This window comes from Brienomyrus brachyistius, chromosome 9 (genome assembly GCF_023856365.1).
Source record: "Brienomyrus brachyistius isolate T26 chromosome 9, BBRACH_0.4, whole genome shotgun sequence".
Classification (NCBI taxonomy): domain Eukaryota; kingdom Metazoa; phylum Chordata; class Actinopteri; order Osteoglossiformes; family Mormyridae; genus Brienomyrus; species Brienomyrus brachyistius.
Genome location: NC_064541.1, coordinates 1,000,516 through 1,060,121, shown reverse-complemented (window position 1 = coordinate 1,060,121; position 59,606 = coordinate 1,000,516). Strand labels below are relative to the sequence as shown.

Sequence of the window (59,606 nt, the reverse complement as noted above, 5' to 3'; positions counted from 1 at the left end):
AGTGAGAAAAGAATGCAAACAAGCTGAGCAGGGCAGACGTCAGTCTGGCGTGTTACTGCTGCCTCATGGGATGGCGTGACACTTCCACAGGGAGCTGCGCCCGTTTCCACGGAGACATGCGAGGCCCCGCGGCTGCAGCGTGTCCCGTCTCATGTGATATAAGCTACAGAGAGGGAGTAAACAGGTGGTTGGGTTGGCGGAGTGGGGGGGGGGGTAGGGGAGAATGTATTGGATCAATAAGAGAATGAATGGGACACAAAGAAGGACAAACAAAAACAAAGAAAGAAAACACAGACGGACAAGGCTGTGAGGGGCTGAATGCCTAAATAAACAGAAAGATGGAGAATAAGGTGGAGGCTATTGGCAGCATGCAAACAGAATGTGAGACAGCAAGGGTTGGAGAGAAGGAGACACGTAAACAGATGTAAACGGGGGGGCTGAGGGAGAAGTGGGCGGGACAAGGCTTGGGGTGACAGGCTGCTTCACTTGTCTTACCACCCCCTCTCTCACTTTTCTTTGGCTCCAGCTGATTACTATTGTCTAGCATTACCGCCCATCTCTTTGAACGTAATGCATCCGAGATCATATCAGAGGTGATCATCTCCAGCACCGTCACGCAGGGGCACTGCGGCCTGCTCCTCCTGCCCGGCACTCACTGAGCTCTTTTGCTCCTTTCTTTGGGATTCGATTCCTTTTTTTTGACAGGGTTTAGTGTCCTGGAGCTTGGTGGCAGGATGTAGGGATGAGAGGCAGTCACTGCAGCTGGAGATATGAATACAGATTGTGATAACTGCGCAATGGATCCGGAACAGAATACGTCGGCCCTGTGGGAGAAACACAAACCTGGTCATTAATTTCAGTCACCATCATTCCTAACATGGGCATCATCTGATATTGTGGAAATTGGATGCAAAAATGGATGGCAAAATGGATTTTTTGCTGCCTAAATGTGTGTCATGGTGCTATTGTAAATTGCCATTTCATTTGGAATTAATAATTATCTATCTATCTATCTATCTATCTATCTATCTATCTATCTATCTATCTATCTATCTATCTATCTATCTATTTAATCTGAGATATGGAAATCACTGCAGTTACCGAAAGACAGCATCGGAAAGTCATTAGCGCCTGGGGATTACGGCGGTGTCCAGTGTACTGTGGGGAGCTTGTGGTTTGTTTGTGGGTCTCGTTTCACGCTGTGCAGCCAGCTACATGCCGACATTGTCAGTATGCTAATGGGCGGCATTCCCAACAAAGGATGCTTGGAATTCCTAACCAGAGCCGTACACAGGCCAAGAACCCGATACTCTGGAAAACACGCAGCTTCCATTACACCACACTGTTGTGGTCTGGCAAATTTTCACTATTGTCACTGTGTAGAAAAAGTAACCTAATGGTGAGACTCTACAGAAGTCTGAAATGTTATATTTCAGTAGCTGTAGCAGTATGTGACTGAGAATTTATTAAACGGAATTTACCTCAGAGCCACAAAACATGGTGTCTGAAATAATAAAAAGATAGAGTTCCTACTGCCTTATTTGAAATTATTAAAAACGATTAAGCATTAATACGCCGGCAAAAGTTACTACCTCAATATGACTTTATGGCTTTACAGAAAAAAATGCATCAAATCCCAAAAAGAAGAATCAGTCATGGTATCCAAATTAAACAACCAGATAAAGATTAACTCATGTACTGAGGAAAAATAAAATATATAAAAAGACATTTTCCAGTGGAACAGGATCGGTGACACGTGAGCGTGTTACGGAGTTACGTATGATCAGGGTGGGGCAAACGGGTGAAGTGGGGAAAGAGATAAAGTTGCAAAACACTGTTTACAGCACTGCTAGAAGCACTGCCTCTCCGGGGAGTACAGTACGGTGGGGGGTGGGGCTGGGGGGGGGGACGCTCCAGCTCACACGGAGTATAAACAGACAAACAAATCAATGGCCTCGTTAACTTCAGCAGCGCGATATTGGTATAACCAGCCCACTTAACATTAGGAGCCCTTGAAGCATTGGAGGAAATAGCTAAATGACACGCCGTGGGGAGAAAGAGCGCAGCAAAGGCCGAACACAGCGCTTTGCTTTATTTCCTCTATAAAACAGTATTTAAGCTCCCCAGAGATCCTAAGTAATGCTGATGCAGCGCTGTGGCGAAAAACGTGTGCAAACAAAAAAAAACATGCTAGCAAACAAATAATGAGGGATTATTGTTAAGCCAGGCAGGCCCGCTTTCAGAGTATTAAACTCTTAAAATCTTTCAGCCTTGTCCTCCGAAAGCACGGCAGAGACGGAGATCTGCGATGCGCCCCTTTCCGCGCGCCGGCAGGTTGATCGGATGCCGGGCACTTTGGTCGCTGGTCGTTTGCACGGCACGCAGATCGCTGCTGTCAGCCACCGCCGCTTGTCCGCACCATGGACAGCCTCCGCTCTTGCTCGGTGTAACTGAAAACCACACGTCCATTTCCTACTATAAAATGTATATTTAGAACCCGAGAAGCACAAATACCAGCATATGTATGTGGGAGTCAGTAAAACACAGAAGTATGGATCCATATGTCGGTCTGTATGGGTGAGCTATGATGTGAATGTATGGGGGGGGCAACTGAGGTGCATTTGACACCCCCCTCACCTGCCCCCCCCGCCTTCTCTCATCCCCAACAAGCTGCCCCCTCTTGGGATATGAAGTGGCTCCCCCTGACATTAGCATACAGGTGGCCTGCTTTTGTCATACTGTGGAGTTGATTCCTGCATAATTACACCCATGTGTCCCTCCTTTTTTTTTTGGGGGGGGTGTGTTTTAAGGTCACTTAAATAGCTGCATCCTGTACCCCAAATCCACATGGATGAGTCAGCATCACTTGCCGGGTCAGAGCCCCAGGGCAACTGTCCCCCCCCCCCCCCCCCCCCCCGTCGCACACCTGCCCTCTGGTCCCTGTGTGTCCCTGGTCCGCCTCGTCTCCATAAATCTCCCTCTCCGCACTCACGCCTCCTTCGCTTTTCGGGCCCCTTTTACTTTCGTCAGCTGCTGTTCGTTCCCTTCCTCCGCTGCTTTGATGGCAGGACACCGCGGAAGAGATAATCATTTACTCCCCCCCCCAGTTTCCACCCACTTCTGTTCTTTTTCCAGTGGCTTCAGCAGTCCATTCATTAATAACATTTTAACAATCCCAGATGGCCCAACATTTACTCACGCCCCCATCTGGCTGGGTATGTCAGCGCGGCCCTCCCCTCCACAGGTGGGCCGCATTACTGTATGAGGTGCCCCGCGTGTGTGAATATAAACGCTGGCCATGTGGGTGAGTGAGTAACGGGGATTGTGCTCAGTCCGGGCGCGTGGTTATGGCCCAGAAGGACACGCTGTTTTCTTGCGTGTGGGTGGGTGTCTCTGCTCCGACAGACTACTGCTTGCCTTAAGAAATGTAAATGTGGGTTACCAGACGCGCCCACAGTTCCTGATGAGAGGGCAGTGCAGGGCCATATGCAAAATTATTATACTGGATCTTTTTACCCCCCCCCGGAAAAAAATGTGTTTTCTTACAGAAATAGAATGAGGCCAAAGTAGTGATGTTTGGGAGGCGGACTGTCACGTGGTCCCTGGGAAACTCTGATGGGGGGGGGGGGGACGCGAAGGCATGGAGGCAACGGTGAGGGGGGCTGTGAGGGGTGTGTGGGAGGGGGGAGGGCACAGGGTGATGGGCGTGGTGGGGGGGTGGGGGGGACCACAGGTGCGCTTCCCCCAGAGCAGGTGGGTGGCAGAGAGAGAAAGGATCAGGAGGATGGGGGGTGGGTCACTCTCGGGGACTGAAGTGTGTCCATTGTAAGGGGCTGGACACACATGGGGGGTCACACACACACAGACCATGTCATTGTAGACTGGCTTCCTTTGTGGGGCTCCATGGGGGGGGTGGCTGAAAATGGCTGATTCGGAAACAAAGGCTGCCTACAGTTCTGGGGTCAGAGAGTCATGGTCATGTGTCGCAAAATGCCGCGCGAAAACGCCAGGCTGCAGCAGATCTCAGCCGCACGGCGCGCGGCGGACAGGCGGCATGTGTTCTCATTCTTATCTCGGACTTTTAACCCCGCGAATTGTGGCCCATAAACGGTGCCGCACCAACTGCTGCCGCGCCCTTTGGCCGGGCCATGCCCGCTGGCGCTGTGTGTGTGCGTGCGTGTGTGTGCGTATGCATGCTGTGACTTCAGCACGCGGGGCTTGGCTGTTGATCCCGGACCGGCCGACGTGTCCTGATGAAGCCACCTGTCATCTGCTATTTAGGTGCCGGTTGGCTTTTTACACCTACATACACCTTCATTGCTGCTATTCCACTTCTCCCTCTGTCTGTCACCTTCTCTGCCCTTGTTCCCCATCCCTGGAGGTGCATTTAGAAATTTTGGGCCTCATGACTGCATGTCACATTAGGCCCCCAACCCAGATCAATCCAATCATGTTCCAAATTTTTTTTTTGTCACTCAGGGGCCCTTGGAACCATCCTAACTCCACCTTTTACAGCACTGCTCTCCACCCTCATGGTTAAATGTGTACAAAGCATTTTAAACATGTACCTGCCTGTCAGTGCGACCGCCGTACTGGAACCAGACAGATGATGGCGCTGGCAGCTTCAGGCTCGGCCCGGCATGCGGCTTGATCGACCAGGGGCCCTGTCAGGGTAAAGCAGCAGAGGTCCATGAGGCAAGACTGACCCCGTGGACATGGTGAGGCAGCGTGGAACATTCCGGCATGGGGCGCACGGGCCCGGGCACGTGGAGACGCGAAGGGAGGCCGACAGATGGCCGTCCTGCCTTATGGGGCTCTGTAATTGGTCCACTTAAGCAATGAAAAGTGCAGCTTGTGGAGGCCCGGGCCCGTTGAGAGAGGGGGAGGAGCCAGACGCATCCGTCTGCCATGAGGGGCTCAGGTATGGAGCAGGACGGTGCTCGGCCCATGGTGCTCAGAGAGAGGGGGACGCCCCACTGATCCCACAGATTTATGCACATGGGCGATTCTAGCCCCTATTTGGGGGTGCGGCACACACTCTTTTTGTCTCAGCCCCCCTGAAAAATGATTTTTCTAAATCCATTTAGTGTATTTTTGTATTTCGTCAGGGACCCAAGAGGGTGGGGGGGGGGTGGGGTGGCGGCGTCCCACATTTCTTCAGATACTGGGGGCTCGGATCCCAGAATCGCTGCTGTTCACGGACGGGATTCTGGTTAACGTGCAGCTGGATTTCAGAGGTTTCCGTCCCATAAATGCCGCTAAAAGCCCCTCAGATAGCAGGATGCCGGTCCCCATGAGGAGAGTCGCCAGCTCACACGTGTACAGTGCAGCTCGGCGCACGGCCAGGGGCGCAGGGGACATCATCTGGCCGCTAGCAGATCCTGCTCAGCCCAGAAGGCGCGCAATCCGGGCTCCAGACACGCTGGGCTCAGGCCCAATCAGCCTGGGATTCACTCAGTGTGTATCCCCCCTGTGTGTGTGTGTCTAGGGTGTTTTTCTACTACATGTGTTCTGTCAGACACCCCCCCCCCCCCGCTCCACCCCCCTGTGTGCTCCGTTTTCTCGCTATTCTGGGAAAATCTTAATTGCAGTGTTTGTGCGTGTGGTTGGCCCATGTGGCTCTGAGTTGTACTTTGCTTACCTCTAAGCCTCCCTCTCCCCTCCATTACTCCTGCTCTCGCTCCCTCTCTCTCTCTCTCTATTTCACCATATCTGACAATATTGTGTCCTTTATATGAAGCACTTTTGCTGTATAATAGTAAATGCCATTTTATATTATATTCTGTCTGTATCTGCTTATCCTTTAATGTTACACCTCTCCCTCTCGTCTTCGTCTTCCCTCCCTCTCTCTCTTCTCTGCCTCTCCCTCTCTCCTCTCCCTCTCTCCCTCTCTCCTCCTCGCCTTCCGTCCCAGCTGTGCAGTTCTCCTCAGCGACAGTGTGCTGTTTCTGGGCACTCCAAAATAAATCTGGTTTTATTAGGACCTGGGGATCAAATGACTTCCTCCTACCCCCCTCCCTCTCTCCCTCCCCCCTCCCTCTGTCGCTCCCTCTCTGCCTCCGGCTCGCTCCCTGTGCAGTAAAACCAATCACATAATTAAAGTCAGAGGCCCGTAATTGCCGGGGGACCATGTGATGGTCGTCGGCAGCTCATTTGAACTTGGAGCTGTGCTGCTTTTCCGCGCTGTGAGAATACGCCGTAAAGCTCCACGCTCTCATAAAGCATGAAGGCGGCCCCACACTCACTAATGACCCGCTTCGGATACGAGCCGTGGGAGGGTTATCGCGGTGGGCCTGATTCGGATCCTGGCTGAGCCACGGGCTCTGTGACGCTCGAGGTCTCGTACCTCGCTGTCGCCCAGTTCCCAGCAATTACCGACGGAACTTGGCAGGCGCAGCAGAGCAGGAGAGCAGGACATCTGTTTGGCAAGGACACGGTGACATTGACTTCATCCGTACCTACAGGGCGTGGGTCGCCAGCGAGCCTCTGCTGGTCTCCAGGCCCTGGAGCACATCTCCGAGTGTGTGCGTGTCATCCTGGAGGGGGTGGGGGGGGGTGGGAGGGGTCCTACAAAGTGATCCAGACGGGGATGAATCACGCACGCCCCGCCGGGAGAGTTCCCCGCTTAAACGATGTCTGTCGCGGCATTAATAACAGCACATTTGTGTCTGGGACCAGCTGAATAGGGCTGATTGAGTTCATGGGGTCTTATCGACCAGCCGCTGTGGGTCTGGGTTTCTGTGATGATGGGGAATTTCCCTTCATGAATAGCCATGTGGATACATGGGGGCCATGGTGGCGGTCAGGGTCACATGATCAGATGCGTACGTGCGTTCCACTAGCAATAATAAGACTTTGTGAAAACACCTTTGCTTTATCTTAATCAAACTCATTATCACTGAGTATTTGGAACAAAGTCCACTCAGGTCTTACAGGGCAAACTCTGAACCAGACGGCTGACCTGAAGTGGCGTGAATGGAAGCCAACACTGCCGACGTCTCACTCTGCTGATCACGATCTGCTACCATGACTTCCACAGCAACTGCTCGCCAGACGACCGTAAACATTTATGACTCCGCAGTTCTAAGAAACCCCGCCAATCCCTCGGAGGGGTCGTGTTCTGAAGCTCGCCGCCTTCAACGTCTCTGTGATCTGGGTGAATCTTGTCTTGTCGACTGTAAAGAGGAATCGCTTCTGGGTGAAGTGTTGTGTCACTGCACGCGGCGAGCTTCTGAGCACAGTGCCGTCGGTAATGGCAGAGCCTGTGAACATTAACAGGGCGGGGGGGGGGGGGGGGGGGTTCGTTTGACTGCCGGCAGCTTATCGGGCCTGTACGGGTGCGGAGGAGCAGATCCGGCTTAGCTAAAGTGATATACAGCAGTCAGCCACAGCATTAGATCCATCTACCTAATATTGTGTGGGCCCCCCCCATGCTGCCAAAAGGACTCTAACCCGTCGAGGCACGGACTCCACAAGACCTCTGAAGGTGTCCATTGGTATGTGGCACCAAGACGTTAACGCAGATCCTTTAAGTCCTGTGTGTCACGAGGTGGGGCCTCCATGGATCGGACGTGTTTGTCCAGCACATCCCACTGATGCTCGACTGGATTGAGATCTGGGGAATTTGGAGGCCAAGTCAACACCTTGAACTCGTGTTCATGTTCCTCAAACCATTCCTGAATAATTTTTGCAGTGTGGCAGGGTACATTATTCTGCTGAAAGAGGTCACTGCCATCAGGGAATACAGACAATGTTTAGGTAGGTGGTACATGTCAAAGTAACATCCACATGAATGCCAGTGCCCAAGGTTTTCCAGCAGAACATTGCCCCGAGCATCACAGTGCTGCCGCCGACTTGCCTTCTTCCCATAGTGCATCCTGATGCCATCTCTTCCTTAGGCAAATGACACACACATTCTGATGTTCATGTGTGCATTGTAGGCACTTTCGAAGGTGGACAGGGATCGGCATGGACACTCTGACCGGTCTGCGGCTACGCAGCTCCATACGCAGCAGGCTGTGATGCATTGTGTGTTCTGACACCTTTCTGTCACAGCCATCATTAACTTTGTCAGTAATTCCTGCTATAGTAGCCCTCCTGTAGGATCAAACCAGACGGGCTAGCCTTCATTCCCCATGTGCTTCAGTAAGCCTTGGGCACCCATGACCCCATCGCTGGTTCACCGGTTGGCCTTCTTTGGACCTTTTGATGGGTACTGACCACTGCATACCAGGAACACCACACAAGGCCTGCTGAATCGGAGATGCTTCTATCTCAGTCATCTAACCATCACAATTTGGCCCTTGTCAGAGTCACTCAGATCCTTGCGTTTACCTATTTTTACTGGTTCAACATATTAACTTCAAGAATTGACTGTTCAGTTGCCAAATATCTAATGGCACCAATGACAAGGTGGCATAGTAACGAGATTAACGAGAGTTATTCACCTCACCTGTCAGTGGTTCTAATGTTATGGCTGATCGGTATATAAACTACAGGTATACAGGAATCCCTTAGTTTTGCATGTCCTCCTCCGGTGAGACAAAGCTTGGTGTCAGAGCGCAGTCGGCCATTTATCCAGCACCTGGAGAGTTTTAAGGGCCTTGCTCAAGGCTCTGTGACTATTCTGCAGACCAGGGGATTCAAACTGGAGACCTAACCCGCTGGTTTCGGACAGCACCCATCTGACACCTCTGACACTGGCCTGTAGGGGGAGCTCTAGTGGATCCAGGACATTCGAGTGTAGACCACATAGCAGATTGGACCACAAGGTACCGCCCCCCCCCACCGGCCGGAGTCTTTCACATCCCCCGTTCCCAGATTTCCTCTCTGTCCCTCTTGCCCTCCGCTTCTTTCAATAGCAGCTTTATGAGGCTGGCCAGATTACACAGGTCCTATGAAGGCCTGAACAATGAGCATATCAGAACAGGGCGCTGCACACGAGTGCAACACAATGGGCCCCCGTCCCCCCCACTCTGTGCCCGTCCCGCACCGTCACACAAGATCCTTTGTTCCGCTCATCTACTCACTGACCCTCATTGTGTGTGAGAGAGAGAGGGAGAAACAGAGAGCACCGTGCTGGTGTGTAATCCGTGGTTGCACAGGTTAATGCAGAAACAGCATGCGTGTCCCTGAGAGCTCAGCCTGCAGATGCACCCCAGCACTTGCATTAAAGCGTTGGGCTTCCCCATCCTGTCCCTTATTCCCATCCTGTACTGCACATCCCATCCTCTGATGACATGGGCACAGGGAGAGTATCTTAGGAAGCCAGTGAAGTATTGGAATTCTGTGCTATGAAAGGGAATGGCGTCAGAAGCAGCAGTGGGTGCGAAGAGAGGAGCCAGCAGGCTGCAGGAAGCCTGTTACTGCCAGACGGACCCCTGCCGACGCCCACCTGTGCTTACCCGCGGCCAATCACATGCTGTGGCTGCCTGTCTGAGGGGGCGGGGCCAGGCTTAGCACTCTGTCGCCAGTGCTGAACATTGCCTCATGACATTGCCGTGGGGACGCTGGCGTCACTCTTGGATGGTGTCAGTGTGCTGGAGCGGCTCCTAACAGGCCCCCGCCGACAGTTGTGTTGACTTTGTGTATCTGCGTGCTGGACTTCCCCACCATTCAGTGACATCATTCCCCCACATGATGCCTCCTGCCCACATTTGGAGGCCGGAGCCTGGATCTCTACTCCTCCACAGAAATCCCACCAAACTGCTTCATTCAAGCACTCCTCATTCATTTCCTCCACAGAAATCCCACCAAACTGCTTCATTCAAACACTCCTCATTCATTTCCTCCACAGAAATCCCACCAAACTGCTTCATTCAAACCCTCCTCATTCATTTCCTCCACAGAAATCCCACCAAACTGCTTCATTCAAACCCTCCTCATTCATTTTGTTCACTACTCCTGCTCATTTTGGGATGCTAATGATTGAGCACAACTTCTTTTGAATGAAACACCACATATTTTTACTCGGGTTGCACTACTGTCCTATTTCTTAACACCCTTTTTTCAAAAGGGATAGAGTTGTGGCTCTGAGCCTAGGGCTCTGTACCAACAACTAGAAGGTTGTTGGTTCAAATCCCATGAATGCCCAGAGTGATTCTACTCCGTTGCCTTGAGAAAGGTCCTTAACCTGCAATTGCTTCATCCTGGGTATGACATTAATCTACATCCTATCCTATAAGGAGGTCCTCCAAATTACAGGGAATAACTTGGGGGTTGTTGGCAGGATTGGCACTCTGGCCACTGGGGGATAAAAAACTCACAGTGGTCCATTTGGACTTGTGTGATGCTGAGATATCACCTGTAACATGGCTGCACACAGGTTCTCATCCCTGAGGTGGTTTGTCATGTGGTGGGTGCAGCCACGCATCAGTGCATTCTCCCTGCCTTGCCATCTATCAGTCCACTGATCTGCTGGGGGCTTTTCTCTTGCCTGGAGCCTGGAGCTTCCATGAACAATAGCAGATCCTGACAAGAGCATGAGGGGCAACTGACCAGGGTAGCATCTTCTGAGGGGGTGTTGACACACAAGCAGAGGATGAAATTTGAAATCTATTTATTGTTTACATACATATTGCACCATGTATATAAACCCTTGCGTCCAGTTTTACAGTGTCCTTTATAGCACTGTGAAGACCCCCCCTTGTCACTTGCTGTTTGAATGTCATGCTGTGACACTGGTAGAACATTACACTGAGTGGGCAGTGGGCTAAACCTCTGTACCTGTGATCAGAAGGCCGCCAGTTCAAGCCCCAACCTTGACAGAATAGTTATGCCTGCGGGCCCTTGAGCAAGACCCTTAACCCCCCAGCTCCATGGCTGCTGCTGCAGGAAGATACCTTTTGCTGCTAAGCTCACTCTCACCTCTATACGTGTTTGTGTGCTATGGAAAGCAGGATGGGATGGCGAAAAGAATTCAGGATCATTGATTATTATTGTTAATACTTCATGCCACTGTATACCTGTGTATAAACATTACGACAATAAAGCCCACTGGAGTTTGACTCCCAATAGTGTGTTACCTCAGATGTCTCAACAATCCCTGATGGATCATTTGTTCCTCCAGGTCTCCCTCTATGGCACAAACAGAAAACGATTTCTCTTTCCAAAAAGTATGAAAAATCATCCCCAAGTAAGAATATGCGAATAAGTGAATTGTGAAGCCGTTTAAGCAGTCGCTAAAATATTTTATAAGCGTTGAGGGCATACAAGAGGCCAGTAACATTCAGCTTAACATCCATAAGAGGGGCCAGTGTTTTTGCTGATTATACATATCAACCCCCCCAGTGTGAGGCGTACAGCCCTGGATCTGCTCCATTAAAACTAACAGAAAGGTTCAGCTGCTCTGGAAGGGTGGATTTAAAAGGTGGCCAGTAAAATTTTCAGCGCGTGTGTCAGGCAGGAAGGGGCCACCGTGCAGACACATCCAGATGCTGCGTGGCGGATTACGGCCCGACCCTGCAGCTGCACCCCCCCCACCCCAGACTGACTGCTCCAAACACAGATCCCCAATTCCCTGCCTGCCCCGCATCGCCTTCCCAGATTAATCTCCACTTTGAAACAAGGAGGCGTTTTTAGGGTCTCGACTCACAGCGATCCAGTGTTTTTAGGACACTGTGGGATGTCATGTTTATAAATCATGCGGAGCACAGCGGATGAGAGAGAGAGAGAGAGAGAGCGCTGAAACAGGAATCTCCTCCGTCCTGCTTCTCCAATCCAGCCACAAGGAGACATCTCAGGGTCTGAAACATGCAGATTTAGTCATACAACGAGGGTTTGTAAAAGTTGCTGAGCAAACTCACCTTATGAGCCTAACAGGAGAAGAAGTCACAGATGAAGTGATACATGTGCGACTCTCGGTCGAATTCCAGAATTACAAACCTCTGCTGCTTCAGTAGACGTGCTCTTTTAGCATCTATGAGGTCATTTGACCCTGCGCTCTGTGCGGATGGGCGACTCACCGCAGGGCGCGAGCAGCATCGCTTGGTGTTCAGATCGACGCTCACAGAAGCAGCTGTGCTGAACCAAAAGGATAAATGAGGTTCCTGTCATACTGGGGAACATGATTTTATTTGACTGAGAGGCTTATACCGTAACAAACAAACCTGCGATTGATGGGGGGGACTTTAAATATGCCGGGCTGAGCAGAGATATGGAGGCTTATCAGCGACAGGCAGCTCCCCCCCCCCCCCCCAGGGTGTCGTTGTTATGGCCAAAAGCAGAAGCAGAAGCAACGGATGGGATGCTCAGGTAGGTTTCACAGAGTGCCAGTGCATGCTGCGCCCCCCCAGTGCTGGCGTAATTTCATGGTGAGGCTCCCTGAGCCCTTTGGTATCTGACTGGCTGTAAGGATCACAGCTGTGCCTTCAAACAGTCGCCATATTTTAATGATGGACACAGAAGACACTCAGCGGGCTCCCTGCAGACAGATTAGACACAGGTCTTCCATGTGGCTCCCAGGGGCCCCATAGGTCTTACAGAGGATGATCATTCCTGGTGGGGGGTGGGGGCATTTAATCCCCAGAGGCCTGACTGCTTCAACTGGTCAATTAGCTAAACAAGTATAAAATCTTCCCTGGCTCCGAGCCAGATGGCCCGAAGAGACCGCAGCAAAAGCGCAGCAGCAGACATGCAGTCGGCATGTGCTTGTGCGGACGCATGTTGGGCCCAGCACGCTGCAGCGGGCCCACAGGCTTGGCGGTTGGGCACTTGCACGTCTCCACCTGCCTATTTCAACGCAGGTTTAAATATAACCTCCATCTGCTGAGGGCCGTACAGATGCAGCCACAGAAATAGAGGATTACAGGCTTGCATAGCGACCGGCGGGGGAGGGGAAGGCAGGGGAGGGGTGGGGGCATGGGGGTAAAGCAAAGATGGGGGCAGAGTGGCGAGGTGGAAAAGATGGAGGTCAGAAGAAAACATTCAAATAAATGAGCAGAGGATGAACGAGCGGAGAAACAGATGTAGCTGGTGTGTCAGAGTGACAGACTGGTGGATTAGTGGAGGGGAGTCAGGAAAGGCGTGATGTCATCACCCAGAAATAATGACCAAAAAAGGCACAGTGAATACGCCTCATTGGCCGATTATTTGCACCGCGATAACTGCACTTCATTGTGGATGTGGCAAAGTTTTCCTGGAAAAACGTTTTCTTGGCCCGGATTGCAGGAGTACGCTTTGCAGGCCATTTGCTGGTTAGCATTTATGAGGAGTGTGATTCCAAAGCAGCGGGGTACATGGAGAATTATGGCAAAATCAAAGAAAAAAAAAAGTAATTGCTGTTAACTGAGTTCTCTGGATGCTGTAGAAAAAAAACAAATATTATACCAGCAAAGAATGTGTTTAAAATAATTCTTTCTGCAGCATTCTCAAAGCCCTGCATTTCATTTACTTAAATCTATTTGCCCTACTTAATATGATTCCACATCATTATTAGAATGAGACTTTATGCAGTGATTCCCTTGAGTAACGTACTTCACCTGAACTATTTCGGTGAAAATATTCTGTATACATAGGTAAAAATTATAACTCGCTTTAGGTAAAATTGGCTGTGCAGCTACCGCGTATTTGCTGTGTCAGTTTAGCTGAAAGTGACTGAACTACGCCATCTGGTGGTTGGCATCTCACAGTGTGCTCAATTTGTTTAAGGGAAAGTATTCTGATTTAATTATAATTAATTATCATTAAATTAATAATAAAAACAGTTTATTAAAATCGAAGGACAAAACATATGTTATCTGAAACACCACTCTCCACTTTAATTACGTTAAAAGACAGAAATATGTCAACAAGTGGCTCAGGTTACCTAAGTCTCTTTGTTCAAAATATTAAAATGAAACACCAATAAGATATGAAGTACAGGGCAGGTTTTAGCTATTATAAAGATCAGGTACTAAGTCAAGTTCACCTGCGGCTTGACTTTTTTGTTTTTGAAGGGAGATCGGCATCAGGGCTATCGGAATATGGACGCCCATAAGCTACGCTTATGCTTAATACTCACGTGTTATTTCGTTTTAAAAGTAAATTTTAGTTGGGTTTAGTTTAATGTCATTTCATTTCATTCAGCCGTTTCCGCGGATTTTTCATCTTTAGTTATAGAGTTATATTTTGTGCCCAGAGTAGGACCTGCAACTGCGAGACGCTTACAGAAAGAAAACGTTCCCACAACCACCAGGTGTCGGAATACAATTAAAACAGTCAAATTGCGGTACTACTGCAAGTTTTTCTGATAAATATTAGTCGTGACAGCGTCTGAGCTCAGCGCAGCGCAGCGCCTCCGCCAGGGGAGATCCCCGGCCCCGCCGATCGCGGGCAGCTTGCTCAGGCTGAATGACACAGGCAATGATAAATTGGATTAACGGGAAATCGTCTCCTGTTCCAGCTGCACGCCTTAACTATTCCCGGTGCGGTTTAGCAGATATTACTATATGAGATGTTGGTGCTGTCCTGCCGTTATTTCAGGTAGTGTCGGGCGGTGGGCAGCTACATTTTCCCCAAAGGGTGTCTTATTGCCATGGCAGTGGCGCTTTGTAGCACAGGTCCTTCTCGCACTGGCAGCTACTGGACGGCGCGGTGCTGAGGACTCGGCTCTGATGTGAAGGCAAGCGGGGACGGATACATTCAGATGCTGCCAACTTAGGTGAATTTTGCGAAAACAACCTGACAAACTCCTTCCACATCTGCCCCAGTTTATATTGCCTCCCTGCTCAGTTTGGCAGAGCTGGCCGGAGACAAGAGAAAACATGAAGGTGCGAAAGGGAAAATACGGGGGCAGATACAGAGAGGCTGGAAGATTGAGGCTGACAGAGACAGAGAGCAGAAAACAAGCAGGTGGGAACTGCTCGCAGGCTTCTGGGAGAGAGAGGGCGGAGGGTGCCTATCACGCTCCTCACGCTGCTGTTATTCCTTACACTATTTTTACGGCTTTGCCATTTTCTCTTTTAATGTGGGTCTTCCCGGCGACTCCGGGGACGCCGGGCTGCCGTGCAGCGGCATGAGACTCGGCGTGTTTAGTACAGGGAACGAGGCGAGAACGGCGATGCTTGTGGGGAAAAGGAGCCTGTAACGGGAGCAAAGCGTGTGAAGGAGACGGAGCAGGAGACTCAGAAAGACCGGATGCATGATGGAGAGGAAGGGGGCTCCAGGGAAAGAGGAACTGCAGGGAATGTAGCGAAATCAATGGAGAGGTGTTCTCAAAGCGTTATTCAATAAACACACAACACCTTTGTTAAAAGTATGACTCTTAAGCTTATTATTTTGTTATCATTATTATAATCATTATAACCTTTGTTATCATTTTTCCATTTTACAGCTTGTTTATATTTCAAGTTCCATTTTATTCATTCCAGTCAAAGGTAAACATGATTGTTATTCGTTGTTTCCAACATTAATAAATGCTTTTGTTGTTTCGCCCATTAGGTGCTCGTCCGCTCACTCATGCACAGACAGACCTTTCCTGACACTCACGCGGTAACAGGCAGCCACGCACGGGCACGCGGATGTCAAGACACGCGCGCGCGCGCGCGCACACACACACACACACACACACACACAAAACCACACTCGCACCCGTAGGCTAGAGACACAGAAACACACACATAACACTGAAACAGACTTACGCTCTCCCTCATACTCTCGTGTCTAAGTTTTTAAGTGCAACATTTGAAGAGTGATTTGTTCTTGTGTTTTGCGTTTTCCCCATAAACTCTTCAACAGCTTTTATCAGATACCACCCGGTCCCCCGTTCATGCCCAACACCAGCCCAAAAAACACAGAGCTGTAAAACAACACAAAAACGAAAGAGGCAAAAACATTCATTTTCAAGTTTGTGAGATGCCTGTCATTCAGGAGCTTGGATCCCCTGACAAGAGCGGGCATTTTCCTTCTTCAGCTTCCATGACAGGATGAGATGTTCCACCATGGTGATCCTGCTCACAATAGCTTGAGGACATACACTGCTGCTGCAGCAGCCATCAGTCATACTCTACTGTTAATGTCCTGTTAACTTGCATTTAAAAGAACACTGATTGCAGACTGATACTATCACACACTTACTATCACCAGGATCTATAAGGTGCTAACAGCAGGGGGCGGGGGGGGGGGGCATGGACATTGTACACATTTTTACACACTCTCTCCAGCTTCCATGCACACATCTCACATCCTCAAACCAAAGCACTTATAACAATGTTTTATTTCACTACGTATATATGTATATATATATGTATATATATTTACATATATGTTTATCCACTATTCCCCAGTTTGAAATGATGTTACGTCTTGCTTGTGGGTTGTCTTTGTGCTGTGCATGAATGGATGGTACACAGATACTGCACGCTTCTGCTCAAAAGGTTACGACAAAAGAAACCAGTAGACAGACGGGTGTCTGGCACACAAAAAAAAAAATCAGGCCACATGCCACGCTGACCAAGGAAGAAGGAAGAAAAGGCCTTAAACTACAACCCAAAATGTATATAAATATATATATACAGAGCTATATGTATATTTAAATACATCTTGTCACAGTCTTCAAGTTTGCTGCGGGGGGGGTCCCCCAGATGCTGTCGTGAACGGCTTGGCATGGCCACTCTACAGAAGGCTACTTCAGTCCTACAGATGGGGTTTTGGGCTCACCTGCTGCTTCTATGTACAATTATGGGGGGAAAAAAACAGTTTGGGCAGAATGATGAATGCTGATCAATTCAGTTATTTAAAACCAGTATTGCTGAAGTGTGCAGACCATCAAATCAGGAAAAGTGAGAGCGGGAACCCCATCTCACGGTAAGAGATTTCAAATTGCGTTGATCTAAAGTGTTTATGCAGTTTCCTGCGTGACAAAGCTAGGCAAAAAACAATAATAGTGGGGGAAAAAACCTTGAATCCACCTTGAAGGCAACTAGACCAATATAAAACGGGGAGAGGAACGCGATCCTGGCTAGCTGTTCCTGCACGAACATCATGGCTACATAAGGACTACAGTACGCGACAGGCAGGGAATGCTCTCCTTTAAGAGGCACGGCTGACCGCTGCTGGCCGTTGCGCGTCGTCCCGGTTCGCTACGGCGCACCGCACTGAGCAACAGGAAGCTGCAGCCATTCACAGCGGTGCAGGTGTCTTCGGTACAGGAGAGGCGCACCGCCAGTGAAGCAGGCCACCGTCACGGTGTGTGTCCGGTGAGCTCCGACTGGCCCACAGGTCCATGTGTCCTCAGTCACATCTTTTGAATGATCTGACAGGCAGTCTGGGCTTGGAGCCACACAGCGGCAGCACCGCTGTCAGAAGGCAGCGATGGCCCTTGTGCCGAGACACACGGACATCTACACATGCATGTTGCGAGTCACACGTAGTGGTATCACACGCACACTCACACTCAGCCCGTCTGCAGGCAAGTCATCAAGTGTCCGGGCTGCTTCACGCCACATCCATCTCCGTCCGAGTTTCGTCGCGTTGTGTCGGGTCACCTTCCCGGGTGCATCCGTGGCTCCCCTTTCCGACCGTGCCCACTCCCACATCTTGGCCTCCGCGCTCTTGCCCGTGCCCCGCCCGCTGACTGGCTGCCACAGGGGAAGTGAGCGCGCTAGGAGACGAATAGGACAGCGAGGAAGAGCGACGCCATGGTGAGCAGCAGGCGGTCGCGGGAGGGGCTGCTCCCGCTGATGCTCTTCTCCAGCTTGGGGACCTCAGGGCTGAACTCATCTGGGGGAGAGAAGGCAGGAGAGTCAAGGAGACAAGGACAGCAGCCCTGCAGGGGGGCAACAGAGGGTGTGGGGGACACATAGAAGGGGATGCATGCGGGGGGGGGGACATGTAGAGGGTCATGTGGAGGGCGGGCATACAGAGTGGGGGACACCAGCTAAATGGACGTGGCATGCGCTGAGGTGGGGAGCTTCAGCAGAGGATAATTAAGTGGTGGTCTCAGGGCATTAAGCCCCCCCCCCCCCCACAGACAGAGAGTATGAGCTGTCAGTGCAAAGGATGCATCTCTGGTGGGAGTCTCACGCCAACTTGAATTCCTATTCTGGTGGAGACTGCAGAGGCCCGAGAGGAGCACTGGGGGGTGCATGGGGGTGTTGCAGAGCGCCAGCAACGGAACGTGGGGGTGGGGGGGGGTGTGCTGCTCTGTCTACTGAAAAAGTAAAAATCCAGCCAAACAAGTTTCAGTGTGAGCCAGACAGACAAACACATTCCTGAGCGACACGCTCTGTGTGAAATCGGGGGGGGCAGACGAAACACGCCATTCCCCCACCCCCACATGCCTCTACCAGGTGTTCAGGGGTCATGACACTGGGGTCATGGCCTGGGTGGAATTTCCACTGGCTGACGTACAGCGCCACCTGCTGGGTACTGCTCATAGCCTCTGGCCTGCTTCTGTTTATTCTATTGAAGACCACCTGACCTGTACCATGTGATGTGAGTTACCCTACAAACACATGCTGTCAGGACTCTAAGTATCCAGCACAGAAACTTGGTTTGCGTCCAGACGGCCGAGCCTCCCTCTTCAGGGAGCCTTATCCGCGCCTCTTTATCTCGCCTAGTACAGGGCTCACCGTGGAGAGACGCACAGCAGGGGTGGGAAAGCACCCCCCACATGTACATCCTTCCAGTCGCCCCGCAGCAGACTGTCCCAGTGAAAAGCGGCTGATTAGCTGGATGGAGCCGTCAGGCAGGAGGGCGGGCATCCTACAGGGCAGCTTAACAGCTCAAGGCCTGCTCTGTCAGCAGGATGTGCTCCCCTGCCAAACGGGGGCGACCTTGCCCCCACAGCGTTACTCATGCCTCTTCCGTCGCTCCCCCGAAGTCTGGGTCAGCTTCTGACATCTGTCAGACGTGCCCAGTCACTCGCTCTGTTCCCGGTAACGTGATGGAGGGGCGCTCCCCCATGAACGAGCAGCTGCTTAACCTGCACGCAGCTCAAGCTCTCGGTGTCAGCAGCAGGACAACCAGACGATTACAGCCCCGCATTCATACGCGCAGCCAAACGCCGGAGTGCCCAGGAAGCGAGAGAAGCGTGACGGCCAGGGCTCCCAGGGGAATAATCTGGGGAGCTGTGCGATGTAGTGCCCGCTGCTAACAGGGCTCATCATTTTGGGGAATGGAAACCCACAGGTGCATATTATGCGGGGGTCACATTTGTAAGTGCAGACTGGAGCTGCAGGTCCTGCATTATTAAGCCTGAGTATGGAACACAGCAATAAACTGGAAAAGTGTGGCAGCAGAACCGGCGGTGGATTTCTGATGTATCTGCCACTAAGGCTGCGTAACAGCTCCTCCTGCACTCCCGCTTGCCCACATTCCCGCTCGCCCACATTCCCGCTCACCCTGTACTCCTGCTCACCCGCGCTGCCACTGGCCCCACGCTCCACTCGCCCACATTCCCGCTCACCCATGCTCCTGCTCACCCACATTCCCGCTCGCCTGCGCTTTTGCTCTCTCCGTGTTCCAGCTCATCTGTGCTCCTGCTCACCCTGTACTCCTGCTCACCCGCGCTGCTACTGGCCCCACGCTCCCGCTCGCCCACATTCCCGCTCACCTGTGCTCCTGCTCACCCCGCGCTGCCACTGGCCCCACGCTCCCGCTCGCCCACATTCCCGCTCACCCTGCACTCCTGCTCGCCCACATTCCCGCTCACCCTGTACTCCAGCTCACCCGCGCTGCCACTGGCCCCACGCTCCCGCTCGCCCACATTCCCGCTCACCCTGTACTCCTGCTCACCCGCGCTGCCACTGGCCCCACGCTCCACTCGCCCACATTCCCGCTCACCCTGTACTCCTGCTCACCCGCGCTGCCACTGGCCCCACGCTCCCACTCGCCTACATTCCCGCTCACCCTGCACTCCTGCTCGCCCACATTCCCGCTCACCCTGTACTCCTGCTCACCCGCGCTGCCACTGGCCCCACGCTCCCGCTCGCCCACATTCCCGCTCACCCTGTACTCCTGCTCACCCGCGCTGCCACTGGCCCCACGCTCCTGCTCGCCCACATTCCCGCTCACCCATGCTCCTGCTCACCCACATTCCCGCTCGCCTGCGCTTTTGCTCTCTCCGTGTTCCAGCTCATCTGTGCTCCTGCTCACCCTGTACTCCTGCTCACCCGCGCTGCTACTGGCCCCACGCTCCCGCTCGCCCACATTCCCGCTCACCTGTGCTCCTGCTCACCCGCGCTGCCACTGGCCCCACGCTCCCGCTCGCCCACATTCCCGCTCACCCTGCACTCCTGCTCGCCCACATTCCCGCTCACCTGTACTCCAGCTCACCCGCGCTGCCAGTGGCCCCACGCTCCCGCTCGCCCACATTCCCGCTCACCCTGTACTCCTGCTCACCCCGCGCTGCTACTGGCCCCACGCTCCCGCTCGCCCCACATTCCCGCTCACCTGTGCTCCTGCTCACCCGCGCTGCCACTGGCCCCACGCTCCCGCTCACCCACATTCCCGCTCACCCTGCACTCCTGCTCGCCCACATTCCCGCTCACCCTGTACTCCTGCTCACCCGCGCTGCCACTGGCCCCACGCTCCCGCTCGCCCACATTCCCGCTCACCCTGTACTCCTGCTCACCCGCGCTGCCACTGGCCCCACGCTCCCGCTCGCCCACATTCCCGCTCACCCTGCACTCCTGCTCGCCCACATTCCCGCTCACCCTGTACTCCTGCTCACCTGCGCTGCCACTGGCCCCACGCTCCCGCTCGCCCACATTCCCGCTCACCCTGTACTCCTGCTCACCCGCGCTGCCCACTGGCCCCACGCTCCCGCTCGCCCACATTCCCGCTCACCCATGCTCTTGCTCACCCACATTCCCGCTCACCCTGTACTCCTGCTCACCCACATTCCCGCTCACCCCGTGCTCCTGCTCACCCATGCTCCCGCTTTCCAATATGGTGAAGACAAAGCCTAGGAAGGGAGCCAGCAAGAAGCGGGAAGCAGAGCAGGACACTTGGCAAGGACTCCAACTCCACTTGGCAAAGTGCTGAAAAGGTGTGAGCAGCGACAGCGAGGCCGCGAGGAGGGGGAAGGGCTCTCTGCTGGGTCACGCTTTGCTGAGCCCATATTACGGGGGGGGGGGGGGCAGCATGTTAAAGAATGATTATGAAAATACTGCTCATTAGGAATGTCCTAGCTAATATAGAGTGCCACCACTGGCCAGAGCAGTTAATAGGCTGGGCAGCCAGGCCAGCTGGGCAGTTTGGGGGAGGGAAAAGAAGACAAAGGAGGTAGGTGGAGAGACTTGGGGTAAGACAGGAGAAGAAGACACAGGAGGAGTTAGGGGGAGAGGCAGGAAAAGTGACAGAGGGAGAGACAGAAGGAGTGACAGGGAGACAGGGGGAAAGACAGGAGAAGATGGGGGAGAGATGGGGGAAAGAGGAGGAAAGACTGGGAGCATGGACATAGATGGGGGAGAGACAATGGGAGAGACAGGGAGAGGAGGCACAGGTAAGCCTGGGGACAGAGCAGGGCCTCGTGGTCACCTGTGTTACATCTCTGTCAGCTGGACACAAGATCCTGATAAATGAACTGATAATGAGAAAGTCCCGATTTCCCATTTAACCTCACAGTCGGACACAAAGGGACCTTCAATTTACAACAGCGTAAACAATATTATAGGAGTGGAGGAAGCGGGCAGGGAAAGCGTGACCAGTGAGCGGATCTCACAGAGCAGTCTTAAGCACCTCGGGTAATATAATATAAAGCAGCCGGCAGTAACCAGTCTGACTGTCACTGGCACAGAGAGGCAGGAGGGCAGCAGGAAAACGGAACAAAAAGAAAAGAGGTGGAAAAGAGACACTCACCAATGTCATGTATTTTGATGTTAGGCCTGAGCGTGTAGTCTGCCTGCGTCGGGTGGATGTTGTTGTCCAAGTCAGTAGCTGGAAAAGAGAGTTGAGTTGAGAGCTTGGCCACAGAGACCTGGTGTTCGCAGACACTGCGCAAGCGGCACGCCGGGAGGGTGAGGATAAGCCTCTCGAACGCCTCAATAAATCGAAATCGACACTGAAATGGAGAACGGGAGATGAGGGGAATGGGGGGGGCATTAAAAAAAACACACCAGATAGCAGTGTGGCTGGGCAGGACAGTGTACTACCCCCCACCCCCCCCCCCGACAGACACACGGGGGGGTTAATGGGATCCATTCAGCGCAGTCGGCTGACTGCATACCACAGTAGATTTAAACTGACAGCCAGAGACAGGTTAAAACAATATACAGAGAGCTGTGGACGGGCTGGGCACTGGAATGGATTAATACTGACGTGAGGGACAAGGGCAGCCATTGGCTGGGCTGTTAAAAGCACTGCGGGGGAAGCCGCGGCACGCTTAAAAAAACAGCCTAATGCCGAACAGCCAGGTCATGGGGGGGTGCGGGGTGTTATGGATCTGTGGGACCACCGAACACTGCTTAGCGGAGACGCACACACAGACAGTTTGACACACACGTTTGTATCCATATCTTTGTGGGGACTTTACATTCATTTCTATGGGCATAATCCTAATCCGAACAATGACAACCTTAATCCCTACCCATAAGTAACCAAACAAAATACAAAACTTCTGGCACTTTTAGTTTTTTTGATCGCATCTGTCTACCATAAGTCATTTCCCCACAAGGTAAAAAAAGATACAGGTTTTTGTCACATTGTGGGGAAATCTGGTCCCGACAATGTAATCAATACAGAAATACACGCTCACACACTTTTGTCTTTGCTAGAACTTCCCATTAATAAAAACCCACTGAATTACTCTGTGGTTTAGTCAAACATAACTGATAATTCAAGGAAGCAAAGAAGAGAGTAAAAGCATGTTGGGGAAATGCTTTCACATACGGAACATCTCAGGAGGGATGGAGTGAGTGTGGCTGCTGTGCGTTTCAGCTGTCACCGTAAAGACAGCAATGCCTACACACACACACACACACACACACACACACACACACACACACACACACACACACACACAGCTACAGGTAGGACAGGAAATTGCTTTTGCCCTGGACTCATAAAACACAGCGGAACTGAGGGAGGAATGACCGAGAAAAGAGGGGGTCGACAGAGGGTGAGAGCAGCCAGAGACAGAGGCTGACATTGTGGGGCAGCGCCTGCCACGGCTGAGTGGGGGGTCACACGCGGCCAGGGAGAGACGTGCAGACGGGGGTGGGTGGGGGACAGAGCTCTGAGTAGAGCACAGCCGACACCTGCTCAGATTTACACTTAGAGAGGCAGCCGGGCAGGACATATGGCTGCCGGTGAGCACAGGTGACCTGGAAAAGTGCGCCTGCCATCTTAATCATTAGCGGCATTAAGACGCTAAACACACTCCGATAGCAGCACAAAGGCAGCGCAAAGGACGTGGCTCATCGCTAACTCCCAGGCGCTCCTACAAGCCATCTGACCCCTTTCCCAGGAGACCGTTTTCATTTCTGCTTCTATATTAATTAAAAATTAATTATTAATTGTCTAATAAAGTTAAAAAAGTGTGAATTCTTTTTATCATCTTTCCTGGGCGTTTCCACGTGACTGGGGAGGCGGCAGGGTCCAACCGCTGAGTGTAAAGATGTCAGGAATGCATGCTGCATGCTGTGTGTGTTTGGGGATTGCCCCAGCTGGGCGTCCTTGTGAACGGCACCCCCTGCAGGACGGGAGGAGATGCGCACTTACTGGAGGTGCAGCAGACGTAGACCCTCAGCCGGAGACAGCTGCGCCCTTGGTGGGAGGTGGGGGTGGCTGTGATGACATATAAGAGCATCAGCTACATACAGTATACACACTGCAAGCCAGGGTTGGGGGGGGGGGGGGTGTATCGCTCAGCCTCTAAGCAGATTTTACGTAAAGGGGAGCCTGACACTCACTAAGCAGTTCCTAACAGACCTGTTTATGCTGTACAAATACAGTGGGGGGGTGGGGGAGGGTTACTGGATCGATTATGGATTCATCCGTTTTTGTTCAGATACAAACATAACATGAGAATGTGAGGGGTTGTAAAAAAATTTAAATATATTGTTTATTTTTGGAAATTAACCAACTCCTCCGCAAAACCCCCAGCGTCCCGTGGCCCAGTGGTGGTTGGGAACGCCTAGTCTACATACCCATGCTGGCCTAGATGTCGATAGCGCACAGAAAGCGAGCAGCAGTGCAAGCTGCACTACTGGCACAGGCCTCTAGGGGGCATGTGGGGAAGCAGTGACACTCACAAATGTAGTAGTAATGATGTCCCACGAGGAACTCGTAGCCGAGGGAGAAGGCGCTGTAGCGCTGGAACTTCTCAGAGAACTTGATGGGCGCGTGCGGTGCGTGTGGCCGGTTACACTCCCAGCGCTTGAAGCCCAGGTGTGGGTCGCAGTTGCGGTAGCCGATGTAACCGACCATGTAGAGCACGTACTGCTCGCCGATGCCGCCCCGCTGGCTATCGTTGTAGTGAGGGCAGTAGATGTCCAGGTAGTCGTTGACGTTCACCTGCACCGTGTAGCCCTCTCCGCGGAGACTGGGGGAAAGACAGGGGGGTGAGACGCGGGGCCCCACGACACAGCAGGGGGGCACAGAACCGTACGGGGAAGCCGATCCACACACATGCAACGAAACTGGATAATGAAGGACGGGGAATGAAGGCTTAAAAGGGAGAAAACGGAAGATAATTTGTTACCATTCCATGAAAATGTTTATCAATAAAAACTCCACCGTTTCCAGGTGAATATTAAAACTCCTAGACAGGACGTCTCTGGGGACAGGGGCAAAAAGCTGTAAGTATTTATCTGGGTCCAGGCTTGGCATGTTGCTGGTAAAGTGACCCTGTGTGATGCGGTGTTGCGCTCGCGGCTGCCAGCCAAGGTCACCTGGAGGCCTGTGATCCGGTCTGGACCTGCCTGTACGCTTCTCTGATGTCCGTAACTTGGAAGATGTCGCTGCTGTTTTTGCTGCTTCCCCACAGGCCCGAATCGTGAGGAGAAGGACTCTCCCAGCATGGGGGGGGCGGGCAGCCGGACAGCCCTGCACACTGTTTGCATGGCGGGCCCCCGCTTCTTGCTACGCTGGCAGGCCCTAAACACGCCCCGACGGGGTAGCTGGCATTTTGGGTGAAGTCATGGTCTCGGGGGCTGGCTGTTGGCCTGGCCTCCCTTCGCTGATGAAGTGAGCGGTGACGGGTGCACCCTGGCGGCTGGGGGGGGATGGTGGGGCCAGCTTAGACTGAGAGTGTCAAGACAAATCATGCGGCATCGCCCCTCCTGACCCCGCTCATTTATCAGCGTCCTGCCAAAAAAAGCTTCACCTGACAGAGAAAGATGGAGGTTTCTCAACATCAATAACTTTATTTTCTATGCTCAGAATGGGATCATATCTAAAGCAAACAGGACAACTCTTCAGCGCGATAAATCAAACATTCCCACGGCTGTAATGACGCTCAGAAAGCAGTAGGTGTCAGTAGTGTGTTGCCTGCATTTACCGTTCCCACTCCCGGCCTATCCCTCCCTAACTCCCTCGCTTGCTCGCCCGCCTGCTACCGCTTGTGCTCCCCTCTCTCACTTCTGGGTCACTTCTCTGGGGAGATTATAATTCAATTATTAAATGAAGATCGAAAACGCTGCTACATCATAGTCCTGCTGATCCCTCTCTGGTGCCTCCCCTAAAACTATTTCCCCTCTTCCTCAGGGCTCCACATCTAACCCCATCCCCCCGCTTCCTGTCTTACATATGCATGGCCAGGAATACGCACACACACTGCACACACACACTGCACACACACACTGCACACACATGCACCCCCCTGCCCGTCCCGATAAACACCCGGACCTTATTTATCACCACTCACACAATGTGCCACAAAGAAAAACATTATTTTAAAAAAACATTTTATTACTCAGATATGTTTGGGGGGAACAAGTCAAGCGCTTCTAGAAAACTATACATATACATAAAGTGAATAAAGGCACACAGAGGAGAATGCCAGGGGAAAGAGAGATGCAAATCGTGTGAAATGGAGAAGGAAAAAGGGTTAGAGGCTTAGAGACGGGAGGGGGTGTGAGTGTGTGTGTGTGTGTGAGTGTGTGTGTCACTTTGTGTGTGTGTCTGTGTGTGTGAGTGAGTGTGTGAGTGTGTGTGAGTGCATGTGCGAGGGACTGGGTGTCTGTGTGTGAGTGAGTGAGTGTGTGTGTGTGAGTGAATGTCTGTTAGTGTGTGTGTACGAGTGCATGAGTGAGGGACTGGGTGTCTGTGTGTGAGTGAGTGAGTGAGTGTGTGTGTGTGTGTGTGTGTGAGTGCATGAGTGAGGGACTGGGTGTCTGTGTGTGAGAGAGTGAGTGTGTGTGTGTGTGAGTGCATGTACCGTGTAATGCGTAATGTGTCTGAGTGTGTATAAGTGCATGTACAAGTGACTCTGTGTGTGAGTGTGAGTGTCTACAATGGCAGAGAAAAGAAAGAGGGATCGCTGGTAAATGGAGCCGGCACCCTGGGAAAGGGCCCCTTTCAGCGTTCAAAGGAAGGCGTGTTAGATCACCACTTACCTGCCTCTTCCGAGCTGCTATCCATTACCCAAGCGCACTGTATTAATGAAGCGCGGGCAGCATTTGCATACCGTGTTGGTTTTATTAAACGCACTGGCGCCATTAGAGGCCTCCTGTCACAGCAATGAAGCCTGATTTAAACGGAGAAAAAGTGGGGGGGATGCTATGTATAATTTCACACTGAAAATGGGGAGGGGGGGGTGGAGATAGAGAGATGACAGAGAGAGAGAGAGAGAGAGAGAGAGAGAGGCTTTCTTTTTTTTAATCAAAGAGCGAAAGGGGAGACAGGGACAGAGCATAAGAGGCAAACATGTATACAGGGAAACGGAGAGATCAGATAGAAAAAAAGAGTGCATGAAAAAAGAGGAAGAGAGCAGGACTATTTTTAAACCCAACAAGGGAGGGAGGAATAAAGAGAGAAGGAGAGTGCGGATGAGAGCGGGAGAGAGGGAAAGAAAGAGTGCGTGGAAGTCTTCCCAAGAGATCTAGTGAAGTGGAAAATAAATGAAGCGATGCGGTGCGCTGGCTCCCTCTCCCCTCGCCTCTTTTGTTGTCTCATCACCAATTTCCTTTTTAGTGAAGGATGCTGAGCTAGTTAGTAAAGACAGCAGGCCCTGATGAAAGGGGTGGGGTGGGGGGTGGGGGGCAGAGAAAAAGCTCTAGTAACCCATCTCCTTCAACAGAGCAGCTAAAAATACTTCAAATGACAATGCGATATTAAGATTAATATCAAATAAGGCCGTCAGACGTGCTGAACCCCAGAGACAAACTACTACTCAGATTTGCGTTAATAGGGCCACCAAACAGCAGCTATGCTATCTGTCGATTGCGCGCCGCGCCCATGACTAAGCTGAGGCCCAGACGGTGGAGCACGTTCCGTTTTCAGTCCCCTCACCATGCGTCGGCTTCAGAACCATCCTCAGACGACACAGCACTTTGGCCGAAACATCGCTGCAAAGGAGAGGCGTACCAGGGAGCAGATCGGGCCAGGCCAAGCCGGGCAGCTGGGTCAGCAAGGGGCCCAGATCAATGTCACCGGGTGACGCTTTGGCCAGACCAAAAAGAGACTCCAAAGCAGATTCGGCGGCTTGATCGAAGAGAGGAGGCAAATTAATGCTCCCCGACGACAGCCCAGCTCAATTTAGGGGAGCCGTCTGTTCACACCGGAGTTTGAAAAACAGGGAATTAAACGGCAAATAAGCCCAGAAAAACAGCAGCTTGTGGGAGCCTCTTATCTGGCAGGAGTGTGTCGACGCAGCAGGGCTTTTGAAGCGACTGAGATAGTGTTTCAACAACCTTTGAAAGCAGTGGCTGGGAAAAAGGGCCATTCCGCGTCTCTCGGCAATGCTAACGGGCATCACGACATGGCCAACGCGTTCAGAGGCACAAAAGGTCACTCCTGACAACCAAGAACCATATTTTCTGCCTGATTCAGGTTTGTGAAGCAAAACCATATTCGGGGATGAATTTAAATCACTATCACCCCCCGTTCTCCCCTCGATGGCACAAGAACTCCCCAACCAACCCCTGGAACCACAAAACAGCTGTTAACTCCTACAGCATGTGCTGATATAAACACCTTCTAAACACCCTATCTCACTCTTTCGCTGCTACGCCCACTACGCCTCCTGCTCCCCCATCTCTCAACCTCTCAGAAGAGGCACTGGTAAATTATTGAAAGGTTATTAAATTCAGAATCATCGCAAGGCCTTGAGCTTTTACACTGACTCAACATAAATTCATATACATACACTTAACAAAAAAAACAACAAGGCAGATATCACAGAGTACTAGACCTGCGAGTGCTAGACCGGGTCTCACAGTACAGTACACACACACGCATACACATAGACAAACAAACACACACACACACACACACACGCAGAGACACAAACACACACACAGCCAGCAGGACACCTGTTACAGGAACCGTGAGCAAAGTGTACACTTCCACCCCTAGTGGAAGGCTCCTAAGTGACATTCCCAAACAAGAAACATGCTAAATCAGGAAGTTGCAGCAGTAATCCTACAGCCTCTCTCCCCATGACAGTGAGGGTTCTGCGAACGTCACCACGGAACACATGCCAGCGGACACTCCATTTGCATGCCTCTTTGATGGCAGCTGGACAGAGACGGCCTCTGTGATCCCCCCAAGGCCGGCCCAGAACCCCTCCCACCCCCCAGAGTGGCTGGCTAGCACCGTGTGCGCTTATCTGTGCGGTGTCACTGACTATAGATTTTGTGATGTAGTCTTTAATTGCACAGATAAAATGAATTAGAGTGGGAACGGTGCGATCATGCGGCTAACACGCGGTGCTAGGAGTCTCTGGCCGTGGTTAGCACATTACAGGTGCTCAGTGGGTCCTCTGTGCTCTGGGAGGAGCGTGACTGAGGAGCAATGTGAGTAAGGAACATGAGTGAGGACCATTGACATTTTGAGGAATGTGAGTGAGGGTCGTGGGCATTTTGAGGAACGTGAGTGAGGAACATGGGCATTTTGAGGAATGTGGATGAGGCACATGAGTGAGGAACATGAACATTTTGAGGAATGTGAGTGAAAAATATGAGTGAGGAACATGGGCATTTTGAGGAACATGAGTGAGGAACGTGAGTGAGGAACATGTGCATTTTGGTGGAATGTAAATGAGGAACATGGGCATTTTAAGGAATGTGAGTGGGGAATATGAGTGAGGAGCATGGACATTTTGAGGAACGTGAGTGAGAAACATGGGTGTTTTGAGGAATGTAAGAGAGTAACGTGAGTGAGAAACATGGGCATTTTCAGGAACGTGAGTGAGGAAAATGGGGGTTTTGAGGAATGTAAGAGAGTAACATGAGTGAGGAACAGGGGCATTTTGGTGGAATGTGAGTGAGGAACATGGGAATTTTGGTGGAATGTGAGTGAGGAAAATGAGCATTTTGAGGAATGTGGGTGAGGAACGTGAGTGGGGAACATGGGTTTTTTGAGGAATGTGAGTGAGGAACATGGGAATTTTGAGGAACGTGAGCGAGGAACTTGGATGTTCTGAAGAATGTGAGCGAGGAATGTGGGTGAGAAACATGGGCATTTTGAGAAATGATAATGAGGAACATGAGTGAGGAACATGGACATTTTGAGGCATGTAAGCGAGGAACATGAGTGAGGAACATGGCCATTTGCAGCTTTAAAAGCGACCGGCACATGGCAGAGATGAGCTTTTACCACAGTGTTGCGAGTGATAGGGAGGAGAACAGAGGCCCCCCCGCCCACTCATGCAAGTGTCTATCTCTAGGCTGTGTCTCAGACCGCCCGGTGTGCAGAACCAAAGGGGGGCAGATGGTGGGGCAAGTAGGGGGGGACAATCTCGCATCACGTTGAGCCCAGGCACCCACTGAAGGACAGGAGGCGAAACCACGAAGCAACGAGATCTCCACAAGGTCCTAATGCCCCCCCCCATTGTATCCAGCTGTACAGGGTGCCCCGCGCTGTCAGGCATCTTAACCTCAACAGCAGAGATGGTCCTCAGTGATCAGGGAGCTTCTGTACACACAGCCATCTGCTCTAGGGCATGGCCCAGGTCTCCCCCCCCTTTCCGTACGCGACCCCCCCCCCCAAAAGCCTCGAGGGCCAAGAGGGTGTCCACGTTACTGTTCCGACTTGAAATCCAGCCTGATCCACACTGTCAGTCCACACAGCTGGATGGGCTTCTCTCAAAATGCCATGTGACCCATCGACAAGGGGCCGGGGGTGAGAGGGAGGTGGGGGAGATGCAGCTGATAAAACCTAGCAGAAGCGAAAGCCACAGAACTTTCCGGATCTGACCAGCCCATGGCGGAGGCGCCTTTCACAGGAAAGCATCCGACGGGGGCTCCTCTTTGTTTCAGTGCCCGTCTGCAACGCGTCGCTTTCATTAGACACCTATGGGGGGCGCCGGTGAGGCGTTAAAAATGCCTCTTTCATGTCTCCTTCCTTTTCAGCCGAAAGTCACTAAATTGGGAAGCTACTACGGCCTTGAACTGTCAGCGCCGGATAACTAGTGACCAAGGGGGACAGCACTGCTCGTTTAGCGGGGCCCGGCCCGTTTGGCGCCCATGTAACTGTAAATTAGCGGCATAAGAACAGCATGTAGCTGTCCAGGCCAGCGTGGGGGGGTGGCGTACTCTCAGCCCTTGCTCAGGCGGTTTATGGGGCGGACGAAAACATCCACGTTAAAGTCGCAGCACTACATGCAAGGACACCACCCCCCCCCCCAGTGTGTGCACCCAGCTGATGTTCCCATGTTTACCTAAGCAAATCGTTGCCCCCCCCCCCTCCCTCAGAGGTGGAGGACAAAACGGTGTCACAGCAGAGTGAGACCCCTCAATGCGATCTTGTGCCTCCCCCCAACACATATACTGAGAAAGAAAAAACCTCGTTAAGGGAGCCGTTTTAATTAGCGTTAATTACTGCAGACACTTGCCTCGCTGTCAGATTGTGTCCCGGCTGTCGCACTCTCTTAACCGGCGATAGCAGACGGAAGGGGTGGGGCAGGCTGAGCTGGGGGGGCCGGGCTGCAGCACGCGGCGCGCACTGTGTTTAATGCAGATTCCTATCGCCTGCATGCACTTTATCTGGCCGCCTCACACACATGCATTATTCTGCATTCCGTGGCCCATATGGTTAGGTGTTGGCAGGAGTTTGGGACGTGCCACAGCAATAAAGCCCACTTTGAATTTCAATTGGGATGGGGGGGGCGGGGGGGGGGGGGCGATAGACCAGGCACTGCAGAAGCAGGGAGAGGATGAGCGAGTGAAAGAGAGAGAAAGAGGGAGAGATGAAGGGACAGATCCCGCCAGATAAAGGGGAAGAGGGAAATGGGAAATTCTTTAAAGGGAAGCAGATAAAGATATTTAACAGAGGGGCAGTGGGACACGGGCAGGGACGAGGGGACGAAGGTGAGAGATAATTGTGCGGAGCGAGGGAAGAAAACAAGGTGCGAGTAGGCGGAGGGAAAGAGGAGGGAGGGAGGCAGTGTGAGTGACAGGGCCATGGCACAGGCCATAACGCCGACTCCTGCTATCAAAGGCTGTTGTTTACGGCTGCAAAGGGCCTCGCTAACGTGTCCTTGTCACACCAATAAAGTCGGCTTTAATTTGAACCAGAGGCCTCCCCATTCCCTTCACCCCCCACCCTCCTGCATGTGCCCCCAGCTCTTGGTCTCCTCCACCTCCCCGGGGCCCCCGCTCACACCACAGTATCTCCCAACCTTGTCTCCTTCCATAAGCTGTCCCATCAGCCAAGCATCCCCCCACCCCAGAGCAGACTCCTTTACTCTCTCTCCTCTCTGTCCCTCATAGCCCCCCCCCCCCCCCCATCCCTCTGATATAAAATTTTCATTCCCCTAAAGCTCGGGGAGAAAGTGGGGGTGACAGCTGATGGAGGGAGAGGGGACTGAAGGGGGTGAGTTGACAGGCAGAGGGGGGCTGCTGGTGGGGGAGAGGGGGCGGAGCCTCGGTTGGGGCGGGGACAGGGGTGGATCCCAAACCAGAGTCGCTGTTTGGAGGACTTGCCACCACCATCTAAATGTCAATTCTACCCGAAAGGCCTGCTAAACAGTGTTGCGGGCTCGGAGGTGCGTGGCCCACGCAGGAAACCCTGTTTCCACGGAGACGGCAAACCGGTAGCTCACGGACACCAGCTCTGACGCCCTCTGCCGCATGTGTTCCCTTTCACACTTGTTCACTCGCACATACTTCACAGGCATGGGTGACAGACAGCTGTCAGCGCCATCTGATGGGGCATATTGACCTGGCGTGGTGACGGCAATCACCAGAGGTAGTGTGGGGGTGGGGGGGTGAGCGGGTGACAGGTGGAGGACCAGGGGGTGTGGGGGAAGAGCAAGTCAAAATGGAAAGCTGAAACTGAGAGGGATAGCAGGCTGACAATAAAGGAAGGAAGCCACTGAGAAAGATGAAGGTGCCTGATGGACACGGTAAAGGTAGAGCATCACGGTCCGCACTGTACCGAGCCCCATCTGCTCCGAACCCCATGCACACAGAGCCCCATCTACACCGAGCCCCATCTACACCGAGCCTGTCCACACTGTGCCGAGCCCCATCTACACCGAGCCCCATCTACACCGAGCCCCATCTACACCAAGCCCCATCTACACCGAGCCCCATCTGCTCCGAGCCCCATCTACACCGAGCCCCATCTGCTCCGAGCCCCATCTACACCGAGCCCCATCTACACCGAGCCCCATCTACACCGAGCCCCATCTGCTCCGAGCCCCATCTACACCGAGCCCCATCTACACCGAGCCCCATCTACACCGAGCCCCATCTACACCGAGCCCCATCTACACCGAGCCTGTCCACACTGTGCCGAGCCCCATCTACACTGAGCCCCATCTGCTCCGAGCCCCATCTACACCGAGCCCCATCTACACCGAGCCCCATCTGCTCCGAGCCCCATCTACACCGAGCCCCATCTACACCGAGCCCCATCTGCTCCGAGCCCCATCTACACCGAGCCCCATCTACACCGAGCCTGTCCGCACTGTGCCAAGCCCCATCTACACTGAGCCCCATCTGCTCCGAGCCCCATCTACACCGAGCCCCATCTACACCGAGCCCCATCTACACCGAGCCCCATCTGCTCCGAGCCCCATCTACACCGAGCCCCATCTACACCGAGCCCCATCTACACCGAGCCCCATCTACACCGAGCCCCATCTACACCGAGCCTGTCCACACTGTACCAAGCCCCATCCGCTCTGAGCCCCATCTACACCGAGCCCTGTCCACACTGTGCCGAGTCCCATCTACACCGAGCCTGTCCACACTGTGCCGAGTCCCATCTACACCGAGCCCCATCTACACCGAGTCCCATCTACACCGAGCCTGTCCACACTGTGCCGAGCCCCATCTACACTGAGCCCCATCTACACCGAGCCTGTCCACACTGTGCCGAGCCCCATCTACACCGAGCCCCATCTACACCGAGCCCCATCTACACCGAGCCCCATCTACACCGAGCCTGTCCACACTGTGCCGAGCCCCATCTACACTGAGCCCCATCTACACCGAGCCTGTCCACACTGTGCCGAGCCCCATCTACACCGAGCCCCATCTACACCGAGCCCCATCTACACCGAGCCTGTCCACACTGTGCCGAGCCCCATCTACACTGAGCCCCATCTACACCGAGCCTGTCCACACTGTGCCGAGTCCCATCTACACAGAGCCCCATCTACACCGAGCCCCATCTACACCGAGCCTGTCCACACTGTGCCGAGCCCCATCTACACTGAGCCCCATCTACACCGAGCCTGTCCACACTGTGCCGAGCCCCATCTACACCGAGCCCCATCTACACCGAGCCCCATCTACACCGAGCCTGTCCACACTGTGCCGAGCCCCATCTACACTGAGCCCCATCTACACCGAGCCTGTCCACACTGTGCCGAGCCCCATCTACACTGAGCCCCATCTGCTCCGAGCCCCATCTACACCGAGCCCCATCTACACCGAGCCCCATCTGCTCCGAGCCCCATCTACACCGAGCCCCATCTACACCGAGCCCCATCTGCTCCGAGCCCCATCTACACCGAGCCCCATCTACACCGAGCCTGTCCGCACTGTGCCAAGCCCCATCTACACTGAGCCCCATCTGCTCCGAGCCCCATCTACACCGAGCCCCATCTACACCGAGCCCCATCTACACCGAGCCCCATCTGCTCCGAGCCCCATCTACACCGAGCCCCATCTACACCGAGCCCCATCTACACCGAGCCCCATCTACACCGAGCCCCATCTACACCGAGCCTGTCCACACTGTACCAAGCCCCATCCGCTCTGAGCCCCATCTACACCGAGCCCTGTCCACACTGTGCCGAGTCCCATCTACACCGAGCCTGTCCACACTGTGCCGAGTCCCATCTACACCGAGCCCCATCTACACCGAGTCCCATCTACACCGAGCCCCATCTACACCAAGCCCTGTCCACACTGTGCCGAGCCCCATCTACACCGAGTCCCATCTACACCGAGCCCTGTCCACACTGTGCCGAGCCCCATCTACACCAAGCCCTGTCTGCAGTGTACCGAGCCCCTTCTACACCGAGCCCTATCTACACCGAGCCCTGTCTGCAGTGTACCGAGCCCCGTCTACACCGAGCCCTATCTACACCGAGCCCTGTCTGCACTGTACCGAGCCCCGTCTACACCGAGCCCTATCTACACCGAGCCCTGTCTGCACTGTACCGAGCCCCATCTACACCAAGCCCTGTCTGCACTGTACCGAGCCCCGTCTACACCGAGCCCTATCTACACCGAGCCCTGTCTGCACTGTGCTGAGCCCCATCTACACCAAGCCCTGTCTGCACTGTACCGAGCCCCGTCTACACCGAGCCCTATCTACACCGAGCCCTGTCTGCACTGTACCGAGCCCCGTCTACACCGAGCCCTATCTACACCGAGCCCTGTCTGCACTGTACCGAGCCCCGTCTACACCGAGCCCTATCTACACCGAGCCCTGTCCACACTGTGCCGAGCCCCATCTACACCAAGCCCTGTCTGCACTGTACCGAGCCCCGTCTACACCGAGCCCTATCTACACCGAGCCCTGTCTGCACTGTACCGAGCCCCGTCTACACCAAGCCCTATCTACACCGAGCCCTGTCTGCACTGTACCGAGCCCCGTCTACACCGAGCCCTATCTACACCGAGCCCTGTCTGCACTGTACCGCGCCCCGTCTACACCAAGCCCGTTCGCACCAATGCCCATCTGCTCTGAGCCCCCTCAACTCCCTCAACCCCTCATCTTCACTCTGCCCTGTCTGCACCGAGCCCTGTCTGCTCCAACAGAGCAAGGCTGCTCATGTCTGTTGGGGCAGCGTGCCGACCACAACATGAAATATTAATGGCACGTGGCCCCCTCTGCCTTGCCGGGTGGAGTAACATGAGACATCTGGGAGCACACATAGGACACAGGGTTAATGGACACGCGTGCATATATGGTGACACGCATGTGCGTAGGTGTCTGACTGAATCCTGCGTAATGGCAAGCTGCTGCGGCTCATGTGACACCCAGAAGGACCAGAGCATGCACAGGGGCCTGGAACCAGGGTACAACAACCACATCCTAGAATCAGGTTGAAACAACTTCACCCAGAAATCAGGGTATAACAACCACCCCCAAGAGTCAGGGTAACAACCACCACATATTTTACATAAATTAGGATACAACAGCCACGCCCACAAACCTGGGTGTAACAACCACACCCATAAATCAGGTCACAACAACCTCACTTACAAATCAGGTTGCAACAACCTTACCCGGGAATCAAGGTACAACAACCACACGCACCAGTCAGAGTACAACAACCACACCTGAGAATCAGGGAACAACAATTTCACCAGGGATAGGGGCCAGCCCACATCCCTCTCTCCAGGAATGCGGAGTCAACCAACATCCATAGACGGATCCATAGATGCCCTCTGTCCAGGAACATGGGGCCCATAGACGCGCCACTCTCTGGGAACATGAAGCCTGCAGGCGCCCTTCTCCCCAGGAATGTGGGGCCCACGGACATCCCTCTTTCCACCTCAGGATCTGAAAATACCTGTACAAATGCTGCCTCCCAGGTGGTAAGCTCCTGACTGCACAGGTGCTGCAGTGACTCAGTTTGTCCTGAGCCAGGGACACACAGGGCCCAGCGGTGCTCACAGCTGCCCGTTCCAGAGGGCCCCACCGCACTCGGTTTAACCATAACCCTTAAACAGGGGCCTGGTCCACAAGGGCTTCCTCGGCCCCAGTAATGCGAGTACAGGCCAGCCGCTGCATTCCTATGGAAACCGCGTCAGCAGAAGGTGCTCCCAGGAGTGCTATAACAGCGGAAGAGGGCTGAAAGCAGCCGTGCACCTGCCTGATCCTGTGAGCCACATGCAGTGATGGAGTGCAGGAGGATCCACGGATGGGAGAGGAGGAGGGGGAGATTGCAGACATTGGGCCCGCCACCCCCCACACGGAAGAGATGTGGGAAGGCCGCATCCGGTGAAGTCCCATCCAGACCGCAAAGGAATAGCTGGGTGTAGAGACATAGAGACGGCCAAATCCTTATCCAGCTCCAGCTCTCTGTCCCATCATGTGCACAAGGTCCATGCAGGATGGGGACCAGCAGAGACAGAGTCATTCAACAATGAAAAGGCATTAAGTCCCCCAAGCCCTCAGCAGACACACGCTGCATTGCACAGCGCAGGCAAATGAAGGGGATGACAGGCAGGCAGGGGGGCTGGGCCACCTCCCCAGGGAGGGTAAGTGCAATCATTCGGACTGATCCTAAAACAACAATATCCTCTGTGTTCCCCCCCCCCATTCCCATTCAGACGGTCCTCAGAGTTCCCCAAGGCCCTCGCGCCAGGCTGTCTGAGGTCCTCGGCCATTTGTCAGGCACCGTAAGCTGAAGCTCATCTTTATGTCCCTACATAACGCCATCCCATCTATTCTAGCCGGCCACTTATTTCCGTCAGCCCCCCCAAATCCATCAATCTCTCTGCCTCCATGCTTTGCATATCTTCCTCTGGCTTTCCGTCTCGCTCTGGAATCATATTGGACACATGAACAGGCAGCCCAAAGCTCTGAAAGATGAACACACCTGGGGGGGGGGGCACTTGAGCTGGAACCCCCCCCCCCCATTGGCTGTCTAATTCAGACTGAAGTACATTCTAATTCAGATTCAAATTCAGACTGAAAACAATAAAGAAATGCTTGTCCCGGCCACTTTTTGGGGCTGTGCATGAGCTTCCATTATGATGCCAAATCACTCACATCCATGTGCTCAGAGCTCAGAGGAAAATCATTCATAAGGCAACCACAGGGGCGGCGCTGTCACCAAGTCCAGGATCACCAGCAAAGCACAGTCAATTTCCTGCCTCTCAGCATGTGCCTCTCACACCCCCTCCTCTCCGCTCAGCTCCCCCACCCACCTCTCATCCCAGACGCACATTAACCCCCCCGCCCGGATCGAGAGCTCAGCGGGGAATCATGTTCTTTTGAGTCAGTCCACTGAACATCAGAGGCACAGACAGTTATCGGGAAGGGGGGCAGCTTTCGTACATGGAGCGGCGACAGACCGGGACGCTGTGATGCGGGGGTGTAATTTCTGATTAATTGTGCCGAACTTTGAGAATTCATTTTGATTTGGACGATGCACAGAGCTGTCAGTGTGTCAGACCACCATGATGCGCCACGTGACTGGGACCGGGAGGTCAGTGCAGAAGAAGGGAGAGAAAACAAGCAGGGGAAAGTAAACCTGTGGGGTCACTGGTAGGGGTCGTTGCTGGGATGAAGAGAGGTCCGGGATTGACGGCCTTAACGTTAGCTCTGTAACGAGCACCAGAATCCTGATAATAATCACCTCAAGCCAATGCTATAAAGCACACACACACGCACGCACGCACACACACACACGCACACGCACACAGCGAACAAAATTAATTCAAATCTGAACAGATAATATCCATTTGTAGCACTGCTTCCTAAAGCAAGGAAAATTAAACAGGAGCTCTCAACAGGCTTTGTGAAATACCTTAAGGACTCTCACTTTCATCTGAAGTTAAGTTGAAGAGGATGTCGAGCGTAATAAACGGCTGCCTCTCCTGCCACATGTGTCTGCACAAACATGGGCGCGGCCAGATTGACGCACCGGAGGAGGCTGCTGGGGATCGGCGTGAGAGCTCCTCTCCGTATCGCACCATCAGTGCGTGTTTATTAGTCAGATTAGCACAGTTCAAAAGGCTAATGAGCGCTAATAGGACTCTCGCCTTTTTAAGCCGAAGTGGGGGGGGGGGGGGGGGTGTGGGGGCAGGTGACACGGCCTAAGGTGGAGAAAGAGGCACGGAGTGAGGTCTAATGCTATATCACGAATTGATCTGACCGGAAAGGCAGTGCAGGTTTCACATCCAGTTTGCAGAGACGACAGAGCGTAGCTATTGGTTACGGCCACCGCCGGTAATACTGTTTAGGTTAACGCCGCGATCATTTTTCAATGATGCCTCTGCAGAGCGCACACGTAGTGCAGCCCTGGCCTTGAGGAAACTGTAAAGACTGCAGCCGCTTGGCCAGAGGCAAGACAGCTATCGATTTCTTTGGGAATTTAAAGTCCGTGGATCCCGTGGTTCAATGGAGTGCTGCCTCGATGGCCCTCCCCGGCGCACGCGGCATCTGGAAGGACAGCGCAGAGGAGCTCGACCCAGTGCGCATTAGTGGGCCGGTTGCAGAGAGCAGGGCAGTGCGGAATGGGCAAGCGGTTCTTTGTTTCCCTGAAGGGTGTGGAAGCTGTCATGCTCAACTATCCCACCTCGCCAATCTCACTCCCCTCCTCTGTAAGCCTCACATTCCTACACAATGCATTGTCTGCCAGGATCCAAATATTTCTTTGTGTCTCACAGGAAACCCCCCTCCCAGCAGTAAAGCAGGGAGAAGGGAGGGCTAAGGCTGGCGTGTGTGTGTGTATGGGGGGGTGTTGGGACAGATTCGGAGAGAAAATGGCCGGACAGCCGCACGGAAATGAGACGTCGCAGGCAGAGAGAGTAGGAGACGGTAAAGAATCAGGGATTTCAAAGTTATGAGGATGGTAAAGATGCGGAAAGATAAAAAGCGGTAGAGAGTGGTGAGGAGGAGGAACGCGGGAGAGAGGGGGAGAGGCAGCGCCAGTTGCTGTGAGTTTGTTATTAAAGCCTGCTCGTCTCAGACCGTTTTGACAAAGTGAGACAGTTTGTACGTTGCTCTCCTACCCTTCAGAGTTAGGCAAACATAAATGCTCCTTTACACATCCCCACAATGTGCTGAAGCAAATTCCATCTGAAATATCTCTCTCCATATCCCCACACTGCTATGATGAAGCAAATTCACATCAGAAATTCCTCTCTACAGCCACACAGTGAGCTGAAACAAATTCACATTGGAAATGAATCTCTGTACGTCCCCACACTGCTGTGCTGAAGCAAATTCACATTGGAATCCACATCCCTACACTGTGCTGAAGTAAACTGACATTGGAAATGCCTTGCTCCAGATCCCCATGGAGTCCTGAAGCAAATTCACATCACAAATGCCTCTCTGCACATCCCCATGATGTGCTGAAGCAAAGTCACATCAGAAATAGGCTTAGACGGCATGACAGAAGGGCCTCGAGGTTGCTAGAGCTTTAAGAAATACTGTGATACTTCAGTTATAATCTAATAACCCCCATAACAGAAAAAGCCAAGAAATACATTTTATGTTAAAGCTACAGTTACAAGCCCATCCCTCAGCTGCATCACCGTTCCTGCAGCCTTTAGTACCTCATGGTTTGGGCTCTTGTAATTTAATATGAGAGGAAAAAAATGTTAGAGATACCTATTTATTACATTATTGAGTAGGTGTCTTCACCTAATGCTTATAACAACGTATACAATTACAGAGCTTATAATATTTCATCTTCTGTAACCCGTTGACCGCCCCCAGTGGATTGTGGGAGCTGCCGGTCTTTCCTGTCTCTCTAGAAACATGGCACTTGAGCTGAAGCAGGTCGTGTAACAGAGCACAAGCAAACCGGTTGCTTCAACCCCAGATTGAGAGGGGGGTAGGTGGGTGGCTACTGTTTACTGTAGTTTTGTCTTTCAGCCCCCCTCCCCCGCACCCCTCGAAGTGCTTAAACAGCATGTGCGGCACAAGGCCTGGTGGTTCACGCAAAGAGAAGCAGGGGAAATGCTGACTGCTAACGATTCCGCTGATGCTCTCAGCTCCGTATCACGACGTCAAGATAACAAGACCGGTTTTAACAATGGGCACCGATTTCAGGCGGCCATGAATCCTCAGTGCTGCATTCAATGCAGTCGCGTAAAGAGAGACTAGGGTTTTTTTTTTTAAAAAGAGAGAAAGTAACAGGTTGCACAAAATTGGCAGCAGAGAGAACACCCTTCTGGTTAGCTAGCTGGCTAAATGAATGCTGTGAAAGGGGATAATCCTACATTACTGACGTCGCTGCTTAATTAGGATGTGTGAGGGGGATCCCATGAACTGCTGTTTTTCAGGGAGATTACGCTTAATTATTCATTCGTACACTGGTAAATACCATCCACAAGACAAGCGACTTACACACGCAAAACAGTTTCCGATGACGAACACGGTTCGGCCTCACATAGTCCGCCTTTCTTTCCGCAGGTAACGGGATCATGAGCTGTACCAATTTCCTTTAAGTCAAAACTTAAAATAATAACCTCGACACTATGGTGATGATTGCCAACGGTACTAAGAGAAGCTCACCGAGTAAAATGTGTTGATTGCCAATGGCTATTTAACATTTATGTTCATTTTAACCGATTCATTTTAATGCGATGTATCTTTAGGTCGCGTATTTTTTCACCTGTCCAGGATATGCAGATGAAAATGAGCTTTTAGGCAATTCAGACACATCTGAATCGTTAGAACTGAACTGGTTATAATGGATTAAATCGTTTCCCTTGTAAAACGAATGAAATATATTTCAAGCATGTTTATTCAGAAAAATATGGAAATTTATGGTGAAGCTGTGGAAATCATAGCTGCTACCATGGCGATCCCAGCTTGTGGTTTTCAGACATCTTGTACTGAGCAGTAATCACAGAATTGGACTTCTAAGCAGCGCATTATGGGATGTAATCTTGAGCAGGGTTTTGCTTTTGTACATTTGAAAACGGTACTCACTCTGAATTTCTCCAACAGATTTTAAATATCAAACAGCAAAAATAAAGCCGCATAAATAGGTGTCTGTGGACGTAAAATATGCACAGTCATTCTGGATCAACGTGTTACAATTTAAAAATAAAATTAAACTTCTTTTGGTTAATTTAGTTTGCATTTACTGGAAAGCTCTTCACAGCTGGCTGGGCTGTGCGGGAGGCATCGCAGCTTTAACATCTAAACGCACCTTCTGAAGGAATAAAGGTCCGTCGAGTCGTAGAAAGGCGCTCCGCGTTTGAGGCGCTCCGCCCGCCGCGGTGCCCTGGGCTTCGTTACTGACGCCTGCCGGTTCTCATGCGGAACCGCGCCGTGCTATCTGCGCCTCTGACAGGCGCGCCGGTTAGACGGTACCGGGCGGGTGGGAGGGAGACACGGCTGAGCCTAAGTTAAGGAAAGTTAAGGGAAGTGCGCCGAGATACAGGCCTGGCTCCAGACAAGCATTAAATTAAACTCCGCTCCAAAAGACGCTGGGCAATGACATTTGGGACTAAACATGAGAAATGGAGCCTATCACATTACTTATATATATTTATAAAGATAAAACACTAACCGCTATCTTTTACATACTATGTAAAATTTGGCTGAATTTTTCTCTGACAGTATTTTACAGCAGACCATTATGTTTTAATGGACAGAATCAGATATTAACTAGAAGCACAGAAAATAATCCCACTTTCTGCACTGACAAATTAGAGGAGCGTCTGGAGGTCAACGTGGAGGAGAGATCTGGATCAAGCTGGCCTTGGAAACGGATTCTGGGGCTCTGTGAGGATACACTCAACTCTGAGAACCGGCGGCAGAAAACCACGCAATCCACTGAATTTATATCAAGCCTCACAAAAAGATTACCAGGCATAATCATTGTGTTGAGCTACAGTTTTTAAATGACATGGACTGTTTGTTATCCAGCTCTCGTTAATGTTCGTCTTCTACGTTTACGCTAAAACTGCGATGCTGTTACAGAGCTGTACACCCAACACACCTAAATAAAGCAGGACGGCCCTTGCGGACAGCCTACGTCACGGCTTTGCCCACATCGCTCCACTGCTGGGTGATAATTATGCCTCGCCGTACCTGCTTGGCTTTGGCAGCATGCCAAGATATTGGCTTGCTTGTGAAAATCAAGTGCTGATAAGACCGACCTCAATATAACATTTACAAATATTTTAAGGGAAGAATACCATTTGAGAAAAAAAAAATCACTTTATAATTTATAATTTTGGGCCAGATCGCCTTGTTCTCTGCTGTGAATCTGCAATGCACAACACTGTCTGAGATGTTACAGTGGACTGATGCACTGAATCAGACTAAATGCAATAAGGCAAATGTCACATATCAGTTAACATTCACTAGATGAGAACTAATACACTATTATTATCACTACTATTAGTACTACAGGTACTCATTCAGCCATTATTGCTGTGGTTACAGTCCTGTTTGATAAAATCAGCCTACACTAAGCTAGTAGTAACCATAAGTGCTGTACATAAACACTAAAACACAGGTGAGCCTAGAAGTTGCACTGTGACTGCTGTAATTTGCCACTCTACACATTATGACCTCACTGGACAGCCAAAGTCTTACGTATTGCCATTAAACTGTGCTATGTCTTTGGACCGCTCTCTCTCGCACCACTGACCCCTGACCCATGGATCTGGATTCAGCGAGGAAGACCACGCACTCAAAGGAAGGCCCAGACTCGTCTCTTGGCCAGTCCACTGCCCCCCTTCTCATTTACGCAGCCGGAGCCGCAACGGAGCAAAGCGTCGAACGAGGCTCACGGCTGAATTCTGTATTATTCTCACACTCTACACGCTGAAGGGAACGGCAGAAGGGGCTGAGGGGCCGAGGTAAACACGCAGCCGGATTGCTGCATCGCTTTTGGGGGGGGGGGGGGGCTATACAGCAATGTCACATGTAATTGATTTCGCTGATTAAAGCCCTATATTGTCTGTTAATGTCAAGCCTAATATTTCATAATTTGATGAGTGCGCATCCCACTGGAGGAACGTCCTGACGGACAGCATTTACGATCGCGAGAGCGGAGTCGGCGTCGTGCTGCTCATTACTCCCTAATGTGACTAGCTTGGAGCTTCCCCTGCACTCGGCTCCCAAAGCCAGGCTCTGCACTCAGGCTGAACTTCAGCATCTTTAATCGTATTCTAATGCTTAACCTATTGTCTTAAGACCTCTTGCACTGTGTCTTCTGTCAATCTGTATTCTCATTTCTTTTCCTATGTTTTGCACACAGTGTTCTGTGAAGGGATCCCCATTTGGCACTGGAAAACTGACAGTAATATGTTTGTACATACTGAATATAAAGTGAGCTCCGATTCTAATTTTCCTCTCAGATGGTAAAATTACACAACTATGATTATTAAAAACTCACTCTTTTCCGGAACAAAGATCCCAGTTTAATTTCTCATCACGCAATAGTACAATTTCATAACCCGAAAGCTGAAAATAAAAGGGTGATTCAGGTACAATTGTTTCCCAATGTTCTGCAAAAGGTGAATGGAAATTAATATACTAAAACAGTAGTCAGGACATGAGTATTTAATATGTCAGTAAGTAGCAATTACCAGTGGTCATCACACAATTAGGGGAACGTCTAATGCTGAACGCTGATTAAAGTGACATTGTTACAACTGAACATGTAATCTCAAAAACACGGCACTCTTAAGCATTAACAGACAGAGGGAGTGTCAAGAAAACTCCCAAAAATCACCGGAAAAACTCCTGATGAGCTCCAAGAAAACTCCGAAATAACCTCTGCAGAGGAGTCTCGGAAAGCTATTTGGTATTGAGGCTAAAAGTCTAAATAAAAAAATAAATAAATAAGGAATTATTTAAAAAATGCCCAACTCACTAAGCTTTTTAAAGAGTTTCTTTTTAACTAAAGGACAATTCTGCAAACCATGACATTCCTCAGCAACGTTTTTCCTTTTTCAAACATCATCCAGCATTAGAAGCAACTAAGTTTGTGAAATTGTTGTGTGTGTCTGTGTGTGTGTGATTACAAACACACAGACACAAACACACACACACACACACACACACACACACACACACAGACAACCGCGAACGCACACACGTAAACACACACAAACAGAAACAGACACACATGACCACAAACACACACAGACACACACAGAAACACTTTACCATAGTTCTGGGAATATATCAGTTATACAAAAAATTCACTTATGAAGTGCATTTCTTCATTTCACAAAATGATTACATTTGAAAAGCTTTCCCCCCCGAGATGGTAAATGCATATTTGAGGTCTTATCGTACTCAGGATCTTTTTGTTACTTTCAACGCTTTGAATAAGAGTATTTTCCCTGTACACGAAACACTTTCCTAAAATGAGATGGTGAGATGTGGTGGAGAGTGACGCAGTATGGAATCTTCCCTTTTAAAATCCTCATTGTAAAATAACCTTCGGATTTGGTGCCCATGTGGTCAGTCACCATTCTTCATTCACAAAACAGCAACACATTTTCTCATGCATTTACGAGGAAAAAAATGCACTCTTCAGAATGAATCACCTTGATTCATACTGACATACGCCTATTGCCAACAAAAAACAGATGCAAAAAATATATTAACAACTTTAGTTTTATATCTGGTACAAATTAAATATCTACATAAGGGAAATATCAGAGTGGTCTTTTCCCAGTCGATGAATGGTACCGCTCACTAAATGGTAAAACAAAACAAAGTACGATATGAGCTATATTGACGTGGTAAAGCGTAAAAAAATATACAGATCAATTATACCTTAGGTATAAATCGTTACACACAACCCTAAGGGATGATGATGTAAAAATACGGCTCACTGACTCATTACAATTGCCATGCTTCGTGTCCCTCAGAGTAAATGAAGATTTAAACATTTTCTTCAACATCTGTCTCCAAAATCGTGTCGTGGGCGCCGAGTGCGAGGACAGCCCGCCAAACGGCTGGCAGGGCCTCATACTGCACCACAACCCTGACCCATCCACAGATGGCAAATTATACCCCCTGAATGGACGGGATCCCTGCGTGGCAGCCCCCCACCAAGCGAAAATACACACATCGCAGGCCAGTTTGCAATTTGCCATTAATGTGTGGGTGAAAGTTTTAATTTAATCCCAGCCTTGGGACAAACCCATTTACATGCAAATTGGCACAAATTCCTGTTGTTCGGCATGCAAATGCTGGTGAAAAGTGTCCAAGCTAAGCAGAAACACGGATATGGAGCCCAGTGCCGGGCCGGCGAGGCTCGCACGGCTGCAGAGGTGTGGCCACATCTGGCGGCCAAAGCCCAGTCAGGGACGCGGACAGCCGGCGGGCAGGATTTTACCCTTCGGAAGAGCTGCTGGTCCCTCTAGCTGTGCATTAAGGACAAACCTACCGGTGCTTACTAACGGCTCAAACGGATCGACCACGACTGGAGTCCTCAGGACATCAAAGGTGACACGGTAATTCAAGTGCGGTAAAAACACGCACAGGCCGCTGCACCAGTACCCCTTCTGAAACCGCAGGATGACTCTTCCTGATGGCGTAACCTTGTCCTGCGTACCGGCCCCGGAGCTGTATACCTCCTGGCCAGCAAGATCTGCAGCTCCTGCCCCTACAGTACTGATTACTCTCTCACTCAGTGACACAGGATACTCATTTACACTGGTTAGTATTCACCAGCTGACCAATAATGATCTGCCCACAGTCATATAATTAGATGACTGGACAATAACGATCTGGTGTGACCGCATGACACCCACACCCATCTGGCTCGCGCCGTCCATCAGCTCATTTCAGTTTGCAAGCCCTTACCTTGCTGTACTATAACACTGCATCAACGATAATTTGTTTTTAATAAAGACATTTCCTGGAACGACATGTGCACATCTGGGCCCAAATATACTAAAATGCATTTTTCACAAATACCTTGGAGGACTGTGGGAGCATTTCAAAGGGGCCAAATGTGCACGCGGCCAATTGGCCAGAAATGGCGACAGAAAATGAGGTCCGGCAAAGGCGCTGGTGGAGGGTTCTGGTCAGTGGCATCGTTAAAAAGGCCTGTTTGGCCCTCATTAGTTACTCTGCCTTGAGGGTTAATGCTGGCGTGGGCCTGCTCTCGCCGCACGGCCGTGTTTATCTTAATGACAGGCCGGTAAATTGCGGGAGACACACACTAAAAACAAATTATAATTATCTACATAAATGTGACCACTTTTAATGTTGAGACAATCCTAAAAACACATACAGTAGAATCTGCTAAACGCAAGTTCCTTTTCCCCAAACAACAATTATCATAATAACACTTATTATATTCATAAGAGTTTTGTAGTGTCCATTTCTACGGCATATATATGATGCATTGAAAATGCTGGAAATTTGAATGCTAGCTGAATTGGACACATAAAAAAAAACATCTATTCACTGCTCATCACATTCAAAAGCTTTATTTCTGAACAAAAAAACGACAAGCCACTTACCATTTAAACATGTACCTTTCGACAGTAAAACTGTTAATTATTTATGTGCCCATGCATATTCAAGACCCGGATTCAGATTCATTTACAAGGCAGATTAAATCAAAACCTGCTAAATGCGAATAAGTAAATCGCAACCAGCTGATAAGTATTTCAATTTCATTTCAGTCCCTGACATCTACAACAGCAGCCCAAGGTGGCATTTATTACCCAGGATGTCACTGCGGTTTTCCCGACAATCTTCATTTCCAGCGCGAGAAGCGGCGGGCCTGCCGAATCTCCCAGGCACACCGCTGGGTCTGTGATTCGCCGGCCGCAGGTGGGACGAGCCACAGGCCGGATTAAAAACCCCGAATGTAAATGAGTCAAAGCGAGCCCAGACAGGCGATTCCTCTGGCTGTAACCCAGAAGGCCCCTGACGGGCCAAACTAAAACGAAAAACTGTGCGATAAATCTCCGCTCTGCCCCCATCATACGCAGTAGGCCCACTCTGACAGAAGCAATGTCCTACCCCCATCCCAGCAGGAGGGGTGGGGGGGGGCTGTCCCAGACAGGACTCCATCAGTAATGCGTTTGTCACCTCTACCCAGAGAGCTTGACCCTCATTTAATTACGCTCTTAACGTCGTGTCAAAAAATCATCCAGATGACACGGTTTCCATTTTTGAAGCTGTTTTTTTTACGGGATAGCCATATTCAGAGGGCTGACGATGACTGACAAACAGACCCCAAACTGAATCACTTCCACCCTGCTGTTCGCTCAAGTGGGCCTTTAATACGCCATTCCTGGCCGTGAATGTGATGGAGATGGGTAATTAATACAGGCAAGGTCTGATTATAATATGTCACCTTGAGCCTGAATAAAACCACCGCTGTAAATTATTGAGCAGCACGAATGTATTGAGCAGTCCTGAATAAAAATATAATGCTAATGAATTTTTTTCCCTCCAAAAAACCCTTATGCCAAACAGAGTAGTAAAATTTAAACACAGTTAAATCGATTCCTGAGTCTCTGATAATAATTATCGTCCTTACATAGGGGTTAAAAGTATAAAAAGGTTTATAATCACAGTGTGCACTGTGCACATCCTAAGACGTTAAGATGAACACTTGCACAAGACCCTGAACAAAAGCAACGACAACTGACAAACAAACAGAATCAAATGTAAATGTTAAAGCCAATTTCACTCGCAATCCAGCTGAATTGAATTTGAAATGGGCCGCAGTCCAGCCCGATCCCCATTGCTGTCTTCCCAGCTTCGCGATTCAAACGCACCTCTTTTCACATAACGGAGGGGGAGGGCTTGTCCCTAGCGTGTCTGTCCCAGCTGTAAGGGGCATTAGCAGAGCGCGCCCGTCTCTCCTTCGAAGCAGTGACCTCTGGCTGCGGTTTCGGGGGTCGTGCCGCTGTCTGGTATATTACCAGCGCTAGACACTAGCTCTTGTGTGTTACCCTAAGTTCTTAAAAAACCCATTAAAGGCATTGATACGGCGTACACAGAGTCTCGCTCGCCTGGGTGCCACTCCTGCGCCATCCCTCTATTCCGGTGACAGCAACGTCGAATGTTGTCAGTCGGCTGTCGTCTCAAAGCCCAGATAAACCCCAATCTCAGAAGAACACTTCAGGTCCGCGTGTCTGGCCCTCTAATGAACACCACCACCATCGCCCTCCGCCATCTCTGCCTCCTTCGCTCGATTATATTTAATTCATGACAGGTGTTGACGGAGTCTCTGAAAGCAGAGAGTGACGCCTCGCGCGGTGAGTATGCGGGAGTGGCGCGTCCTACTGATCGCAGCGCTCCCATGTATTATGGGATGGTGGCAGTCGAGCGCCGAAAACAGACACAAATGCGGTGAGGGCAGGTGGTAACTGCTATGGACTGTTGTTTATGTGTTTTTTAAACTTAGCAGAGTATAGAGGATGGATGTATGGCACAAGGAAGATTGTCCGGGCAGCATGACTGCGATGTGTGTGTGTATACAGGCCTTTGTTTTGTACCAGGGGAAGAGGGGGCACTGTACTGTGAAGAAAGTCGAATCTCCTGAACTTCACAATAATATTCCTCTTGCTCACTGCCCCCACCCCCCCCATCCTCTTTTCCATCTCTCGTTTTATTAATATCTCCTCCCTTCCTCACAGTCCCTTTCTTTCGCCTGCCTTCCTTTTCCCTCTCGTCCTCTCTCCCGGGAAGTGACACAGAATTCCTTAAACTGCTGCGAAAATACATTTATTATCATAACCCGGCAACTCGTACGTGCCCGGGCTTGTGGAGCGTGCACACACACACACACATGCACAGACAAGCAGAGACACACACACACCTCCTCGCCACGCTGCCAAACAGCACAATGCGCAGATATTACGGACCGCACGCGCAGGTACACAGCAACTGACAGAGGTTACGGAGAGCACATGCACGCACTCGGCACTGTAAACGGAGCGAGCGCACACCCACGCAGAGACAGCGACACTGGGGCTTGCCGACTGTCTGTAAGGGGAGTTCCCGTACAGGAGGAACAGAGAGAAGCATGCCAGGCGACGCTCCATTTATAATCGGAAAAGTTCTCCGTGATGCAGGAACGCCCCTCTGTGTTCAGAGCCAACCATGACGGCAGGAGAGGGCTGGGGGTGGGGGGGGGCACATTGATATTCCGCACACCCAAGCGGCATGTCCTCGGCGTGGGCAAAGGCGATGGCACATTGGTATGCAGCACACCCCTGTGCAGGACGCCGGAAGAGCTTGAGCCGGGATCCACTTCCGTATGCTTTCCACGGCGACGCCGCGATCTGCAGCGACCCGGCATGCGTTTGCCACAGATGCCACGCGGCAGCTTGCCGGCATGGAGATCGCCGCAGCCGCGGGCTAAATACGAATCTGGAGGGACGGCAAAAGACCTGGGTGGCGGCGGCCTCCTCCGGGCAGGACCACTACCACTTGGAGAGTCCCAGGATAACGGGGGGGGGGGGGGGGGGCTGCCATGATGTGATACAGCAGCAGAGCCAGGCGGGTAGGAAAAGGGGGAGGGGATCAATGCAGTGCAGACATAAACAGACAGATAAGGACATGGAGAGATGAAAGCCGGCTGGGGAATGGGGGGGACAGGGGACAGACACATAGACGCGTGACAGAAACTTAATGGCCCCCGAAACATAAACGGGTCACCACATATCATATGGGATTAAACAGGCAGCTGGGAAGGTGTAAAGATATCGAGATTCAGGTACACACCCAGAATGGAGGAAGAGAAAGCGAGAGAGAGAGCAAGAGGGAGAGAGAGAGAACGTCACAGACAGATACCGCTGACAGGGCTGGATTATTCTATTCAATAATATAATTCACTGAAAGGAGAGACTAACAAAGGATTCCACTGATCACCAACTGACAAGGAGGCAATCCTGTTCTAAGACTGGCAACTGCGAGATAAAATGCGACTAAAAGGTCAAAATTCATTTTACCATCCTAAATGCACTCGTCAGATTGAAGCGCTACAGACAGCCGAATTGTCCTTTTGATTTTCTAATTACAGGAGTGAATGCAGCTAAAAGGTTTCAGACATGACTTTTATATGATAGCTTTAATAACATAATTCTCAATTATAGCCAGATTCTTTTTACACGACATAATTATTCCAAATGTTTCTTCCTGACAGGTAAATTCATAACTGTCTCCAGGCAGACAAGGCCGTACTGCACGGCGCACTCATCCGACGCTTCTTAAGCCACTTTTCCCCCTTTCGGCAAATTATCTCCACTCCTTTGTAGCACTTTGTAGTGGGGCTGGTATGACCCTCACCCCCCCCCCTACACACACACACAAAGAATTCACAAAGCAAAAAAAATAAGCTTCCCCCAGGGACGAGCCACAGATCTCTACTGATTCATTTCCGCAGCTCTGCAATATTCATTTGGCATCATAATTTTTTTTAACAAGAAAAGTAGGATAACAACCATATATACACAATAAATATACACATACATTATATATTACTCACATACATCAGAAATATTATGCATTTTGTGTATATGGGAACTATTCAGCATGGCTGACACTGGTTTGTAACAAGCTTAGTGAAGCTGCAGTATGGGATAACGTTAATTAGCTGACTAGCATTTCTCGGTTAGCATCGTCCCTGGGTCGGGATCTCGTGAGGCGCAGGCTGTCGCCACCTCCGCCACGAGTCTTGTGCACCGAGGTAACGTGAGCAAAATGAAGGTGCCTTATGAGGTTTACTCCTGCTCCTCCTTGCTGGCCGTTTAATAAAATGGAAACTTAAGTAAAGGTCCCTGTAGCGTTCTCATGCTATTTGCTTCCCAAACAACAGGTGGTGTCATTATAGCCAAATATGAAAAGTGATGCAATTTGTAGATAATGGATTTTTCTCCTTCCCCTTCTTTCAGACACAGAGCAATAAAATATTTATTGGTTCTTTGCGCATACTGACAGCTCATCACATGAAAACTCACGTGATCGCGGTGGAGAGTCTACTCTTGTAGAGGACTGATGGTAGCATCCCAGAATACCTCTGTCATGGTCAAAGCGCTATGAAGTTCTCTCTCTGAGCAACAGCTATTTCTCTGACCAAACAGGAACAAGCTGGGTCCGGCTGCTCTTGAATAGTATCTGGGTGTCACTCAAATAGTGTGTCATTGCTGCACCGTAACAAGAACCCTGCCTGGGCCTAACTCCATTTAGGCCTAACCCTGCTACGGCCTAACCTCATTCAGACCTAACCCCACTTTGGCCAATCCTCATTCAGGTCTAACCCTGCTCAGGCCTAAGCCCGTTCAGGCCGAACCCCATTTGGGCCTAACACCGTTCAGGACTAGTCCTGCTCCAGCCTAACTCCGTTTAGGCCCAACCCCATTTGGGCCTAAACTCGCTTGGGCCCAACCCTCTTTGGGCCTAACCCCATTCAGGCCTAACCCTGCTCGGGCCTAAGGGGTTCAAGGCCTAACCCCATTTGGGCCTAACACCGTGCAGGACTAGCCCTGCTCCAGCCTAACTCCATTTAGGCCAAACCCCATTCGGGCCTAAACTCGCTTGGGCCTAACCCTCATTGGGCCTAACCCCATTCAGGCCTAACCCTGCTCAGGCCTAACAGGTTCAAGGCCTAACCCCATTTACTCCTAAAACCACTTGGGCCCTACCCAGTTTGGGCCTAACAAAATTCAGGCCTAACCCTACTCAGGCCTCACCCCATTTGGGCATAACCCTGATTGGGCCTAACCGCATTCAGGCCTATCCTGACCCTATTCATGCCTAATCCTGCTCTTCTACCCCACTCAGGCCTAAATCCAAGCGTTTGGAAAAGGCAGAAGACGACTGGACGGTGTCTTTAGTTTGTGACGGATGCTCGATGTCGCGACGATCCATCTGAAACAAACGAGTAGCTGGTCCACCGCAAGTAGTTATTTCCGTATGGGAGTGGGGTGGGGTAATAGGAGACTGTAGCGAGTGGCCAGCGTGAGGAAGAAGAATAATGAGCGGGGAGGTTAACGAGGCGGCGTTCTGTACTCCGACATCATTATCCCACAACAGCGTGACTAAGCGTCTGTATCACGGGGAAACGATCCCACACAAGAGGACCAGGACGTCCCTTAAAAGCTCACGGTGACGGTGACCAAATCAGCACAGCACCATGCTAAAACACAGCTTTGTTCTGCTAGCCTGGTCCAATTTAACTAGAGATTACAACCCGCTGAGTTACCACTATTTGAAATTATCCGAAAAATGGATCAGATGTGATTTGACCGTGAGGCGAGTTCTGGGCAAAATATCTAGCTAGTCGCTTGGTACAGAGTGACGATCTAGCGACTTATTCTGCACACAATGCAATGTGATTTTTGTTATATTGAGTATATACTGGTATATTAACTGACATAATGACAGAAATGTAAAAAAGTGACACAGATATATGTGAGAGCTGCATAACCTAATCGATTAGCAATCCATAACCTTAACTGTGGCAGGAGCTCCATGTGATTATTCCATTAACAGAGCGACAGCAACAGGGCAGTTGTGCGCGGCTAATCGCCATGACAATCAAGCAGCAGTAACATCGGTCGCAATTTTACCACAGAGCTTGGTGTCTGTTGTGTGACTGAGTCAAGCTCTAAGTTAGCGCAGCTGTGGCGAGACGTCCTGTTGCCAGGGTCTTTCGGGGACAATAAATAAACGAGACAAAAACCACAAACACACACAAGCTACACCAGCTTCCCAGAGCCAAACAAAACACTGATGACATCGGTGACGTGAACCCATATTAGTGCATGTACATGTAGAGGAAAAAACGTTGAGCTTGATTGTCTTTCCCTTACTTTAAAAAGTATCACAAAAATGGCTTGCGGTTGTGTGAAAGATTTGGGCCTGCTGTGGGGTGTGGGTACAGGAGTTACACAGCCGTTACCCATGTGTTCATTAAGGTAGCAAAGTCATCGTTGAAGTCAGTCTGGGAGTGACTCAGAGCAGCCGGTTAAATACACACCTTGCAGGGACACTGTGGTTTCTGCTTCTCACACTTCTTAAATGAAGTAAGCTCGCTTGAGCAATTCCTTAAAAATCACTTATACTTTAGCCGCCAAACAAACATGCACAGGTTCCAGTTTGAAATAATAATAAAAAAAAACAGGAGTCACGCCAGGAAGCATCACCGAATGCATTATTTTAAAACTGAATATACTTTTCATTTTTTTAAATTTCATTATGGGAAGAGTGGGCCTCCATGGCCCCGATGTGCGTATGGAACTAATAAAAATATATTCTAAAACCCTGTATTTTTCCTCTGCCTTGGGGGTGTAGTCATGGGGTGAAAAACTTAGTTTTTATAGTATTCACAAAGGATTAGGCAGTGAAGCGAACTTAAAAATCCAATACAAGACATGGAAATAACTATTATTCAATAGCCCACCCACCTCGTAGTATAGTATAGACTGCTTCACTGTTATATAGCCTACTATACGGAAAATACAAAAAAAGAAACCATCTGATAATGTATGAAGCGGTTTCATAAACCTAACAATGTATTAAAAAAAACAAAAAAAAACAGCCAAACTAGCAGCTATACATTAGCAAGTGAACGTCTTGACGCTTAAAACGCCGTAAAAGTGAAACAAGTCATGTCAACTGGAGCCAACTTCTTTGGACCTGCTCAAAATATTTTTTCTAATACTTAATATTATTATTTAGTAACCAATACTATTTATCAAATATCCTCCGGAAACGCATTTAGTAAGCGTAAACGGTTTTGATTAAAACAGAAAAGTACGTTTCAACTGTCGGCCTAAAGTATTTCAGATAAAAACATTTGCACGATCATTTTGAGCACTATTTTAATTACAGGCTTCGTAAAAATAATTGTATACTATATTTTCCATACATCAACAGAAAGAAGGCAGCGCAGTGCTCGGTGGTGCACCAAGACGCATATCCAATGCGGCCGCTACTCTTCCGGCGGTCCTGAATTTATTTTGTACCTTAGTTTGCTTGTGTCAAATTATTTTTTTAAATTCTTTTTGGTGACCGCATAAAATTGAAATATGTACCAGAATAATCTAGGAAGAGTATTGGTAACGTAAATCTGCAAATGATCGCTAATGACGGTGCATCTTTTTACCGTGCAGATGCTCGCTGTTCCCCGCTCATTGCCCGGTACCCAAATACGAACTAGAAGTGCAATCGGCGCTCGAAGTGTCGCCGCAGTTGGGCAGCAGAAATAAAGGAAAATGTAAACGCGGCGGCATTGGTCATGTGTACTATAGGGAATTTGCCCAGAAGAAAAAAATAATGTCACATACTGTCTTATTTCGCGTTCTACTGGAAGTATACGATTGGACTGGTGGACACACCTTCTTCCGCAGAAAAAGTGTCCAATTTATTCAAACCAGGCCACTACTACGCACTGTAAAAGTAAAGAGTGGTCATTTGCACTGGACCCATGGACATCAGGCCAAAAATCCGGACTTTGGTGGGGTGGGGGGGTAAAATGAATGTTTTGATTTGCGACTCACTCGGGATTCGGGGCCGCTGGACACCGCCTGTCCGGTTTGATCTGAACATCAGAAGCGTCGCATGGCCTTCATTATGCACAAGTTGGTGCTAAACTGTGAAAACGGTGGACCCAGCGAGTAGGAGGTACGATTTACACAATTTCGCCGCCAGAAACTAATTATCCGACCCCGCTAAAGCGGTCAGACAATATAGCGGGCCCGCCCGGCAATTACTGGAGCGTCTCATTTCATTTCACTTAAAATTATCCCTACATCCACCGTCACAATGCACTAATAGCTATGTATGAAAAGAAACACTGTCTTCGCCAGTAAACCTCAGCATGCATAAATAACTAATTTATCAACGGATAGCAATTTTACCCCATTAATGAATTCCCATACTTTCACACCAGGCAGCACAGTAATTAACACCTTTATGTATGGAAAACCAGAAATAAGGCATTTGATCTCGTAGGCGGCGGACCTTTATCGTAAGAAACGATTTAGGAGATTTATGGTGTAAATAAATTTCTGAAGTTGTTCAGAAAGGCGTCGTGTATTTGCATAAATTGTTGCGCAGATTGTGCAGATAGACTCCTGTGTAATCTGCTTGACTTTCATGTCCAGGATTATTGTTTCTGTGAATAATCCTCTGGGCCAGGATCAGCATTGGTCAGTGCTTATTAATATTATCTCTAGGAACGGCAGCTGTGAGTCGCCTAAATTGCACACAAAAAAGTGCACTTTTATAGCTGAAACCCCCTAATTTTTGGTTTAACCTGAATGGTGCACCAATCCCTCGACACAAGACCCCCCCTCCACCACCAGAATGTATGATAATTCAAGGGGGAGACTCTTTTCATCTGAACTAGTCTTCTGTTCCTGGTCCGCAATCCCCAAAGCCTGTACAAGTCTAATGAGATGGTTGAATAAAACATGCATTGATCATGGACTAGCGGCTGTCGTTTGCTGCAAGCTGGGCCTCACACTGGCGTGATTATCTGCTTTCTGCGGTGGCTGGGCAGAGGTGATGCCACAAGAGGCCTTCCCTGGTACCACGGCCAAGGCTCTTAGTGGTACCGTAAGTTCCAGAAGGACGGGCGTGGCGACGCCTACTCAGCTCCATCCATCCACGTCTCCGCAGGCTTCCTCTAAGGCGCGTGCTCCCACACAAGCTAAACCGTTTGTCTTTCTTCCTTAATTGTCAGGTGGCCTCCAATAAGAGATAATTTAATGGACCAGTGGCTTTGTTTATGTTGAAGTCAGCCGTCGGTACACAGGGACATGTATGATAAAGCCGGCTGTGGTGTCTGAACGCACGCTGGCGAATCCTGCTGCGCTCTTGCCGTGGTTTTTTTCACTTCCCATACACGGAAAAGTGCAATCATTTTTTTTTCTTTTTGGACAGGGTACAATTTTATAACCACGCCAATTACCTGTGGGGGTCTTCGGTACGAAGATCAAAAGCCAAGACATACTGGAAAACCCAGAAAAAGCACATGGTTAAGGTATTATAATACTTTCTGTATATGATACGAAAAATATATAACCAGCTTTATTAGCAAAAATCTCTGGAAGCCCGCACACTATAAAAGAGCATGTAAAGAGAGTGGCTTTAGAGCTGAGCTGTACATATGGACAGTAACGCTTATCCATTATTTCTGCTGGCACAACATTAACAATAATATATTATTCAATTAAAGATGCAAAATATACTTCTAATATTAGCCCAGCGGTTCACTATCTGAGCATGAATGTGGGGTGAGATTTTTACGAAGACCAGCCAAGCAAGCAGCCGTCCTCCTGCTCAGTCCTGCCACAGTGGGAAAGGTGCTGTTTGGATTCTGGATGGAAACGTGCGAAAGGTACAGACAAAAGGAGCACTTTGCAAAGCAGGTCAGAGGCCCAAGAAGGTGGGGTGTCTTCATACTGCTCCGGAACGGTAACGGATCCGCAAAGCGAGCCCCAGCAAAGGCACGCCGCTTTCATTACCGCTGTTTGAACAAAGGAAGAGCGGCTGTAATTCTGAAGGTGCTCTCTCCCCCCCCCTTTTCTGGGGGGGGAAAAAGCACCACAGTGAAGCTTTTAATTGGGCGTATTTCTAATTATTTGCGATGTCAGGAAGGCACCTGAATTGTTTTTCAAGGTATTTAGCAAGTGCAGCAATCGTCGAGATGATCTTTACTGTCGGGTGAGGAAAAGGCATTCAGTCAGATCCAGGAAAGTTTATCTATTTAAAAAATTAGTAAAACTGTCCCATTTTATCAGAATGAAGCACAGTCTGCCCATCAAATCTCATAAAATTGTGTGTGCTAAAGTCGCTGTATTTAAATGTATCTTACTGCCATTCATTTCAGTATTTGTTTTTGCTATTATGAATTCCAGGTACACTAAGCTGTTTGAGTGAACTTCCCCGGGTGCATGGTGGTTGCATGTTCCCCTGCGGAGGACGGACACTGTAACCTGCAGTTATGGACCTGACTTCACGCCGTTTGCTCGTGTAATTTAACGAACTCCGCTTCACATTATCAGCTCGCCGAAACACATTTGCTATGGGGTTATGTGCTGTAATTCCAGTAAATGGATATTGTATTGAATCCCATCAGCACCGTAAATTGACCACACAGGTTATCCTGCTACCTGCAAACTAGGTCGATTATGGCATTATTTCAGTGATTTTATCAGGGTTTCTTCACAATAATGACGAGCCAGGCGGTCACACACCACCAACACGCTAACCCTGACACACCCTTTGACAGACCAGCCTGCACTATCAAACCAGTAAGGAGATACACACTGGCTGTGGCCAGAGACATCAGACGGAGCCCCTCGTCCTCTCTGCACAGACCCCCCACTCCGCAAACCTGTGCATTTTTGCTGCACAAGTTTGAGTTTAAACACCAGGAATAGCTGACAAACAGTAAATGAAGGCCTTTGTTTCTGCACTGAAATTAACACACCAAGCAGAGACTAGGAAGTGAGTCTGGGGTCCGAATCAGAGGAATAAAGACCAGAAGAGTGGAAAAAAGGGAGACGATAAAAGGTAAAGGAGGAAAAATGCAGCAAGAGACCGAAAGCGAGATGACTTACACGGGGCTGTGTGAGAAGGTTTGAGGAAATACAGGACAAAGGAAAGGGGCAGATCACAGACACCACGACGGGGACCAAACAGACAGTGAGCCCAGGTAAATTCACAGGGTAAAGAGAAGAGGGAGACGAACTAAACACCATAATAAGAAACTGTATTCTACTGCACATTCAACACAACACATGATTAATAAAGATAGAGAAACTGGACAGGAGAAGAGATGAAAGAAATGCCGTGGCATGAGGGACATGCGGTGTCAAAACTGCACATACAAGACGCACAGTAAGATGAAGAGAGGCGGCTGACCAGGTGAAATTAACGGGCCCGGAAATTTAACGCCGATCCGGTGAAAGTTTTGTGTGGAGTGCAATGGAAAAGGCGGCCTCAGTAAATTCGGTGATAAGCATGTGCACATGGCTGAAGCGGCATTTTGAGCATCACACAGACAGTTTTCACCACCAATTACCATTCAGTCTTTTTTTCCTCAAATAACCTACTTAACATCTCAAACTTTATACAAAAATGCAAACAAGAAAACACACATATAACTCCCTAACTATTAATTATCTGAAATAAGGTATACTCAAAACGTGCAAAAATGACACCTAACTTAGGTTTTAAAGTACATAAAAAATAAGAACCATCAATTGGTTAAATGTCTCATTATATCAAATATAATAACAAGGATCACAGATGTGACTTACCTGTTAGTCACCCCCCCCCCCCCCCAAAAAAAAAAGAGAAAAAAACGACAACCGTGATCGCCACAGAAGTAGGACGATAGTAATGATTTACTACAGCTGCCGATTGCTGCGTCTCTCATAACTCACTATACGATCACAACTCAGGGACCCACCATTGCTGTGGAACCTGAACGCATGGACACGCCAGTAACTCGCGCGGATGCAGACGCATGACAAGGCACTTACTTTATGTTGGAGCTGTTCCAATGCACAGTATGCCTGTTGGCGTGCACCAGGTATACGTCTGCACAGGTGAGCGTTATGAGATACACAAATAACGCTGCGAGAGCCATAATCCTCCGATCCCGCTTCCTCCGTGCGTGCTCTTTCTCTCCGCCCCACCTCCTCCCTCTCGTCACCTCTTATCCCACAAGGTGGAGCGTTGAAAACATCCAGGTGAGGAGAAAGAAAAAATTTTACAAAAAAGAGAGAGGTGCTGCTTCAGGCGCGCGGCGTTACACTGAAGAGTTCAGTTAGCTAGGTAAGTGATGCAAAACTCCCCATTCCATTTTTGAAGACCCCCCCTCCCCCCAACCCCACCACCTCCACCCCCCCAAAAGAAAACCTTATTCGCCGGCTGCAGAAATTCAAAGCCAACCTTTTAAACAGGCGAGGACCTACAGCATCGTTCTGTGCCAATTATGTCCCAAAGTTGCCGCAATATTATAAAGAATCGCAGAACTGGGATCGCTTAATCTCGAGGGGTTTGCTGTGCGATCACAGATAGTTGTGCGGATTCGGCTACTTGATAAGGGCTGCTGGATCCCGGCAGCGGGGCATCAAGCGAGGGCTGAGTTAGTGCGGCGATGGGCAGACAGAGGGAAAGGCTGCTTCACTTCCACTCTCGCTCTTCCAGTTATTAACATTGCGCTCCTGGTTGGAAAGCAAATAACGTCAAATAGAAAAGGCGGTTTAATGATCCTAGCACAGTCATTTCCTTGCCGACCGTGGTAAGTCCGTAACAAACTGAACGTTTGAGCACCTAATCATTGCCACAGTCCGGGCTTTGTGCAGCTTTCCCGTCTCCGTTCCCCGGCACTGCTCCCCTCGTGTCCGCGCACACGCTCACCCCCTGCCCGCTCTGTCGTCCCTCTCGTCCTGTCTTCC

At 50.5% G+C, this 59,606-nt stretch overlaps 1 protein-coding gene and 1 long non-coding RNA gene across 2 annotated transcripts; one reads left to right on the top strand and one right to left on the bottom strand.

The window, feature by feature from the left end:
• The first annotated feature begins 14,297 nt into the window (after positions 1–14,297).
• On the top strand, positions 14,298–15,300 carry LOC125749550 (uncharacterized). The gene is made up of 3 exons (XR_007399951.1): positions 14,298–14,638; positions 14,710–14,829; positions 14,989–15,300. It is a non-coding gene; the product is annotated as an uncharacterized LOC125749550 (long non-coding RNA).
• efna3b (ephrin-A3b) lies at positions 15,228–59,000 on the bottom strand. Its single transcript, XM_049026921.1, has 5 exons — positions 58,686–59,000; positions 24,174–24,463; positions 23,641–23,706; positions 21,781–21,858; positions 15,228–17,697 (listed from the first exon to the last, which is right to left on the bottom strand). Exons 1-5 carry the CDS (start codon positions 58,790–58,792, stop codon positions 17,579–17,581), a joined length of 660 nt encoding a protein of 219 aa, XP_048882878.1. The 5' UTR covers positions 58,793–59,000; the 3' UTR covers positions 15,228–17,578.
• Between the last annotated feature and the right edge of the window lie 606 nt (positions 59,001–59,606).

What these genes read in the sequence shown, in the direction of transcription:
- efna3b (XM_049026921.1), bottom strand. Translation starts at nt 58,792, where the DNA reads ATGGCTCTCGCAGCGTTATTTGTGTATCTCATAACGCTCACCTGTGCA. An exon ending in TGGAACAGCTCCAACATAAA is followed by an intron (nt 24,464 to 58,685) that starts GTAAGTGCCTTG and finishes TCTTTCCCCCAG; the next exon opens with TCTCCGCGGAGAGGGCTACA. An exon ending in CATCAAAATACATGACATTG is followed by an intron (nt 17,698 to 21,780) that starts GTGAGTGTCTCT and finishes TCTCTCCCCCAG; the next exon opens with ATGAGTTCAGCCCTGAGGTC.